Genomic DNA, 72,089 nt, shown 5'->3' with positions numbered 1-72,089 from the left:
TTCCCAGGATTGAATCGATTTCGTCACGTAATTAAACCTTGACCTGAATCGATATGGAATCAAATGAACCTTGGTATTGTGAATGGTGAACGCCACAAGACGAAGCTTGATAAGTTCAAAGATTGTAAACTCAACAGTAAGCAATCTATTTGTGAAAGTCAGCCAAAAGCTGCATTCATCATGAAATGTTTCGTTTTTATAGTACAATGTTAACTTAACCCTAAACTACCCATGACCTAATAGACTTTCAAACTTTTTTTTTTTGGTAAGTAATTAATGATTTTATACCAAAGAGAATACAAATGGCTTATCTAGGACAAAACCCCTAAATTAAGCCTAAAACAAGCATACCTAGGACAAGCCCCTAGGTTATGTCGAAACATCATGCAACACAAGAAAGCACAAATAAAATTACAAAGAGAATCAAAGCTACTACTCAAGTGCAAATGCACTTTATGGAACAAATGGTGTTCATGGCACCAAAGCTACAAAACAAAACGAATTCACTAAGAAGGAAGACAAATGCACGACTAAGGTGAGCAAACCAACCGAAACTACAAGCCATACAAGGAATCACACAAGTATAAACTAGAAACAAGAAACACAATACACAACACTTCCAATATCCGGACTTCAAAGAGTTAACAAAATATAGATCTTGGCAAGTCCCATATCAATGCAATGGAGTCATTTATGCATGAACTTGGAATGTTTGATAAGGACAAAGTTCTAGCCTTCACACAATCCTTGATGGCGGCAATGATCCTCTCTTTTGGAGATTTGCTCCTACCAAAGAAGACATGGTTGCGTTCACCCCAAATGTGGTATAAAGTGGCAACAAAGCAAAGCTTACAAAAGATGTGTAGTAGATTATCTCCCTTCCATTTATTTGCATAATAAGGAACAAGAGTGCCCCACGGATAGGGGGGATTATCAAACCGGCAAAGATTAGCAAAATGATTCCAAATGGCGGCAGAATAGGGGCATAGGAAAAAGAGATGATCCATGCTTTCCGGAGCCAAATTGCAAAGACCACACACATTGTTTGGAATGATGCCGAGGTTATGTAGTTTATCCTTGGTCTTCATACCACCCTTGATACCCATCCATGCAATGAAAGAGTGCCTAGGGAAATGTCTTTTGAACCAAATGATACTATACCACGGCACTTTTGATTTGGATTCCCTAATGCTATTCCAAGCCAATTTGATGGAGAATTGACCATTGGTGCTTGGTTTCCACCATAGGATATCATCACCATGAGAGGGAGGAGGCATAATGGTATTTTTTATTTCCAAAAGAGATGTGGAATTTGTCAATGGCCATTTCCATGCTTCTTCCTCAATCACCTCCTTGACTTTACAATGCAACGGAAGCCTTAAGTCATAAACCACCCTAGGACCATATTTGTCAATGAGGGGTCCTAAAGGGTGCCAATTGTCATGCCAAAGATGAGTATTGGTGCATATCCATCAAGGCAATGCAACAATTCACAAACTCAAAATCTGGAAATTATTGTTCATAACCCAGCAGCACTTTGGCTTCCAATTTAACCAATCAAATGACTTCCAAAACATACAAATTATAGTTCATTGGAAAGGGAATTCAAAGAGCTTTCTAATGGTATATGATAGCAATCACAACTCAATCAACAAGGCATTCAAAACTTGTTTCAAAGTTTGATGGCAAAATCTGAAAATGGCAAAATTACATACTGTGAACAGTATCCGGGCATATAAGACACATTCACACTTTGGATTTCAAGGGGTAACAAGAAAGTTAACCAAGGCATAAAGGAAATTTCCACCAACCTTGGGGTCTTCCACCACCAATTCTTCCTCCAAGATGAATTGGATAAAGGAAAGAGCAACTAAAGAAAAGCTACAAAGCTTTACTTGAATTTATCATTAGCAAGAAGTCTAGCCCTTTTTACAAGTGAAAATCTACTTCATATACAAGTGCATATGACGGCAAAAATTGGGCAATTAATTTGACATGGAAGCTTTGCCCTTCATTTAAGCTCAACCATTCATTTAAACTAAGGCCATACTACATTAATGAATAAACTAACAAAAGGGAACAATTTTTCCTTAAAAGGTGGAACTATGTCCACCAACTATAGTTACTTTCTTCCCATTTAGTTGTAATCCAACTAAATGGGCTTCATGGCATCTTGGGCTCCATTTAAGTGATGGAGGGCTGCCTCATCTACTTGGGCTTCAAGTGGGCTTGTAGTTGGCTTCTTGGACTCATTTAAGTTGCTATTTCATTAAGGCCTTGGATGCAAGTAATGAGATTGCACCCAAAAGTAGAGTTGGGCCAATGTGGAAAAAGCAATGAATCTTTGGGCTTGCATGGAACTAATTCTTCATTCTCAATGGTGGCTTGAGCCAAATGGAGACTTGATAAAGACTTGGAAGCTATGGTTGGAGAGGTAGCCGAAAATACATCATCCCCCCCGGGTTGGGAAGGACTTGCCCTCAAGTCCTCAAGGTGGCTATCCTCCATGTATGGTGAAAGATCTCCAATGTTGAAGGTGGCCGAGACTCCTCCCATTTCATCTGGGAGATTCACCTTGTATGCATTGTCATTTACCCTCTCAAGCACTTCAAATGGTCCATCAGCCCTTGGAGCTAGCTTACTCCTCCTTTTGCTTGGAAATCTCTCTTTTCTCAAACGCACCCAAACCAAGTCACCCAGTTTGAAAATGGATGGCTTCCTATGCTTGTTGATCTTCCTCTTGTGAGCTTCATTGGCCTTCATGATTTGAGATTTGATGGTTTCATGGAGCTTCTTCATGGCAGCAGCTTTCTCCTTGGCATCCTTGTGAACTTGCACATCAAGAGGTAAGGAAGTTAGATCCAAAGGAGTTAAGGGATTAAGGCCAGAGACTACCTCAAATGGAGAGTGTCCGGTTGTTGCGCTTGGACTCCTATTGTAGGAAAATTCAGCTTGAGCAATCTTCAAGTCCCAATCCCTTAAGTGCTTGTTAACCAAAGTCCTCAAGATTGTTCCCAAAGTCCTATTAGTTACTTCGGTTTGACCATCGGTTTGAGGGTGATGAGAGGTGCTAAACATGAGCTTGGTTCCCATTTTGCTCCATAATGTCCTCCAAAAGTGGCTCAAGAACTTGGTGTCTCGATCCGAAACTATGGTTCTTGGGATTCCATGTAGCTTCACCACTTCCTTGAAGAACAATTCAGCCACCTTGCTAGCATCTTCAGTCTTGGAACAAGGGATGAAGTGGGCCATTTTAGAGAATCTATCTACTACCACCATTATAGCATCCTTTCCCCTTTGAGTTCTTGGAAGAGCCATAATAAAATCCATGCTAAGATCCTCCCATGGCTGCTCCGGAATAGGTAAAGGCATGTAAGGACCAGGTTTGAAATGAGACTTGGACCTTTGACATGTGCCACACCTTGCAATAATGGCTTGGACGTCACTCACCATCTTAGGCCAATAGAAATGCTCTTTAAGTATGTCTAAGGTCTTATTTATGCCAAAATGACCTGCTAATCCACCACCATGTGTCTCCCTAATGAGAAGTTCCCTAAAAGAGCTCTTAGGGATGCATAATTTAGCTCCTTTAAAAAGAAAACCATCATGGACAGAATAGTCTTCATATGCCCCTCTAGAACACTTCTTCATGATCTCCCAAAGCTTATCATCTTCATTGTAATATTGTCTCATAAGCTGGAAACCTAGAACTCTTGCATCAAGAATGGATAACAAGTAATGCCTTCTTGAAAGAGCATCGGCAACTACATTGGAAGAGCCTTGTTTATATGCTGAAACAAAGGAGAAAGACTGGAGGAATTCCACCCATTTAGCATGCCTTGAACTTATCTTATGTTGGCTACTAAGAAACTTCAAGGCTTGGTGATCGGAATGAAGCACAAATTGTTTAGGCCTTAGGTAATGACTCCAATGATCAAGGGCTCTAACAATTGCATAGAATTCTTTGTCATAGGTGGAGTATCTTCTCTTGGACTCATTGAGCTTCTCACTAAAGTAAGCAATGGGCCTTTTGGCTTGAGTTAGGACTGCCCCAATGCCAACTCCACTTGCATCACATTCCACTTCAAATACCTTATCAAAATTAGGTAGAGCAAGTATGGGGGCTTCATATAACTTCTTTTTAACCTCTTCAAATGCTTTGGAGGCTGCCGTAGACCATTCAAACCCATTTTTCTTCATACATTCAGTGATGGGAGCCATGAGAGTGCTAAAATTAGGCACAAAACGTCTATAAAAAGAAGCAAGGCTGTGGAAGCTCCTAACTTCAGTGAGAGTCTTTGGTTGGGGCCAAGTTTTAATGGCATCTACCTTGGATTGATCTACTTGAATACCATCCTTAGAAACTACATATCCAAGGAACACAACTTGGTCTACAAAGAATTCACACTTCGCTTCCTTTGCATATAACTTATTTTTCCTAAACACATCAAAAACACTTCTCAAATGCAAGACATGATCATCAAGAGTTTTGCTATATACTAATATGTCATCAAAATAAACAACAACAAATGCACCAATGTAAGGTTTGAGTACCTCATTCATAAGCCTCATGAAAGTGCTTGGAGCATTTGAAAGGCCAAAGGGCATAACCAACCATTCATATAAGCCTCTTTTAGTCTTGAAGGCTGTCTTCCATTCATCTCCTTCTTTCATCCTTATTTGATGGTAGCCACTCCTTAGATCAATTTTGGAGAAGACACAAGCACCATGTAACTCATCAAGCATGTCATCAAGTCTAGGGATGGGATACCTATACTTGATGGTTATATTGTTAATGGCTCTACTATCCACACACATCCTATATGAGCCATCTTTCTTAGGAACAAGTAGGGCTGGAACGGAACATGGACTCATGCTAGGCTTCACAAAGCCTTTTTCAATCAATTCTTCCACTTGCCTTTGCAACTCTTTAGTCTCCATGGGATTGCATCTATAGGCTGGCTTATTAGGCAATGGTGCACCCGGAACCAAGTCAATTTGATGCTCAATGCCTCTTATAGGAGGGAGGCCGGATGGAAGCTCTAGTGGGAACACATCTTCAAATTCAGCCAAGAGAGATTGAACTAAGGGGTTGGCTTCTTTCTTCTCATGTTTGAGCTCCCCTTCAAGTATAAGTAATGCAAAGATAGGTTGCAAACTCAAAAGAGCCCTTTCTACTTGCTGCCCATTCATATACATACTCTCCCTTTTAGCTTCTTTCCCTTTGATAGCCTTGTTAGCTTCTTGGGGACTAAGAGGTAGCAAAGTAATGGCCTTCCCTTTGAATTTGAAGGAATAAGTGTTTTTTTTACCATTATGAGTTACTTCTCTATCAAATTGCCAAGGTCTCCCTAGCAACAAATGGCATGCATCCATGGGAACTACATCACACACAATCTCATCTTGGTAATGCTTACCAATGGAGAAGGAAACAAGTACTTGTTTGGCTACTTGGAGGCTGGTCCCATTGCTCAACCATTGGAGCTTATATGGTTGAGGATGAGGTATGGTAGACAATCCAAGTTTCTCCACTAATGTAGATGAAGCCACATTTGCACAACTTCCACTATCTATAATCAAAGAACACACCTTGCCTCCAATGGTGCATCTTGATTGGAAAATTTGGAGCCTCTGTTCCTCATGTGGAAAGGACTTGGAATGCAATGCTCTTCTAATCACTAACATCTCTCCTTCATCAGCCCTTTGCATGAGCTCCTCTTCTTCTTCTTCGGCAGCTCCATCTTCATGGCCATAATCTACATTTTCTTCATCTTCTTGAAGAAATTCTTCAATAGCTTGAATCTCCATCAATGACAAAGTTCTTCTATTTGGGCATTCGGCTTAGAAGTGTCCATAGCCTTGGCATTTGAAGCACTTTTTATTGGAGAGATCAAGTCTTCCCATAATTGGTTTGTTCTTGCTAGGTTCTACCACCTTTTCTTTCCCTTTCTCCTTGGAAGTGATTTCGGCAGCCTTATAGTTGGATGGGGAACCCTTTTGAAAGGTGGTTCCCTTGTGGAAAGGAGGGCTTTTGTAGAATGAAGTCCCCTTTGTAAATGGCTTGGCAACCGTAGACTACATGGCCTTCTTTTGCTTCTCCACCTTAATAGCCAACTTACAAACATCTTCAAAGGTGCAATATGGTTGCAATTCTACCATATGAGCAATGTCTTGGTTTAAACCACCAATGAATCTTGCAATGGTTTGCTCTTTCACTTCCGGCAGCTCACTCCTCATTAATAGCTTCTCAAACTCCCTTATGTAATGCTCTACTCCACCACTTCCTTGCTTAAGGGTGTGTAGCTTGAGGTAAAGATCTTGTTTATGGTTGTCTGGAAGGAATCTTCTCTTCATAAGCTTCTTTAGTTTCTCCCAAGATCTCACTCTCTCTTTACCATCCCTTTCCCTTTGCTTCTTAAGATTTTCCCACCACAAGGATGCATAATCCTTGAATTTCAAGATGGCAAGTTTACATTTCTTCTCATCCGAATAGCCCTTATATTCAAAAACTCTCTCTATAGCATGTAACCAATCAACAAAATCATCCGGACTCATGCTCCCTTCGAATTCCGGAATTTCAATCCTTAAACCCCTATCATCATCCTTTTCTCTCCTAGGTGGCCTCTCTTGTTCTTCCTCACTTGAATAATCATGAAGCATCAATTCCTCCCTATGATGTCTAGGAGGAGGAGGGGAAGGTCTAATATGTCTTCTTGGTTGATGTAGTTGGGTTGGGCGAGGTGGAGGAGGGGGTATTTGGCTTTGTGTTGAAGTTTGGGGCTGTGATAAGGATGCCCGACTTTGAGTGAGGGTCAAGTCTCTCATCATTTGCATCATTTGATTCATTTGGTCCTTGATGGCCTTAAGTTCTCCTTTGACCTCTTCTTTTAATGTCATGTTGGCAAATTCCCAAGGATGAGGAGGTGAGGAGGATGAAGTTCTTTTATGGGACATTTGTGGTAATGGCTAGTAGGTAAAGGTTAATGGTTATAAGTGTTTAAGGGTTGGGGTGAGTATTGGTAAGTTTTTAGGTTAAGGAAGGTTTGTGTTTAAGGCAAATTAAGGTTCTATGAACAGTAAATTTGTAGTGAACAGTAAATTCCGGGAGGTGAACAGTGGCTCCGGGAGATAGAAATCAGTCAACAAATCACACAAACAACCTAGGCTCTGATACCAAATGGTGCATATCCATCAAGGCAATGCAACAATTCACAAAATCAAAATCTGGAAATTATTGTTCATAACCCAGCAGCACTTTGGCTTCCAATTTAACCAATCAAATGACTTCCAAAACATACAAATTATAGTTCATTGGAAAGGGCATTCAAAGAGCTTTCTAATGGTATATGATAGCAATCACAACTCAATCAACAAAGCATTCAAAACTTGTTTCAAAGTTTGATGGCAAAATCTGAAAATGGCAAAATTACATACTGTGAACAGTATTCGGGCATATAAGACACATTCACACTTTGGATTTCAAGGGGTAACAAGAAAGTTAACCAAGGCATAAAGGAAATTTCCACCAACCTTGGGGTCTTCCACCACCAATTCTTCCTCCAAGATGAATTGGATAAAGGAAAGAGCAACTAAAGAAAAGCTACAAAGCTTTACTTGAATTTTTCATTAGCAAGAAGTCTAGCCTTTTTTACAAGTGAAAATCTACTTCATATACAAGTGCATATGGCGGCAAAAATTGGGCAATTAATTTGACATGGAAGCTTCGCCCTTCATTTAAGCTCAACCATTCATTTAAACTAAGGCCATACTACATTAATGAATAAACTAACAAAAGGGAACAACTTTTCCTTAAAAGGTGGAACTATGTCCACCAACTATAGTTACTTTCTTCCCATTTAGTTGTAAATGGGCTTCATGGCATCTTGGGCTCCATTTAAGTGATGGAGGGCTGCCTCATCTACTTGGGCTTCAAGTGGGCTTGTAGTTGGCTTCTTGGACTCATTTAAGTTGCTATTTCATTAAGGCCTTGGATGCAAGTAATGAGATTGCACCCAAAAGTAGAGTTGGGCCAATGTGGAAAAAGCAATGAATCTTTGGGCTTGCATGGAGCTAATTCTTCATTCTCAATGGTGGCTTGAGCCAAATGGAGACTTGATAAAGACTTGGAAGCTATGGTTGGAGAGGTAGCCGAAAATACATCAAGTATTCTGCCCATTTCCTACAATTCTTTGGATTTTTCCTTTAAGGCTTTCCCTAAGCAAAAGCAATTTCCTCCAAACCCAAGAACAATTGCCACTTGGTTTAACCTCCCAAAAGCTTTGGTTTCTAAGGTGATTATCATTGATCCAATCGGCGCATAAGGATGTTCCAGCATTTTGAAGGAGTTTCCATATATGCTTCATCATTGCAGCCTTGTTCCAAGATTTGCTTTTCATAATGCCCAATCCTCCTTCCTCTTTTGGAAGACAAATATCATCCCAAGCAACTTTTGCCTTCTTGCTACAGGATATGTCTTCACTCCAAAGGAAATTTCTAAGGTAGCCATCAATTACCTTATGAACTTTTGCGGGAAGGATGAATGTTGAAGACCAATATACTTGGATGCTAAAGAGAATAGCTTTGATAAGAATAAGTCTTCCAGCATAAGAAAGGAACTTACTTTTCCAAGATGAGATCCTAGCCACAATCTTGTCAATGAGGGGTTTGCAATCATCAACCCTTAGTTTAGAAGAAATCATAGGGACACCAAGGTATTTAAAAGGAAGAGGGCCAAACTCAATGCCAAGGATTGATTTAAGGTGTTCCGCTTCAGCATTATTGACTCCGGAAAGGTAGATATTGCTCTTGGACAGATTTGATTTAAGCCCGGACCAAGAATGGAAGCAATCTAATACCTCTTTTATAAGAGATATGGAATATACATCCGCCCTACAAAAAATCACGAGGTCATCCGCAAAACACAAGTGAGTGATATTATTCTTCTTGAACTTCCAATGATGGCTAAACTGAGCATTCTCCTTTAGGTCACTAAGCATGCAAGAGAGCACCTCCATGGAAATGACAAAAAGGTGAGGAGAGAGAGGATCTCCTTGCCTTAAACCTGTAGCACTTTTGAAGAAGCCAACAAGTTCACCATTTAGGCCCACCGAAAACATAGGACTAGTGATGCACATCCTTATCCAAGTTATGAATGTTTGCGGCATATCAATGGAATCAAGGGCAGCAAGCAAGAAATCCCAATTTAGTGTGTCATAAGCTTTCATAATATCAATCTTAATGGCACATTTCTTTTCATGAGTGTCCTTATGGTAGCTATGCATAAGCTCTTGGCATAAAAGGATGTTTTCACCAATGCTACGGCCTCCCACAAAGGCACCTTGAGCTTTGTTAATGAAATGCGGAAGAATGACCTTGAGGCGGTTTGCCATGATTTTAGTGATGCATTTGTACAAAGTATTGCAGCAAGCAATAGGCCTGAAATCCTTGCAAAGAGTAGGATTAGAAACTTTAGGAACAAGTGCAAGAATGGTACAATTTACCTCTTTTAAAAGGTGGCTTGTTTTGAAGAAGTGCTTGATGGCCTTTATAACATCATCACCAATAATGTTCCATGCTGTCTTGAAAAAACTTGCACCATATCCATCCGGACCCGGGGCCTTGTTGTTATCCATGGCAAAAATGGTTTCTTTGATTTCCTCCGCTAAAATTTCTTTTATGAGCATTTCTTTTTCCTCATTTCTAAGCCAGAATTTGACTACCTTTTTGAGCTGCTCAAGGTTCACATTTGAATGCTCCCTTACATTTAGGACAGATTTGAAATTATCCACAAATTCCTCTTTTACCTCCTCCATGCCATAAACAAAGGTTCCATTCTCCCTTTGGATCCCATAGATAGAGTTCCTATTTCTTCTGCCTTTGATGCTTTTGAAAAAGAATTTTGTGTTTTGATCACCTTCCTTAAGCCAATGAACTCTTGATTTTTGTCTAGCCAAAGATTCCTCAGCTAAAGCAAAGGATCTATAGGATTCTAAACTTATTTTTTCCTCACGAGCAAGATCCTCATCTAAGGGGCTTATCCGGAGAAGCTCTTGGACATTTTCAAGTTGTCTTCTAGCTTCTAACACTCTTTCGGAGATGTGGCCAAAATGCTCCTTATTGAACTTTTTTAACTCAACTTTCAGCTTGCTTGTTACAATGAACATGGGGCTGCCTTGTGCTTCTTGGTTCCAAACTTTGGCAACAACATTGAGAAAGTTTTTATGGTGTGTCCACATATTGTAGAATTTAAAAGGAACTTTCCTACAATCTTCTATGGTACCAACTCTCACCAAACATGGAGAATGATCGGAAATGGAGGGGTTGAAGAAATGAGCCATGGCATTTGGGAATAGATCCTTCCATGAATCATTGATGAGAGCCCTATCAAGTTTGCATGCAATCCTTCTCGCTCCTTCACTACAATTACTCCAAGTTAGGAGATGACCCATGAACCTTAGGTCCTCCAATTCAGCATCTCTCATACAATTACTAAGGTCTTCACAGTAGTAGTTTCCCCAAGCAGCCCCACCAACCTTTTCTAGGGGGTGTTTGATGGTGTTGAAATCTCCCATTATGATCCAAGGTGTATTTTGCATCATATGGGCTTGATTTATGAGATTACGCCAAAGAACCTTTCTCTCCATAGGATTATTGCTGCCATAGACTATTGTCAAGCCAATGCTAGAATTCTCCTTAACAAGCTTCACATCACAATGTATATATTGGCTATCATCCGCAATAACATTGAGTCTAATAGTAGCTTTATTCCAACCAGTCAAAATTCTGCCTATAGAACCATCACTCATATTACTACAATGTTCCCAACCTTCCCAAATGCTAGAGCATACTCTATTGACATTAGTACCTCGAACTTTTGTTTCAAGAATGGCCATAATATCAATCTTACTTTGCAAGATGAATCTACTAACCTCCTTTTGCTTAATAGGAGCATTAAAGCCCCTAATATTCCAGCAAGCTATATTGGTCATTTGATATAATTGATGGGAGAAGCATTTTGTTTTTGCTTCATCAATCTCCTCCGTTGTGATTTGCTAAGAGCATCACCTTTCTCCCTTATGAAATCCACCTCATCAACCTTAATTTTGCCTCCAAAGTGATTAATTGCTGGAGATTCACAAAGCTTCTGATCCGAAGTTCCTTCTTTTGAGGGAATTTCCTCCACCTGCTCCACACTTGTAAGATCGGCCACTTTTGATGTCACGTTGCTGGAAGAGGCACCAAGAACAGATTCCAATCTATTTGAAGGGCCTAATTTCTCATGTGTTTCATCTACCGTGATAATCTCCCCTTCGTTTTGAGCTGCATTAATCTCAATGTTTCCAGTGGTGGCTAAGGCTGCAAACTTGTTGTTATTCATCATCCCCATACTATTGTTTAAGGTTTTCTTCCCCTCCTTCTTACTACTAGGGGTCATTAAGTTTAGACGACCATTCCCATTGTTATTCATAGCCGTATTCTAAATTTCAGAAGTAGCCATCCCCACCTTTGCACCTGAGGCCTCCTCCTTATTATTCACCTTTCTTCCTTTATATAAGCCATATTTTCCTCTTACAGCTTCTCCTCTTTCCACTCTCCTTTTACACTCTTCATTTCCACGGCCAAACATATTACACAAGTTGCATTTTAACAGTTTCCATGCATACTCCAGCCGAATTTCAACTTTTTCTTTTGATGGTAGTACAAGCTCCAATTTCTCCGGGAAATCATGGTTTACATTAATCTCCACACAAATACGGGCATACTCCAATCTACTCCCTTCCTCCGTGACAGAATCCACATAGAGGGGACGGCCTAAGACACTAGCAATATGGCTAAAACCCTTTAAGCTCCAATATTCCAAGGGAACTCCATAGAATTTTACCCATACTGCTATCTTCTTTATGTTTTCCGCCACCATTGAGAGGTTCTTTTCCCATCTCCTAACAAATAGGGGCTGTCCACCAATCATCCATGTCTCCTCTTCCAAGACTTTCATCATACCTTCTTCATCCTTGAATTTTAGGAGATAAACTCCCATTCCAGTGGATATAAAATCAGTAAGCCCATAGTTGGACCAATGGCGGATTGCATACCTTTTGACATGGAGGAACGACATTCTTCTTCCAATGAAAAAACCAATCGCACATTTCTCCCATCTCTTTGCACCTTCATCCGCAACTTCAGGAGGAGGGGAAATAGAGTACTTTTCTCCAGCAAGGCTTTCCGAAGGAGGAAAGTATTCAAGCTTAAGGTTTGAAACTTGTTTCTCCTTGAATAAATTATTCCAAGAGCGCTTTCCTTCAGTCACCGGAACTGAGGAAGAGGATGCTGGAAAAGTCAGTTCAGTAGGCTTGGTGGTGGAGTGTATAAGGGAGGAACCTTCAATGCAAGACTCTTTTATTGGGATAATAGAAGCATTTCCAGTAGCATTCCTGGACAAGAGAGTAAGGCCATCATGGTGTTTCATGCAAGAGGTAACGTGAGATGACAAAGAACTTTCCTTGTTTGACATAACTTCTCCCATGAGGAAAGCCAAAAACGGAAAGAAACAGCGAAAGAAAGGCTCAGCAGTCAAAGCCTTCCAAAATGGAAAAACAGCTCTGAAAAAAAGAAAAGGGGGTCTGCTGTATACACCAAAAGGGAAAGAACACAAAGGAAGAAAGAGAAACTGGAAATTTTGAATTTGAGAGGAAGTTTAAGCAAAACCGCCAAGAAGAAGAAAGAGGGAACAAAAGCAAACCTGGAAAACCAAGTTTATCATTGGAGAGATAATGACAAAGATTAATGAATGAAAAAACGAAGAACTAAGGCAAAGAGAACAACAAAACAGAAAATACAGCTAAAAAACTATAGTAATGAAGGATAACCCAAAGAGTGAAAACAAAGAAAGGACAGCCATGAAGGGAGGAGCCCGTGACCACAAGGGGTCTCCGGGCTGGAGGTTGATGCCAGAAGGGACTCCAACCAGTGGGGGAAGATGATGGTATATTAAAAATAGAGGGGTTATAGATTTTCAAACTTCCCAAGCCCATTACCTAAGTAACTACCCAAAGCACTAATTAAATTAAAAGAAAATATGTCACTTTGGGCTCAATAAAGTCTAGCCCGATCACAAACAAGATCAAAATCATAAAACTGAAAATCCTAAATTTGGGTAAACAAAAAACTGTGAAATACGGACTAAAATGATGTTTTTTGGGCCTCCAAATTAGGTGCAACCAGCTAAGCTAATTTTTATTATCGAGCTTGAAACGAGCTTCGCGTTGATATATTACAAGCCCTATAACTCCTCCCGAATCAAAAGTTATGGTCATTCAAAGTCTATTCGCGCATAAACTTGGGCCTGAATCAAGTTGACCTCTCTGTTAGCTCCTTCAAGCATCCAATCATCCTTGAGTGAGCTGATCTTAGTCTCCAAGCCCTCCATGAGTCCAACTAAGGCTTGTTGCATCTTCTTAGCTCTACTCCTCGTAATTGGCCCAATCGAAATATGTAGTAGATTTCCTTGATGGTTCGATGTGCCTACGATGCCTCCATCATTCCCTTCCTCTTGAAAAGTATTTGTCCTCAAATCTGCATCATCAAAAAGAGATGGGTCAAAAACATTAAAAGTAGCACTTATATTATACTCACCTAGAAGATCCAATCTATAAGCATTATCATTGATCCACTTGAGTACTTGAAATAGACCATCACCCCTTGGATGCAACTTAGATCTGCGTTAGGATGGAAACCGTTCCTTCCGCATGTGCACCCAAACCCAATCACCAGGTTGGAAGACCACCTTGTGCCTTCCTTTGTTAACTTGTTTGACATATTGCTCAGTCCTCCTCTCAATATTTTGTCTAACTTTCTCATGAAGCTATCGAACTAACTCTGCCTTTCTTTTGCCATCTAAACTGGTACGTTCCTCAACAGGTAAAGGTAACAAGTCCAAAGGTGTAAGTGGATTAAAACCATAAACAACTTCAAAAGGTGAATAACCAGTAGATATATGCACAACCCTATTATATGCAAATTCTACATGTGGCAAGCTATCCTCCCAAGTTCTCAAGTTCTTTTTTAATACTATGCACAATAACTGAGATAAAGTTCTATTGACTATCTCTATTTGTCCATCTATCTGTGGGTGACACAGTATAGAAAATAGTAGTTTAGTACCTGACTTACCCCACAATACCTTCCAGAAATAGCTTAAGAACTTCACATCACGATCAGATACAATACTTCTTGGAACTCCATGCAAATGCATGATCTCCCTGGAAAACAAATCAACAATGTAAGTTGCATCATCAGTTTTATGACATGAAATAAAGTGTGCCATTTTTGAAAACCTATCAACTACGACAAAAACCGAATCACTACCCTTCCTAGACATAGGTAACCCTAAAACAAAGTCCATAGAAATATCCTCCCAAGGTACAGTAGGAATAGGTAAAGGTGTATATAAACCATGGGATAAGACTCTAGACTTGGCTTGTTTACACTTAATACAACGAGTACAAACACGCTCTACATGTCTGATGTATTTTCGGCTACCTCTCCAACCCTAGCTTCCAAGTCTCTATCAAATCTCCATTTGGCTCAAGCCACCATTGAGAATGAAGAATTAGCTCCATGCAAGCCCAAAGATTCATTGCTTTTTCCACCTTGGCCCAACTTTACTTTTGGGTGCAATCTCATTACTTGCATCCAAGGCCTTAATGAAATGGAAACTTAAATGAGTCCAAGAAGTCAACTACAAGCCCACTTGAAGCCCAAGTAGATGAGGCAGCCCTCTATCACTTAAATGGAGCCCAAGATGCCATGAAGCCCATTTAGTTGCATTGCAACTAAAAGGGAAGCAAGTAACTTTAGTTGGTAGACATAGTTCAACCTTTTAGGGAAAAGTTATTCCCTTTTGTTGTTTTCTTCAATTAATATGGTATGGCCTTAGTATGGAATGAATGGTTAAGCTTAAATGAAGGGAAAAACTTCCATGTCAAATTACACAACTTGATCAGTGCAAAAGGAATATTTCTTGTGTTGCATGATGTTTCAGCATAACCTAGGGGCTTGTCCTAGGTATGCTTGTTTTAGGCTTAATCTAGGGGCTTTGTCCTAGATAAGCCATTTATACGTTTTTCTCTTTGGTATAAAATCATTAATTACTTACCAAAAAAAACATTAATTTCCAGATTTGAGTTTGTGAATTTTTGCATTGCCTTGATGGATATGCACCATTTGGTATCAGAGCCTAGGTTGTTTGTGTGATTTGTTGAGTGATTTATATCTCCCGGAGCTACTGTTCACCTCCCGGAATTTACTGTTCACTACAAAATTACTGTTCACAGAACCTTATTTTGCCTTAAACACAAACCTTCCTTAACCTAAACACTTACCAATACTCACCCCAACCCTTAAACACTTATAACCATTAACCTTTACCTACTAGCCACTACCACAAATGTCCCATAAAAGAACTCCATCCTCATCCTCCTCACCTCCTCATCCTTGGGAATTTGCCTACATGGCATTAAAAGAAGAGGTCAAAGGAGAACTTAAGGCCATCAAGGACCAAATGATGCAAATGATGAGAGACTTGACCCTCACTCAAAGTCGGGCACCCTTATCATAGCCCCAAACTTCAACACAAAGCCAAATACCCCCTCATCCACCTCACCCAACCCAACTACATCAACCAAGAAGACATATTAGACCTTCCCCTCCTCCTCCTAGACATCATAGGGAGGAATTGATGCTTCATGATTATTCAAGTGAGGAAGAACAAGAGAGGCCACCTAGGAGAGAAAAGGATGATGATAGGGGTTTAAGGATTGAAATTCTGGAATTCGAAGTGAGCATGAGTCCGGATGATTTTGTTGATTGGTTACATGCTATTGAGAGAGTTTTTGAATACAAAGGCTATTCGGATGAGAAGAAATGTAAACTTGCCATCTTGAAATTCAAGGATTATGCATCCTTGTGGTGGGAAAATCTTAAGAAGCAAAGGGAAAGGGATGGTAAAGAGAGAGTGAGATCTTGGGAGAAACTAAAGAAGCTTATGAAGAGAAGATTCCTTCCGGACAACCATAAACAAGATCTTTACCTCAAGCTACATACCCTTAAGCAAGGAAGTGATGGAGTAGAGCATTACATAAGGGAGTTTGAGAAGCTATTAATGAGAAGTGAGCTACCGGAAGTGAAAGAGCAAACCATTGCAAGATTCATTGGTGGTTTAAACCAAGACATTGCTCATATGGTAGAATTGCAACCATATTGCACCTTTGAAGATGTTTGTAAGTTGGCTATTAAGGTGGAGAAGCAAAAGAAGGCCAAGAAGTCTACGGTTGCCAAGCCATTTACCAAGGGGACTTCATTCTACAAAAGCCCTCCTTTTTTTTTTTGGTAAGTAATAATAATTTTATACCAAAGAAAGGATGTACAAGTGCTTATCTAGGACAAAGCCCTTAGATTAAGCTTAACACAAGCATACCTACGACAAAACCCTCCTTTCCACAAGGGAACCACCTTTCAAAAGGGCTCCCCATCCAACTATAAGGCTGCCGAAATAACTTCCAAGGAGAAAGGGAAAGAAAAGGTGGTAGAACCTAGCAAGAACAAACCAATTATGGGAAGACTTGATCTCTCCAATAAAAAGTGCTTCAAATGCCAAGGCTATGGACACTTCCAAGTCGAATGCCCAAATAGAAGAACTTTGTCATTGATAGAGATTCAAGCTATTGAAGAATCTCTTCAAGAAGATGAAGAAAATGTAGATTATGGCCATGAAGATGAAGCTGCCAAAGAAGAAGAAAAGGAGGTCATGCAAAGGGCTGATGAAGGAGAGATGTTAGTGATTAGAACAACATTGCATTCCAAGTCCTTTCCACATAAGGAACAAAGGCTCTAAATTTTCCAATCAAGATGCACTATTGGAGGCAAGGTGTGTTCTTTGATTATAGATAGTGGAAGTTGTGCAAATGTGGTTTCATCTACATTAGTGGAGAAACTTGGATTGTCTACCATACCTCATCCTCAACCATATAAGCTCCAATGGTTGAGCAATGGGACCAGCCTCCAAGTAGCCAAACAAGTACTTGTTTCCTTCTCCATTGGCAAGCATTACCAAGATGAGATTGTGTGTGATGTAGTTCCCATGGATGCATGCCATTTGTTGCTAGGGAGACCTTGGCAATTTGATAGAGAAGTAACTCATAATGGTAAAAAGAACACTTATTCCTTCAAATTCAAGGGGAAGACCATTACTTTGCTACCTCTTAGTCCCCAAGAAGCTAACAAGGCTATCAAAGGGAAAGAAGCTAAAAGGGAGAGTATGTATATGAATGGGCAGCAAGTAGAAAGGGCTCTTTTGAATTTGCAACCTGTCTTTGCATTACTTATACTTGAAGGGGAGCTCAAACATGAGAAGAAAGAAGCCCATCCCTTAGTTCAATCTCTCTTGGCTAAATTTGAAGATGTGTTCCCAGTAGAGCTTCCATCCGGCCTCCCTCCTATAAGAGGCATTGAGCATCAAATTGACTTGGTTCTGGGTGCACCATTGCCTAATAAGCCAGCCTATAGATGCAATCCCATGGAGACTAAAGAGTTGCAAAGGCAAGTGGAAGAATTGATTGAAAAAGGCTTTGTAAAGCCTAGCATGAGTCCATGTTCCATTCCAGCCCCACTTGTTCCTAAGAAAGATGACTCATATAGGATGTGTGTGGATAGTAGATGATACAACCCTTGCTAATCGATCTAACAAGAACTATAACAATCTATTGGAATCTTGCCCAAAGATCTATCTAGCATAAACCAAAAGAATTAGAACCCTCTTGTTATCTAACAACAAGGAACTCTAATTATCAAAGAAAGAATTCAAAACTTTCTCAAGAAATGAATTCAAAGAAAACTCTCACAAGAACTTTGGAGAAATTCGGAATTTTGGATTAAAATCAAGTTCCCATAATCTTGAGTTTAATACATATTTATATGTTGCTTCTAACCCTAAAAAAACGAAATAAATCCTTTAAAAAAAAGGAAAATAACAACTCATGACAACTAAACACTCTCCTAATTAAACTAGGATTCCTAGTTAAACTAGAATAATAATTAGATAATAACTAAACAAGCTTTCCTAATTAAACTAGGATAACAACTAGATAATAACTAATCACAAAAGGGCTAGTTGAATTGATGTGACTTGGGCTTCCATATGCATATTTGACTAAGCCCAACATGTGCTCCTTGCTGCCCTTAGACCAATTCATGTGTTTGGGCTCCTCGTGTTAAAGTAAGCTCTTTTAATTCTTCAAATTGAATTAAATGCACAAGCCTTGAACTACACTCCATGTTTGTCATGTCGTTGACCATGAGTTCTCTTTTGACTTCACTTGGACTCTTTCCCATAAGCTCCAAATGGCTTTGAACAAGCCCAATGATTGCCGCTTTCATCTTCTTGGCTCTTGCTCGTGTAATTGGGCCTCCGTCATAGCTCAATGGATCCAACTTCTTCGTGTTTGTTGAAGTAGAATTTGAACCTCCATCGTTATGCTTCCCCATGTGCGAATTTGGTGAAGTTATCCCTTGATCATTCACATCACTCCCCCCTTCCTCAAAAGGATTCGACCTCGAATCTCCACCTGCATAATCAAAAGGAAGAAGGTCAGAAACATTAAAGGTTGCACTAACATTATACTCACCAAGGAGATCTAATTTATATGCATTGTCATTAATCCTTGCAACAACTTGAAAAGGTCCATCTCCTCGTGGGTGAAGTTTAGATCACCTTTGCAAAGGGAACCGTTCTTTGCGCAAATGTAGCCAAACCCAATCGCCAGGCTCAAAAACCAACTTCTTACGCCCTTGATTCCTTTGGTTCGCCACTTGTTGGTTCGTTTTATCTATGTTTTGCCTCACTTTCTCATGGAAATTGCGCAAAAATTCTGCCTTCTTAGCACCATCAAAATTAACACGCTCTTCCAAAGGTAAAGGAGATAAATCTAATGGTGTTAAAGGATTAAAACTATACACAATTTCAAAAGGTGAATAATGCGTGGATGAATGCACAACCCTATTATATGCAAACTCTATGTTGGGTAAACTTTCATCCTAAGACTTCACATTCTTTTTGATGATAGCACGCAATAATTGCCCTAAAGTTCTATTCACAACTTCAGTTTGACCATCAGTTTGTGGATGACAAGTAGTACTAAATAACAACTTAGTTCCTAATTTCGCCCACAAGGTCTTCCAAAAGTAGGACAAAAATTTTGCATCCCTATCACTAACAATAGTTCTTGGCATACAATGCAAACGTACTACCTCTTTAAAGAACAAATCAGCAACATGTGAAGCATCATCAGTTTTATGACATGGAATAAAGTGTGTCATCTTAGAAAACCGATCAACTACCACATAGATGCTATCATTACCACGTCTAGTCCTAGGTAGTCCAAGTACAAAATCCATAGAAACATCTACCCAAGGTGAATGTGGGACAGGCAATGGCGTGTACAAACCATGTGGATGCACTTTAGACTTAGCTTGCAAACATGTGATACAATTAGTGCAATACTTAGAAACATCAGATTTCATGTTAGGCCAAAAAAAATGCTCTTGTAAAATATCTAAAGTTTTAGCTATGCCAAAGTGACCCATCAAACCTCCTTCGTGTGCCTCACGAATTAACATCAAACGCAAAGAGCACTTAGGCACACAAAGCTTATTCAAACGAAACAAGTAGTCATTATGCTTATAAAAGTTTTCAAAGGCAGCTTTCTCACATGCATTATACACATTGCTAAAATCATGATCATGTGCATACAACTCTTTAATATGCTCAAAACCAAGCAATTTAGCATCTAAAGTAGTAAGAAGTGCATACCTTCTAGACAATGCATCAGCCACAACGTTTTCCTTACCTTGCTTATATTTGATGACGTATGAGAAGGATTCAAGAAATTCACTCCACTTTGCATGTCACTTATTGAGTTTGTTTTGACCTTTCAAATACTTCAAACTTTCATGGTCGGTATGGATGACGAACTCTTTAGGCACAAGGTAGTGTTGCCACGTCTCTAATGCCCTCACTAATGCATACATTTCCTTGTCATATGTTGAGTAGTTCAATGCTGCGCCATTCAATTTTTCACTAAAGTATGCAATTGGCTTGCCCTCTTGCAAAAGAACAGCACCAATTCCCACTCCCGAAGCATCACATTCAATCTCAAAAGTTTTATCAAAGTTAGGCAAAGCAAGAATAGGAGCAGAAATTAACTTAGATTTAAGCATATTAAACATACTATCTTGTTCATCACCCCACTTAAAACCAACATTCCTTTTAATAACTTCTGTCAAAGGGGCGGCTATGCTAGAGAAATCACGCACAAAACACCTATAGAAACTAGCTAAGCCATGGAAACTTCGAACATCCCCAACGTTTTTAGGTGTAGGCCAAGATTCAATAGCCTTAACCTTTTCATTATCAACCTCAATACCATGCTTGCTAACAACATAACCTAAAAATGTAACCTTAGGCACACAAAACATACATTTAGCAAGCTTAGCATGCAACTTTTGCGCACGCAAAACACAAAAAACAGATCTCACATGCAAAATGTGGTCTTTAAGTGATTTGCTATACACAAGTATATCATCAAAATAGACAACAACGAATTTGCCAATAAATTCACGCAAAACATGGTTCATCAAGCGCATGAACGTACTAGGAGCATTAGTTAACCCAAAAGGCATCACTAACCACTCATATAAACCATATTTTGTTTTAAAGGCAGTTTCCATTCATCTCCTTCTTTCATTCTAATTTGATGATAACCAGCCATTAAATCAATTTTAGTGAATATACGTGCACCATGCAATTCATCTAACATATCATCTAAACGAGGAATAGGATGGCGATACTTTACAGTGATTTTGTTGATGGCGCGACAATCAACACACATACGCCATGATCCATCCTTTTTTGGCACCAATAGAACAGGAACGGCACATGGGCTCATGCTTTCTTTAATCAACCCTTTTGACAACAACTCATCCACTTGACGTTGTAACTCCTTTGTTTCTTTGGGATTGCTCCTATAAGCTGGGCGATTTGGAATTTGTGCTCCAGGAATGAAGTCAATTTGATGTTCTATCCCCCTCAATGGCGGCAAACCATCAGGCATGGATTCGAGAAACAAATCTTCAAATTCCTGCAACAAAGCTTGAAAAGAACTAGGGAGAGAAGAGAGAATTGAGTTAGATTCAAAAGATAAACACGCATCCTTGAATACCAATAGTATTAAAGGCTGCCTTGTTAAATAAGCCTTTCGAACCTCACTCCCTCTTGCATAAAAATTGCCTTTTACCTCTTTTTTTGCCACTCTTTGCACACTATTCTCTCCTTTTGCATGCGCACTCTCATGAATTTTTTTCTCACTGTGCATCCTCTCTACTTGCTCTCCTTTTTCCTCTCTATTTGCACACCTGTCTTGGCTTTTCTCACAGCTCTCCTTTTGCTTGTGCATCTTTTCTTTTCCATGTGCACTCTCACATTCACTCAAAGTTTTTTGATCTTCGTATACTTCTTTAGGCGTCATAGGTAACAAGTTGACATGTCTACCATTCATGTTGAATGAATATCGGTTAGAATACCCATCATGTATAACACGCCTATCATATTGCCAAGGGCGTCCCAATAATATGTGACTAGCATGCATAGGTACTACATCACATAAAACCTCATCATGATAACGCCCAATAGAGAATGAAATTAATGCTTGCCTCATGACCTTAATATCCCCACTATTATTCAACCATTGCAACCTATAAGGTCTAGGATGTTTAGTTGTTTTCAACCCCACTTTATCAACTAAACCAACATTAACAACATTAGTGCAGCTACCACCATCAATAATCATACTACACAATTTATTATCTATCATGCATCTAGTATAAAAGATATTTTCGCGTTGTACCTCATCCTCCTTAGCTTGCATGTTTAGAGCACGCCTTGCAACCAACGTGAAAATTGGTCCTTTAGGGGCTGGTTTATCGCCCTCTTCTTCTGAAACATCCTCCAATGGTGGTATATCACTCAAGTCATCATCATCCTCACTCCCATCTTCACTCACCACCTCCCCATTGCGTAAGGTCATCACCTTTGCATTTGGACATTGTGCAGCTCTATGTCCGTATCCCAAGCACCTAAAGCATTGTATATCACGTGATTTACCCTTGGATTTGTCATCCTTTGGTTGCATTTTTGGTGTAGTGAGCTCTTTATTCTTGTTTTGATCAGATCTGCCCTTATTTGTATTTGCATCACCTCCCTTGTTCCCTTTCCAATTCGGCTTCCATGATGTTGGGGTCGAAATAGCCTTGGTTTTTTATCTTAGCTGTTTTTCAATCTTGGTTGCCATGTGTACCATATCCTCAAAATCTACATAATGATGCAACTCAACAAGGTTAGCAATATCACGGTTCAAACCTGAAAGAAAACGTGCCATAGTAGCTTCCCTATCCTCCTCAATGTTGGCTCGAATCATGGCCATCTCCATCTCTTGGTGATATTCTTCAACACTATTGGATACTTGATTCAACCTTTGTAATCGATTGTACAGCTCCCTATAGTAGTGTTGTGGTACAAATCTCTTCCTCATGATTGTTTTCATCTCAAACCATGAAGAAACAGGACCTTCTCCGCTTCTGCGCCTAGTCGAGGTAAATTGATCCCACCATACACTAGCATAGTCGGTGAATTCAACGGCTGCAAATTTCACCTTCTTCTCTTCAGTGTAGTTATGGCACTCAAATACACGCTCTACCTTTTTCTCCCACTCTAAATATGCCTCTGGATCACTTTTACCATGGAAAGCTGGAATCTTCATTTTGATTGAACCTAAATTCCCATCTTTTGATTTGCCTTTATTGGAACGTGTAGATCCTTCTTCTTCAATCTCCCCTTCTAAATCATCAAAGAGGCTACGTTTTGTGTCTCTTATCTTGCCACGGCTAGGGGTACCTTGTTCCAACCTTTCTTGGACATTGCGGTTTTCACTCCTCATGTCCTCTTGTTGTAACATCATCTTCTGTAACATTCCTTGTATTGCTTCTAAGGTAACTTTCTCCTTAGGGTCCATGATGTAAACCTGCAAAAAAAACGTTAGAAAACACCTATTCTAACACTCCCTCACGTGTTTTCGCTCAAATGTGTTTGCAATACTCTAATACGCTCACCAAAACAATCACACACAGAATTTCCCCTTAGAGTTCTTATTTGAGTTGACCTTTACTACTCACTTTCTAAAGAGAATTACAAATTAAAGTCCCTTGACAATTAGAGCTAACAAAAAAAATTAAATTATGGCCTTTGAATTTTTTTTTTTTGCCTTTCTTTTTTTTTTCGTTTTTTTTTGTTCTTTTTTTTTTTTTTTGGATGACTAATTAACACTAAAACTCTTAGCTAAATAGATCTGGAAGGCTTCGAACACCTCTTGAAGCTTGGATCATGATATGTGATTTTGGTGATACTTGATGCAAATCGGCAAGGAATGGAACTTTGGTGCTTTTGCGGCTCCTCTTGATTTGATGTTGCCCAAACCACTTGTATGAAGAATTTTGATGTTGAATTTGCTACTGCCAAATCACTTGATGATGAATAATGCAATTTTTTTTTTTTTTATATTGATGCACTAACACAAGACTAAAGGTTACGTAGCTTATACTAGACCCAATGCTCTGATACCAAACTGATACAACCCTTGCTAATCGATCTAACAAGAACTATAACAATCTATTGGAATCTTGCCCAAAGATCTATCTAGCATAAACCAAAAGAATTAGAACCCTCTTGTTATCTAACAACAAGGAACTCTAATTATCAAAGAAAGAATTCAAAACTTTCTCAAGAAATGAATTCAAAGAAAACTCTCACAAGAACTTTGGAGAAATTCGGAATTTTGGATTAAAATCAAGTTCCCATAATCTTGAGTTTAATACATATATATATGTTGCTTCTAACCCTAAAAAACGAAATAAATCATTTAAAAAAAAGGAAAATAACAACTCATGACAACTAAACACTCTCCTAATTAAACTAGGATAACAATTAGATAATAACTAAACAAGCTTTCCTAATTAAACTAGGATAACAACTAGATAATAACTAATCACAAAAGGGCTAGTTGAATTGATGTGACTTGGGCTTTCATATGCATATTTGACTAAGCCCAACATGTGCTCCTTGCTGCCTTTAGACCAATTCATGTATTTGGGCTCCTCGTGTTAAAGTAAGCTCTTTTAATTCTTCAAATTGAATTAAATGCACAAGCCTTGAACTACACTCCATGCTTGTCATGTCGTTGACCATGAGTTCCCTTTTTGACTTCACTTGGACTCTTTCCCATAAGCTCCAAATGGCTTTGAACAAGCCCAATGATTGCCACTTTCATCTTCTTGGCTCTTACTCGTGTAATTGGGCCTCCGTCATAGCTCAATGGATCCAACTTCTTCGTGTTTGTTGAAGTAGAATTTGAACCTCCATCGTTATGCTTCCCCATGTGCGAATTTGGTGAAGTTATCCCTTGATCATTCGCATCAGTAGAGCCATTAACAATATAACCATCAAGTATAGGTATCCCGTCCCTAGACTTGATGACATGCTTGATGAGTTACATGGTGCTTGTGTCTTCTCCAAAATTGATCTAAGGAGTGGCTACCATCAAATAAGGATGAAAGAAGGAGATGAATGGAAGACAACCTTCAAGACTAAGGGAGGCTTATATGAATGGTTGGTTATGCCCTTTGGCCTTTCAAATGCTCCAAGCACTTTCATGAGGCTTATGAATGAGGTACTCAAACCATACATTGGTGCATTTGTTGTTGTTTATTTTGATGACATATTAGTATATAGCAAAACTCTTGATGATCATGTCTTGCATTTGAGAAGTGTTTTTGATGTGTTGAGGAAAAATAAGTTATATGCAAAAGAAGAGAAGTGTGAATTCTTTGTAGACCAAGTTGTGTTCCTTGGATATATAGTTTCTAAGGATGGCATTCAAGTAGATCAATCCAAGGTAGATGCCATTAAAACTTGACCCCAACCAAAGACTCTCACTGAAGTTAGGAGCTTCCACGGCCTTGCTTCTTTTTATAGGTGTTTTGTGCCTAATTTTAGCACTCTTATGGCTCCCATCACTGAATGTATGAAGAAAAATGGGTTTGAATGGTCCACGGCAGCCTCCAAAGCATTTGAAGAGGTTAAAAGGAAGTTATGTGAAGCCCTCATACTTGCTCTACCTAATTTTGATAAGGTATTTGAAGTGGAATGTGATGCAAGTGGAGTTGGCATTGGGGCAGTCCTAACTCAAGCCAAAAGGCCCATTGCTTACTTTAGTGAGAAACTCAATGAGTCCAAGAGAAGATACTCCACCTATGACAAAGAATTCTATGCAATTGTTAGAGCCCTTGATCATTGGAGTTATTACCTAAGGCCTAAACAATTTGTGCTTCATTCCGATCACCAAGCCTTGAAGTTTCTTAGTAGCCAACATAAGATAAGTTCAAGGCATGCTAAATGGGTGGAATTCCTCCAGTCTTTCTCCTTTGTTTCAGCATATAAACAAGGTTCTTCCAATGTAGTTGCCGATGCTCTTTCAAGAAGGCATTACTTGTTATCCATTCTTAATGCAAGAGTTCTAGGTTTCCAGCTTATGAGACAATATTACAATGAAGATGATAAGCTTTGGGAGATCATGAAGAAGTGTTCTAGAGGGGCATATGAAGACTATTCTGTCCATGATGGTTTTCTTTTCAAAGGAGCTAAATTATGCATCCCTAAGAGCTCTTTTAGGGAACTTCTCATTAGGGAGACACATGGTGGTGGATTAGCAGGTCATTTTGGCATAAATAAGACCTTAGACATGCTTAAAGAGCATTTCTATTGGCCTAAGATGGTAAGTGACGTCCAAGCCATTATTGCAAGGTGTGGCACATGTCAAAGGTCTAAGTCTCATTTCAAACCTGGTCCTCACATGCCTTTACCTGTTCCGGAGCAGCCATGGGAGGATCTTAGCATGGATTTTATTGTGGCTCTTCCAAGAACTCAAAGGGGAAAGGATGCTATAATGGTGGTAATAGATAGATTCTCTAAAATGGCCCACTTCATCCTTTGTTCCAAGACTGAAGATGCTAGCAAGGTGGCTGAATTGTTCTTCAAGGAAGTGGTGAAGCTACATGGAATTCCAAGAACCATAGTTTTGGATCGAGACACCAAGTTCTTGAGCCACTTTTGGAGGACATTATGGAGCAAAATGGGAACCAAGCTCATGTTTAGCACCTCTCATCACCCTCAAACCGATGGTCAAACCGAAGTAACTAATAGGACTTTGGGAACAATCTTGAGGACTTTGGTTAACAAGCACTTAAGGGATTGGGACTTGAAGATTGCTCAAGCTGAATTTTCCTACAATAGGAGTCCAAGCGCAACAACCGACCACTCTCCGTTTGAGGTAGTCTATGGCCTTAATCCTTTAACTCCTTTGGACCTAACTTTCTTACCTCTTGATGTGCAAGTTCACAAGGATGCCAAGGAGAAAGCTGCTGCCATGAAAAAGCTCCATGAAACCATCAAATTTCAAATCATGAAGGCCAATGAAGCTCACAAGAGGAAGATCAACAAGCATAGATAGCCATCCATTTTCAAACCGGATGACTTGGTTTGGGTGCATTTGAGAAAAGAGAGATTTCTTAGCAAAAGGAGGAGTAAGCTAGCTCCAAGGGCTGATGGACCATTTGAAATGCTTGAAAGGATGAATGACAATGCATACAAGGTGAATCTTCTGGATGAAATGGGAGGAGTCTTGGCCACCTTCAACATTGGAGATCTTTCACCATACATGGAGGATAACCACCTTGAGGATTTGAGGGCAAGTCCTTCCCAACCCGGGGGGGATGATGTATTTTCGGCTACCTCTCCAACCCTAGCTTCCAAGTCTCTATCAAATCTCCATTTGGCTCAAGCCACCATTGAGAATGAAGAATTAGCTCCATGCAAGCCCAAAGATTCATTGCTTTTTCCACCTTGGCCCAACTTTACTTTTGGGTGCAATCTCATTACTTGCATCCAAGGCCTTAATGAAATGGAAACTTAAATGAGTCCAAAAAGCCAACTACAAGCCCACTTGAAGCCCAAGTAGATGAGGCAGCCCTCCATCACTTAAATGGAGCCCAAGATGCCATGAAGCCCATTTAGTTGGATTGCAACTAAAAGGGAAGCAAGTAACTTTAGTTGGTAGACATAGTTCCACCTTTTAGGGAAAAGTTATTCCTTTTTGTTGTTTTCTTCAATTAATATGGTATGGCCTTAGTATGAAATGAATGGTTAAGCTTAAATGAAGGGAAAAGCTTCTATGTCAGATTAATGCCCAATCTTTGCCACCACTTGCTCTTGTATATGAAAGTGGATTTTCACTTGTAAAGGCTAGACCTCTTTGATAATGAAATATTGAAGTAAAGCTTTGTAGCTTTTCTTTAGTTGCTTTTTCCTTTATCCAATTCATCTTGGAGGAAGAATTGGTGGTGGAAGACCCCAAGGTTGGTGGAAATTTCCTTTATGCCTTGGTTAACTTTCTTGTTACCTTTGAAATCCAAAGTGTGAATGTGTGTTGTATGCCCGGATACTGTTCACAGTGTGTGATTTTGCCATTTTCAGATTTTGTCATCAAACTTTGAAACAAGTTTTGAATGCCTTGTTGGTTGAGTTGTGATTGCTATAATATACCATTAGAAAGCTCTTTGAATACCCTTTCCAATGATCTATACTTTGTATGTTTTGGAGGTCACTTGATTGGTTAAATTGGAAGACAAAGTGCTGCTGTGCCATATGAACATTAATTTCCAGATTTGAGTTTATGAATTGTTGCATTGCCTTGATGGATATGCACCAATGTCGTTTTATATGTGGCCAAAAGAAATGCTCTTGTAGTACATCTAAAGTCTTAGGTATACCGAAATGACCTATTAATCCACCCCCATATGCTTCCCTCATAAGCAATTTACATAAGGAACTCATAGGCACACATGATCTGTTTTCACGAAATAAATAACCATCATGCCTATAAAATTTACCAAATGCAGTTTTCTCACAAGCTTCATAAAAATTGGAAAAGTCAGAATCATTCACATACAAATCCTTTATGTACTCAAAACCAAGTAACTTAGTATCTAAAGTCGAGATTAGAGTATACCTGCGAGATAACGCATTTGCCACAACATTTTCCTCACCTTGTTTGTAATGAATGACATAAGGAAAAGTTTCAATGTTTTCAACCCACCTCGCATGTCTCTTGTTCAACTTACCTTATCCCTTTAAATGTTTTAGGGACTCATGATCTGTCCTGATGATGAACTCACGTGGCCAAAGGTAATGCTTCCACGTCTCCAACGCTCTCACCAAAGTGTACAACTCCTTGTCATAATTAGGGTACTTCAAAGCAGGTCCGTTAAGTGTCTCACTAAAATACGCTATGGGTCTATTTTCCTGCTTCAAAACAACTCTAATACCTATACTTGAAGCATCACACTCAAGTTCAAATGGTTTAGAAAAATCAGATAGCGCAAGTAAAGGTGCAAAAATTAACTTATCCTTAATTAATGCAAATGCACGCTCTTATTCCTTACCCCACCTAAATCCTACATTCTTTTTAATAACTTTAGTTAGTGGTACCGCTAGTGTACTAAAGTCTCGTACAAATCTCCTATAGAAACTAGCTAAACCATGGAAACTCCTAACCTCGGTCACATAAGTAAGTGTTGGCTACTCTTGAATAGCCTTGACCTTCTCCTCATCTACCTTGATTCCTTTAGATGAAACCACAAATCCTAGGAACACAACTTGGTCAGTGCAAAAGGAATATTTCTTAAGATTACCAAATAACCTCTCTTTCCTAAGCATAAACAAAACATCATGCACATGTCCTATATGCTCATCTAGACTACAACTATAAATGAGAATATCATCAAAATAAATGACCACAAACTTGCCAATAAATGCACGCAAGACATGGTTCATTAATCTCATAAACGTACTAGGCGCGTTAGTAAGCCCAAATGGCATTACTAACCATTCATATAGTCCATGTTTGGTTTTAAAAGCAGTTTTCCATTCATCGCCCTCTTTTATCTTAATCTGATGATACCCACTTTTCAAATCAATTTTCGAAAAGATCCAAGATCCATGCAATTCATCAAGCATATCATCTAACCTAGGCATAGGATAACGATACTTTACAGTGATTTTGTTGATGGCTCGACAGTCAACGCACATTCTCCACGTCCCATCCTTCTTAGGCACTAGAATCACTGGTATGGCACACGGACGCATGCTCTGTCTCACGTATCCCTTCTTCATCAACTCCTCCACTTGCCTTTGAAGCTCTTTTGTCTCCTCAAGATTACTTTTATAGGTTGGTCGGTTCGGTATCGTCGCTCTAGGTATGAAGTCGATTTAGTGCTTGATCCCACGAATTGGAGGTAGACCATCAGGAATCTCCTTAGGGAATACATCTTCAAACTCCTGTGAAAGAGAAACAAACACACTAGGAAGAGAATTGTCAGCATTAGTGAAAGATATAAAACTTTTCTTGTAAACTAACAATAATGGATATTGTTTAGTCACAAGGGCAGTCCTCATATCACTTATCTTCCCATAAAAACTCTCTTTTTTTCGCTCCTTGTTTTTTCTCTCATGGCCGAATTGCTCACCCTCTTTTTCCTTTCCCCTCTTTTCGACCTTACTTTTTCTTCGCTCATCTTCATTCACATTTTCTCTCTTTTTGTTTTCACTCTCACTTTCTTTTCTCTCTTCATTCATCTTTCTTCTCCTCACTTGATCCTCATAAACTTGCTTTGGTGACAATGGTACAAGTGTGATGAGTTTATGGCTCATCATGAAAGAGTATCTATTCTTAAATCCGTCATGTGTCACCTTTCTATCATACTGCCATGGTCTCTTAACAAGATGTGTCCAGCATGCATTCGATACTGATACTTACCCATAGACAAAGCCACCACTACTTGTTTATTCACCCTAATTTCTCCACAATCATTCAACCACTGAAGCTTATAAGGTCTAGGGTGTTTGATTGTGGTTAAACTAAGTTTTTCTACAAGTTCGATACAGGCTATGTTTGTGCAAGTACCCCCATCTATAATTAAAGTACACACCTTACCCTTCACATGACATCTAGTATGGAAAATATTCTCTCTCTACTCGTCAATTTCTTCCTTATAGTGTAAACTCAAAGCTCTCCTAGACACTAATGTCTCACCCTTTATTGCATACTCCAACTCTAAATCACTAGCATCCTCTAATGGTGGCATAGACTTATCACTAGACTCTTCCTCTGTCTCATATTCACCATCCTCTCTCAACACCATGGTTCTTTTGTTAGGACATTGAGAAGCTATGTGACCCCTACCCAAACACTTAAAACATTTTACTCACTGTTCCTCTTCGATGGTTCAGGTTTAATACTAGACTTTTCTCAGCTAGACTCCTCTCCCTTAGGTTTAGAGTACTCAATTTTTGGCTTAAAAGGTGGCCTATCATCTCTCTTTGACACATTCAGTTTCCCAGGACTAGAATAGGAAACTACATCCCTTTTACCCTTACGCTGTAATTGTCTTTCTACCTTCATCGCCATATGTACCAAATCCTCTAGCTCTACATAGTGTTGGAACTCTACAACATTTGCTTATTCAACCCATTTAAAAACCTAGCCATAGTGGTTTCCTTATCTTCCTCTATATTAGCCCTAATCATGGTTATCTCCGTCTCCTTGTGATAGTCCTCCACACTCTTGGTCCCTTGCCTAAGCCCTTGTAACTTCTAAAGTAAATCCCTATGGTAGTGACTAGGAACAAAACGCTGCCTCATTACACTCTTCATATCATCCCAAGTATCTATGGGTCTACCCAAGCTCCTACGTCTACTTTTCAACAACTGGTCCTACCAAATGCCAGCATAATCAGTGAATTCTATAACAACCAACTTCACCTTTTTCTCCTCGGAATACCTATGTATATCAAAAACCTGATCTACTTTTCGCTCCCAATCTAAGTAGGTTCCCAGATCGTTTCTACTCTAAAAAGGTGAAATTTTCATCTTAATGCTACTAAGGTTACTATCACTCTGCCTACTCTCTCTATACATACTATTTCTATGACTTCGATGTCCTCCTTTACTCCTTATATTATTCAGCCTATCACTTATTCCATCATCCTCACTGTCGATAACTATCCTATCCTCATCCTTCATTGCTGGTGCTTTTCTCCTACCCTTAGTTGTACTACTTTCGCCTCTATCACTCTGTTGCTGCTCTAATCTATCCAATCTATCATTAACACCCCTTATTACATTAAAAAGTCGCTCAAACTATTGTTGGATCGCTTGCAATGTAAAAGCCTCAATTTTACCCGAATCTTCTACCATGTTATAATTTTAGAAAACAAAGTGTGTTTGTGAACAATAATCCTCACATGCTCCCTCACGTGTTTACACTAGCGCTTGTGTTTTCACCCTAATGTTCTCACCAACTCTCTAATCTGAAACTTTTTTTTTTAAAAAAACAAATTAAAATGGTTCTTGTGACAAATGACCACCAGTCAACCTAGGTTACGTTATGATTACTGATTACTAAAATAAAAAGAGACTAAGATTCAAGAAGAAAGAAAATTTTTAGAATCGGAAAAAAAAATGAACATAATTACAAGAATGAATAGTCAAGGGAAAGAAATTCAAAAGAGATAACAAGAATAAAGGAAATCAAATTCAAAGGAGGTAAGTGTGCTAACTTTTCCTTGATCTCTCTCATTTCTTTTTTTTTTTTACGGTTTTTTTGCTTTTTTTGGTCTTTTTTTCTTTTTTTTTAACTTTTTTTTTAGCTACATGGCCCAAAATAGGAAAGAAATAACTTCTTCAGATCACACAAAATCCCCTCCTAAAAAATTCAAAGCAACTAAGGGAATAACCAAGGTCTAATCCCCTAATTTAGGAATACCAAAATTTTCAAGGAAAATTTAAATTTTTAGGAACAAATCAAGAACTCAATCTCCCAACTTAGGTAATTACAATGCTTCTCCTAAAGATTAAAGGAAACAAGGCAATCCTAATCCAAGATTATTCTCCCAAATTTCCCACTTTTTTTGTTGCTTCTGTTTTTTTTTTTTTTTTGCTACTGTTTTTTTTCTTTTTTTTTTTTAAATCAAGGCAATCAAACAATAATTTCCACCAAGAACTACCCTTGGACTCATACTTGGCCTTACAAAGCCTTTTTCAATCAATTCTTCTACTTGTCGTTGCAACTCCTTGGTATCCATGGGGTTGCATCTATAGGCTGGCTTATTCGGTAATGGTGCTCTCGGAATCAAGTCTGTTTGATGTTCACTGCCCCTTAGAGGAGGAAGGTTGGGTGGGAGCTCTTCGGGAAAAACATCTTCATATTCGGGCAAGAGAGGTTGCATTAAGGGATTTGCTCCTTTCTTCTCTTATTGATCTTCCTTTCAAGCATAAGTAGAGCATAAACAGGTTGTAGATGCAAGAGGGCTCTCTCCACTTGATGTCCATTCATATATATATATATATATATACTCTCCCTTTTGACTTCTTTTCCCTTGATAGCCTTATTAGCTTCTTGGGGGCTAAAAGGGATCAAGGTGATGGTCTTCCCATTGAACTTGAAGGAGTAAGTGTTCTTCTTACCATTATGACTCACTTCTCTATCAAATTGCCATGGTGATGTGAATGATCAAGGGATAACTTCACCAAATTCGCACATGGGGAAGCATAATGATGGAAGTTCGAATTCTACTTCAACAAACACGAAGAATTTGGACCCATTGAGCAATGACGGAGGCCCAATTACACAAGCAAGAGCCAAGAAGATGAAAGCGGCAATCATTGGGCTCATTCAAAGTCATTTGGAGCTTATGGGAAAGAGTTCGAGCGAAGTCAAAGGGCAACTCATGGTCAACGACATGACAAGCATGGAGTTTAGTTCAAGACTTGTGCATTTAATTCAATTTGAAGAATTAAAAGAGCTTACTTTAACACAAGGAGCCCAAATACATGAATTGCTCAATAGTAGCAAGGAGCACATGTTGGGCATTATTCCTAAGGCCAAATTTCATACTTAGCCGAATATGCATATGGAAGCCCAAGTCACATCAATTCAGCTAGCCCTTTTGTGATTAGTTATTATCTAGTTGTTATCCTAGTTTAATTAGGAAAGCTTGTTTAGTTTTATTATCTAATTATTATCCTAGTTTAATTAGGAGAGTGCTTAGTTGTCATGAGATGTTATTTTCCTTTTTTTTTAAAGGATTTATTTCGTTTTTTACAGTTAGAAGCAACATATATATATATATGTATGTATGTATTAAACTCAAGATTATGGGCAGCCTTGATTCTAATCAAAATTTTCGAATTTCTCCAAAGTTCTTGTGAGAGTTTTCTTTGAATTCACTTCTTGACAAAGTTGTGACTTCTTTCTTGATAATTAGAGTTCCTTGTTATTAGATAACAAGAGGGTTCTAATTCTTTTGGTTTATGCTAGATAAATCTTTGGGCAAGATTCCAATAGATTGTCATAGTTCTTGTTAGATCAATCAACAAGGGTTATATCAGTTTGGTATCAGAGCATTGGGTCTAGTATAAGCTACGTAGCCTTTAATCTTGTGTTTGTGCATCAATTTTAAAAAAAAAAATTTGCATTATTCATCATCAAGTGATTCGGCAGCAGCAAACTCAACATCAAAATTCTTCATACAAGTGGTTTGGGCAACATCAAATCAAAAGGAGCCGCAAAAGCACCAAAGTTCCATTCCTTGCCGATTTTTGAATCAAGCATCACCAAAATGACATATCATGATTCAAGCTTCAAGAGGTGTTCAAAGGCTTCCAGATCTGTTTAGCTAAGAGTTTTAGTATTAATTAGTCAAGAAAAAAAAAAAAAAAAAAAAAAAGAGGAAGTCGAATTTAGTTGTGGCCGAATTTACCACTGTAAAAGGCCATAATTTAATTTTTTTTGTTAGCTCTAATTGTCAAGGGATTGTAATTTGTAATTCTCTTTAGAAAGTGAGTAGTTTAGGTTAACTCAAATAAGAACTCTAAGGGGAAATTCTGTGTGTGATTGTTTTGGTAAGCGTATTAGAGTGTTACAAACACATTCGAGCGAAACACGTGAGGGAGTGTTAGAATAGGTGTTTTTAACATTTTCTTACAGGTTTACATCATGGACCCTAAGGAGAAAGTTACCTTAGAAGCAATACAAGGAATGTTACAAAAGATGATGGCATAACAAGTGGACATGAGGAGTGAAAATTGCAATGTCCAAGAGAGGTTGGAACAAGGTACCCCTAGCCATGGCAAGACAAAAGACACAAAATGCAGCCTCTTTGATGATTTAGAAGGGGAGGTTGAAGAAGGATCTACACGTTCCAACAAAGGCAAATCAAAATATGGGAATTTGGGATCAATCAAAATGAAGATTCCAGCTTTCCATGGTAAAAGTGATCCAGAGGCATATTTAGAGTGGGAGAAGAAGGTAGAGCGTGTATTTGAGTGCCATAACTACACCGAAGAGAAGAAGGTGAAATTAGCAGCCGTCGAATTCACCGACTATACTAGTGTATGGTGGGATCAATTTACCTCTTCTAGGTGCAGAAGTGGAGAAGGTCCTATTTCTTCATGGATTGAGATGAAAACAATCATGAGGAAGAGATTTGTACCACAACACTACTATAGGGAGTTGTACAATCAATTACAAAGGTTGAATCAAGGATCCAATAGTGTTGAAGAATATCACCAATAGATGGAGATGGCCATGATTCGAGCCAACATCGAGGAGGATAGGGAAGCTACTATGGCACATTTTCTTTTAGGTTTGAATCGTAATATTGCTAACCTTGTTGAGTTGCATCATTACGTAGATTTGGAGGATATGGTACACATGGCAACCAAGATTGAAAAACAACTAAGAGCGAAAACCAAGGCTATTTTGACCCCAACATCATGGAAACCAAACTGGAAAGGGAACAAGGGAGGTGATGCGAATACAAATAACGGCAGATCTGATCAAAGCAAAAATAAAGAGCTCACTACACAAAAAATACAACCTAAGGATGACAAATCCAAGGGTAAATCACGTGATATACAATGCTTTAGGTGCTTGGGATACAGACATAGAGCTGCACAATGTCCAAATGTAAAGGTGATGACCCTACGCAATGGGAAGGTGGTGAATGAAGATGGGAGCGAGGATGATGATGACTTGAGTGACATGCCACCATTGGAGGATGTTTCAGAAGAAGAGGGTGATGAACCAGCCCCTAAAGGACCAATTTTCACATTGGTTGCAAGGCGTGCTCTAAACATGCAAGCTAAGGAGGATGAGGTACAACGCGAAAATATCTTTTATACTAGATGCATGATAGATAATAAATTGTGTAGTATGATTATTAATGGTGGTAGTTGCACTAACGTTGTTAATGCTGGTTTAGTTGATAAAGTGGGGTTGAAAACAACTAAACATCATAGACCTTCTAGGTTGCAATGGTTGAATAATAGTAGGGATATTAAGGTCATGAGGCAAGCATTAATTTCATTCTCTATTGAGCGTTATCATGACGAGGTTTTATGTGATGTAGTACCTATGCATGCTAGTCACATATTATTGGGACGCCCTTGGCAATATGATAGGCGTGTTATACATGATGGGTATTCTAACCGATATTCATTCAACATGAATGGTAGACATGTCAACTTGTTACCTATGATGCCTAAAAAAGTATACGAACATCAAAAACTATGAGTGAATGTGAGAGTGCACGTGGAAAAGAAAAGATGCACAAGCAAAAGGAGACCTATGAGAAAAGCCAAGAGAGGTGTGCAAATAGAGCGGATGCACAATGAGAAACAAATTCATGAGAGTGCACATGCAAAAGGAGAGAATAGTGTGCAAAAAGTGGCAAAAAAAGAGGTAAAAGGCAATTTCTATGCAAGAGGGAGTGAGGTTCTAAAGGCTTATTTAACAAGGCAGCCTTTGATACTATTGGTATTCAAGGATGTGTGTTTATCTTTTGAATCTAACCCAATTCTCTCTTCTCTCCCTAGTTCTTTTCAAGGTTTATCATAGGAATTTGAAGATTTGTTTCCCGAATCCATGTCTGATGGTTTGTCGCCATTGAGGGGGATAGAACATCAAATTGACGTCATTCCTGGAGCACAAATTCCAAATCGACCAGTTTATAAGAGCAATCCCGAAGAAACAAAGGAGTTACAACGTCAAGTGGATAAGTTGTTTTTTTTTTTTGGCGACCGAGGGAACCCTTCAGCTTACACTGCCGATAAACCCCCGGGGTCGCCGGCCTTGCCCCTATCAAAAGGGTTGATTAAAGAAAGCATGAGCATTAACTCATTATTTTTAGTGAATGCAACTAGTTCCTTCTCTCTCTAAAAGAAATGCTCTCTCTTCTCTCTAAAACCTCACCCTTTTTCTTTTAGTCACTTCCACCCTCCATCATTCCCGACCTGGTTGGTGGCCCTCCAGGTACCAATCTCAAGTACCGACTACTCCACACTTCTTTGGTTGCTTCTCTCTAACTCTCTATCATCATTCAATGGAGTTAGTAATAGTGGTTCATGTATTTATTTCTTTACCTTGATCATTCATGGTTTTTTATCCATTATAGCTTCTTATCCACCTTTCATTCCAATTTTCATTCAAGTTTCTCTTGTTTCCTCCTCATCTCTTTGGCGATATTTTGCTGTGTTGAAATTGCTTTTGTTCTCCCACCCTTAAATTCAAAATTTTGCTGTGTTCATTGTGGTTTCATGCATTTTCCTCTTTGGTGTAAGCTGCTCCCATTCTTTTCGTGGCAGTAGTTTCTTTCCTTATTTGGTGGTTCTTAGTCTATCGTGCCCTGATTTGCACTGCATTTGTAGGCTACTATCTCCTCCTTTGCTGAGTCTTTGATTAAGAAAGTCTTTTTAATTCCCTTGCAACTTTCCACTCACATGCTTGAAACTTCCTTTCACCAAAATAGTAAGTTTTCTGCTGGCATCGAAAAGTCATCTGAAGCTACTCCCATTTTATCTGAATCTTCATAAATTGCTAGAGAAGGGGAAGAGAAAGTTTCATGGAACTCTCTTTTCACCCCTAAGAAATCAAATGCAAAACTGGAATTTTTTGAACCAAAAGGCAGAGATGCTATGGGGCGTATATGTGTTGCACCTCCTCAAGAAATTGCGGAAGAAGGTGCAACTAAATGGAGAACATGTGCGGTAGGTTTCTTTCTTGGCAAAAGACCGCCATTCTTGACTGTCAAGAGAACTCTGGAGAAGATTTGGTCTTCTTATGGCCTCACTGATGTTATGACATCCGGTCAAGGTGTTTTTATCCTTAAGTTTCAAGACATTGATGGAGTTACTAGAGTTCTAGATGAGGGACAATTAACCATTGTAGGACAGCCGTTTCTTGTTAGGAAATGGACCACAAACCTCCCTATGTTGATTAATGATGTCAAGAAGGTGGCTATTTGGGTCAGAATGTATGGCATTCCTCTTGAGTTTTGGACTCCAATAGACCTCAGCTACATAGCAAGTGCTATTGGAAATCCTCTTTATGTGGATGCTATCACTGAAGAAGTGACAAGGTTGGATTATGCAAGAATTTGTATTGAGATCAAGGTGGATGCGGAATGCCCTGATTCTATTTGTTTAACTTTGTCGAATGGTAATCAATGTAGAATATAGCTGGAAACCTCTTAAATGCAATGGATGTCAATGCTTTGGACACTCCACAGCTAATTGTGCCATAACAACTAAGCTAGGAGGCAACTCATCATCACAAAAAATATTGAAGGATGGGGCTGCAACTGTGTTACCTAAGAAACTAATTGGGAAAGACAACATGATGCAAGAGGCTAAAGGCTATGACAAGAAGACCAAAGGTAAATTGGTGGAGATACAAAAACCAGTGGTAAAGAATACGATAACTCATAAGAGTAATAGATTCTTAGCTTTAGCTATTAAGGAGTCCCATGAGCAAGATAAAGTGAGTATAATGTTGCATGATGAGGAGAACCATGAAAGCACCACTGATGTTGCAAATACGGAAGGAAAGAAGACCTTGAGTGCAGCTAGCACATCGAAAGAGACTTGTCATTACACAACAGCAAGTGGAAGTGTTCGAGAGAGTGATGAAACTTCCATAAGTGTTGTAGAGGATATGGATCAAGAAGCCTCTCCAGCAATGGTCCTTTTCGGTGGAAAACTTAAGGTGGATGAGATGGATTTTAGGAAGAAGGATGTTAATTTGAAGAGTAGGAATTTGGGGAAGAAATTGGCAAAACAGAAGAAAGCAAATTCCCCTCCCCCATTATCCAAATGACCAAACTTGCATGCTGGAATATTAGGGGCCTTAATGCTCCTATCAAGCAAAAGGAGGTAAGACATTTCATTTTGCATAATAATATTGATTTCATTGCTGTGTTGGAGACTAAAGTAGGGAATAATAATTTAGTTAGAGTGAATCGTAATATTTGGAAGGATTGGGAGTATGACAATAATAATGATGTATACCCCAATGGGAGAATTTGGGTAGGGTGGAATATGAAAGCTATCAGAATAGACATTAAAGAGAAGACCCCCCAATTCATTCATGGTGAGGCTTGGTTAGTAAAGGAGAATACTCATTTGGCTATAACGATAATGTATGGTTTCAATCAACCGTTGGATAGGAGAAGTCTTTGGAGGGAAATTGTTAAGCACTCAAATCAGATGTGTAGGAAGCCTTGGCTAATCATGGGTGACTTCGATACAATCAGAGGTTCGAATGAAAAAATTGGAGGGGCTTCGTGGGGAGATACATATTGTGACGATCTAAACAATTGTTGTAGAGAGGCTAATTTAGATGACCTTCGGTATATGGGAAATCATCTCACTTGGAGCAATTGTACTGAAGGGCAAAGGAGGATAGCTTGTAAACGAATATTGGAAAGATGCATTTGTGGATTCTTTGGCCACCTTTCTCAATCCTTCTATTTCAGATCATTCCCCATGTATTGTGACCTATGAGGGTAGTGATGAGAGGAGGAAGGTCCCTTTTAAATTCTACAACATGTAGGCGAATCATAAAAGCTTCCTTAGTATTCTCTCCCGAATGCTTGGGGAGCTCAAGAACAATCCTTCCTTTGGCCATCATTGGAAATGTAAGAAGAACAATATAACTTGCTTATGTTTTGCTAATGATCTTATCTCGTTTTGTAGGGTGGATTGTGAATCTATCTCCCTCCTGAAAAACTCTCTTATCCTCTCCCATAAATGGTTCGAGCTCCAAATGAATTGTGCTAAAAGCAATATCTTCCTTTTTGGAGTATCCCAAGAGGAGAAGATTAATCTCTTGGCAACTATCAATATGGAGGTGGGAGAATTGCCATTCAAATACCTAGGTGTTCCAATTACCTCCTTAAAACTCAAAAGTAGTGATTGCAAGCTACTCATTCACAAGATTGTTGGGCCAATTACCTCATGGCGTAGCAAATTCTTATCTTATGTGGGTAGACTTATTCTTATTAAGTCAATCCTTTTTAGCATTCAAGTGTATTGGTCATCCATCTTTATTCATCTTTCAAGTGTCCATAAGGAGATTGACGAAATTCTAAGAATGTTTCTTTGGAGTGGTGCATCAATGGATGGTAAAAAAGCTAAAGTTGCTTGGGATGAGGTATGTGTGCCTAAAGTGGAGGGTGGCTTAGGTATTATGATGTATACGTGGCTCCATTGTCATTTTTGGGTTCCAGGCCATCCTTAAGTCTCCATGCAACCTTTAAAGCCAAGAAGAATGAAGTTCTAGCAAATCCCAAGCCAAAGGAAGCATTGCACCTTCAATTTTGGCCCAAAACCACTTTTGGATATAGTCTTATTACATCCACCCAAGGTCCAAATGAATAGCTTGCTCCAATTGATCCAAAAGTGCAACTTTTAAAGTCCATCAATGGCCCAAACGTCCAAGCATCATTTTGAGAAGCCCAAAGAGCCCAAAATTGGGTTTTAGTTACATTAGAACTAAGTTAGAATTTAGTTGTTTTAGTTAGGAAACATCATTTCTAAAGTTAAGGAAAAAACAATTAACTTTTGTCTTTAGTTAATTATTATGCATGGGCTTGGTTTAGAATGAATGGCTTAGCTTAATTCATGCCATTTTAGTTGACTTTTGTGGGAAATATTGAATCATTGCCATCCATGCCTCCTATATAAAGGGGTGGATCTTCATTTGTAAAAGTTTTGGTTTTGCTCTTGAATGAAAATTTGAAGAAAGCTTGTTGACTTTTTTTTTCTCATTTCCTTTATCCAATCATTCTTGGTGGAAGATTGGTGGTGGAAGACCCCAAGGTTGGTGGAACTTTCCTTTTTGCCTTGGTTAATTTTCTTGTTACCCTTGAAATCCAAAAGTGTGAAGATTTGAATTTGTGTTGTATGCTTCGGATACTGTTCACAGTGTGTGATTTTGCAATTTCCAGTTTTTACCAGCAAACTTTGAAGCTAATTTTGAATGCCTTTTTGATTGAGTTGTGGTTGAAATTATATACCGTTAGAAAGCTCTTTGAATGATTTTTCCAATGATATATAATTTGCATGATTTGGAGGTCATTTGATTGGATAAAAAGTGAAGACAAATTGTTGTTGTGCCAAATGAATAGTAACTTCCAGAATTGAGTTTGTGTGTTGTTGCATTGTCTTGGTGGAAATGCACCATATTATGAGGAGTAAATCATGGAATAAAGCTGCCATTATTAAGAACATGTGGAAGATCCTCCTTGACAAGAGGAATTCGCTTTGGGTGGAATGGATTAAAGTCAACAAGCTAAGAGGTAAATGTCTTTGGGAAATAAAACCTAATGGTGAGAGTTCTTGGGTTTGGAGAAAGATTTTAGGTCTAAGGGAACTAATGAAGACTAAGTTCAAGAAGATCATTGGCAATGGAGAAAACACTTTTCTTTGGAGAAATTCGAAATTTTTAATTAGAATCAAGGTTGCCATGATCTTGAGTTTAATACATATGTTGCTTCTAACCCTAAAAAAAACGAAATAAATCCTTTAGAAAAAAGGATAATAACAACTCATGACAGCTAAGTACTCTCCTAATTAAACTAAGATAACAATTAGATAATAACTAAACAAGTTTTCCTAATTAAACTAGGATACCAATTAAATATTCTTCATAATTAAACTAGAATAACAATTAGATAACAACTAAACAAGCTTTTCTAATTAAACTAGGATAACAACTAGATAATAACTAATCACAAAAGGGCTAGCTGAATTGATGTGACTTGGGCTTCCATACGCATGTTTGGCTAAGTATGAAATCTAGCCTTAGGAATAATGCCCAACACGTGCTCTTTGCTACCCTTAGACCAATTCATGTATTTGGACTCCTTGCGTTAAAGTAAGCTCTTTTAATTCTTCAAATTGAATTAAATGCACAAGTCTTGAACTACACTCCATGCTTGTCATGACGTTGCCCATGAGTTGACCTTTGACTTCACTCAGACTCTTCCCCACAAGCTCCAAATGACTTTGAACTAGACCAATGATTGCTGCTTTCATCTTCTTCGCTCTTGTTTGTGTAATTAGGCCTCCGTCATAGCTCAATGGATCCAAATTCTTCGTGTTTGTTGAAGTAGAATTCGAACCTCCATCATTCGCATCAATACTTTGAGTTCTTTGTACTTCAAAAAGGAGTCTTGGATGTTTGGGCCAATAGTGAGCTTCAAAAGTTGCACTTTTGGATCAATTGGAGCAAACTATTCACTTGGACCTTTGGTGCATGTAATGAGATTATATCCAAAAGTGGTTTTGGACAAAAAATGAAGAAGGTTGACATCCTTACGCTGGTGCATTGCTGGAAACTCATGCTCCTTAGCTTCTTGTGTGGTAAGTCGGCTTAGGGTAGGTTTAGAGGCCAAAAGTGAATAGGTGGTCGAATATTCATCATCCTCCCTGGGCTGTGAAGGATTTGCCCTCAGATCCTCAAGGTGGTTATCCTCCATGTATGGTGAAAGGTCCCCAACATAGAAGGTGGCCGAGACTCCCCCCTTCTCATTCAGAAGATTCACCTTGTATATATTGTCATTCACTCTTTCAAGCACTTCAAATGGTCCATCAGCCCTTGGAGCAAGTTTACTCTTCCTCTTGCTTGGAAATCACTCATTTTTTAAATGCACCCAAACTAAGTCACTAGCTTTGAAGAGGGATGGCTTCCTATACTTGTTGATCTTCCTCTTGTGAGCTTCATTGGTCTTTATGATTTGAAATTTGATGGATTCATGGAGTTTCTTCATGGCAACAACTTTCTCCTTGGCTTCCTTATGAACTTGCACATCAAGAGGCAAAGAAGTTAGATCCAAAAGAGTTAAAGGATTGAGACCATACACTACCTCAAATGGAGAGTGTCCAGTTGTAGTGCTTGGACTCCTATTGTATGCACATTCAGCTTGGGCAAGCTTTAAATCCCAATCTCTCAAATGTTTGCTGACCATGGTTCTCAAAATGGCTCCCAAGGTTCTATTGGTCACTTTGATTTGGCCATCCGTTTGCGGGCGATGGGAGGTGCTAAACATGAGTTTAGTGCTCAATTTGCTACACAAAGTCCTCCAAAAATGGCTTAAGAATTTGGTATCCCTATTTGAAACTATGGTTCTAAGGATTCCATGAAGGCTCACCACTTCTTTGAAGAATAAGTTAGCCACTTTGCTTGCATCTTCAGTCTTGGTGCATGGTAGGAAGTGAGCCATTTTGGAAAACCTATAAACCACCACCATTATTGCATCCTTCCCTCTTTGAGTTCTAGGAAGAGCTACCACAAAATCCATGCTAAGATCTTCCCAAGGCTGCTTCGAAACCGGCAAAGGCATGTAAGGACCAGCTTTGAAATGAGATTTGGACCTTTGACAAGTGCCACACCTTGCTACAATGGCTTGGATGTCACCAACCATCTTAGGCCAATAGAAATGTTCCTTAAACATATCCAAGGTTTTGTTTATGCGAAAATGACCTGCCAACCCACCACCATGTGTCTCCCTAATGAGAAGCTCTCTAAAAGAGCTCTTGGGGATGCATAATTTAGCTCCTTTGAAAAGAAAACCATCATGGATAGAATAGTCTTCATGATCTCCCCAAGCTCATCATCTTCATTGTAATATTCCCTCTTAAGCTGGAAACCTAGAACTCTTGCATCAAGAATGGATAACAAGTAATACCTTCTTGAAAGAGCATCGACAACTATATTGGAAGAACCTTATTTATATGCTAAAACAAAGGAGAAGGACTGGAGGAATTCCACCATTTAGCATGCCTTGAACTTATCTTTTTTTTTTGGTAATTAATAATTTTATACCAAAGAGAAAGAATGTACAAAGGCTTATCTAGGACAAAACCCCTAGATTAAGCCTAGGACAAGTCCCTAGGTTATGCCAAAAACACCAAGTAACCAATAGAAATACCCAAACAATGGCACATAAAGAATCAAAACAACACCACATCCTTTAAAAAGAGCAACTATTTATCAACCAACTAATAGGAATACAAACTCAAGGGGACCGAACTCACCACAAAATGCCTACATAAAGATTGAATGAGGGATGCCCCAATTGTTGGCGATGGACTCATTTTCACTAGACTTGTTTACGTTATTCAAGCAAGTCACCCGTTATCTAACACATTCTTTTATAAGCATGGTTACTTTCTCCTTGGATAGTCCGCCTCGTCCAAAGCAAATGTCGTTCCGAACCTTCCAAATGTAGTAGATGGTTACACCAAAACATAACTTACACATAATGTTCTTGAAGTTGTCTTCCTTCCAATTTCTAGCCAAGTCTTCAATCAAAGAGACCCAAGGTTGAGCTTGAGATGTGGATGACAAAGATTAAGAACCTCATTCCAGATTTGGGAGCTAAAAGTGCAGCTGAAGAAAAGGTGATCCATGCTTTCTGATTCCTCATTGCATAAAGGGCACACATTATGAGAGACAATGCCGATTCTTACTAACTTATCCTTTGTCATAAGTTTGCCTCTTATACGCAGCCACACAATGAAAGAATGTCTTAGAAAATGTCTTTTGAACCAAACAAGGTTGTGCCAAGAAACCTTTTCTCTCCTAATTCGAATCACCTCCCAAGCCGATTTAATAGAAAAGATGCCATTGGAGTTAGGGGTCCAAATTAGGGAGTCCTCTCCTCCCGTTGGGCAGCAAGGTAGTGATTCCTTTATCTCCAAGAGGTGACACGAAATGGCCACCGGCCATTTCCACCTATGACCATCAATTACTTCCTTTACTAATGCATGCTTAGGAATACCCAAATCATAGATAACTCGGGATCCATATTTATCCAGCAATAGTCCATAGGGGTGCCAATTGTCATGCCAAAGAAAAGTGTTTTCTCCATTGTCGATGATCTTCTTGAACTTAGTCTTCATTAGTTCCCTTAGACCTAAAATCTTTCTCCAAACCCAGGAACTCTCGCTATTAGGTTTTATTTCCCAAAAACATTTACCTCTTAGCTTGTTGACTTTAACCCATTCCACCCAAAATGAATTACTCTTGTCAAGGAGGATCTTCCACATGTTCTTAATAATGGCAGCTCTATTACATAATTTACTCCTCATAATACCTAAGCCACCCTTCACTTTAGGAACACATGCCTCATCCCAAGCAACTTTGGCTTTTTTTACCGTCCATAAAAGCACCACTCCAAAGAAACACCCTTAGAATTCTGTCAATCTCCTTATGGACACCTGATGGGAGAATAAAGATAGAAGACCAATACACTTGAATGCTAAAAAGGATTGCCTTTATAAGAATAAGTCTACCCGCATAGGATAAGAACTTGCTACGCCATGAGGTAATTCTCCGAACAATCTTGTGAATGAGCGACTTGCAATCACTACTTTTGAGTTTTGAGGAAGTGATTGGTACACCTAGATATTTGAATGGTAATTCACCCACCTCCATATTGATAATTGCCGAGAGATTAAGCTTCTCCTCTTGGGATACTCCAGAAAGGAAGATGTTGCTTTTAGCACAATTCATTTGAAGCCCGAACCATTTATGGAAGAGGATAAGAGAGTTTTTCATGAGGGAGATAGATTCACTGTCCGCCGTACAAAACAAGATAAGATTATCGGCAAAACAAAAGTGAGTAATATTGTTCTTCTTACATTTCCAATGATGGCCAAAAGAGGGGTTGTTCTTGAGTTCCCCAAGCAATCGGGAAAGAATCTCCATCGCAATGACAAAAAGATAAGGGGAAATTGGGTCCCCTTGTCTTAGACCATGAAAGCTCTTGAAGAAACCTACTAATTCACCATTAATCCCCAAGGAGAAAGAAGGGGACGTGATACAACTTTTAATCCAGCCAATGAATTTGTCTGGAATGCCAATAGTATCAAGGATTGCAAGAATAAACTCCCAATGTACCATGTCATAGGCCTTCATAAGATCTATCTTCATAACACACTTCTTATCTTTGCTAACTTTGTGATAGTTGTGCATAAGGTCTTAACACAACATAATGTTTTCACCAATGTTCCGTCCACCCACAAAAGCTCCTTGGGCTTTATCAATGAAGTTAGGGAGGATGTCTTTGAGGCAGTTGGCAAGAATTTTGGAGATGCATGGTGCATATCTATCAAGGCAATGCAACAATTCACAAGCTCAAATCTGGAAATTAATGTTTTTTTTTTTGGTAAGTAATAAATTTATACCAAGAGAAAAGCATTTACAATGGCTTATCTAAGACAACATCCTTAGAAAGCCAAACACAAGCATACCTAGGACAAATCCCTAGGTTATGCCGAATCACACACCCAAATCCAACTTTGAATACAAAGCACATGACATCAACTTAACCCTAAAACAAAACATATTGCAATACAAACACCACCAAAACTATTCAAAAATTACATGAGGTATATCCCAATTGTTTGCAAGAAGTACATTTTCACTAGTCTTGTTAACCTTTTTCAAGCAAGAAACTCTAACTCGAACACAATCTTTGATAAGCATTTGAACTCTCTCCCTTGGTAATCCGCCTCTTCCAAAGCAAATGTCATTCCTAGCCTTCCAAATGTGGTATACGGCTGCCCCAAAGCAAATCTTACTCAAAATATTCTTGAAGCTATTCTCCTTCCATTTGTTAGCTAATTCCGCAATCAATGGATCCCATGAACTACGCATGAGTTGTTGATGGCATAGATTAAGTATTCCATTCTAGATTTGGGAGCTAAAAACACAACTAAAAAATAGATGATCCATGCTTTCCAGATCCTCATTGCATAATGGGCATACATTGTGGGATATAAAGCCTATTCTTGCTAACTTATCCCTTGTCATTAGTTTACCTCTAATGCCCATCCATACAATGAAAGAGTATCTTAGGAAATGCCTTTCAAACCATACAAGGTTGTGCCAACTAACCTTGTCTTTTCTACTCCTCATTACCTCCCATGCCGATTTGATAGAGAAAGTGCCATTAGTATTAGGGGACCATTTTAAAGAATCCTCCCCTCCCTTTGGGCAGCAAGGGAGAGCTTCCTTTATCTCCATAAGGTGGCAAGAATTTGCCGCTGGCCATTTCCACCCATGCTCATCAATGACTTCATTTAATAAAGCATTCTTAGGGATTCCCGAATCATAGATAACCTGGGCACCATACTTATCCAATAACGGTCCATATGACACAGCAGCACTTTATCTTCCAATTTAACCAATCAAATGACCTCCAAAACATACAAAGTATAGATCATTGGAAAGGGTATTCAAAGAGCTTTCTAATGGTATATTATAGCAATCACAACTCAACCAACAAGGCATTCAAAACTTGTTTCAAAGTTTGATGACAAAATCTAAAAATGGAAAAATCACACACTGTGAACAGTATCCGGGCATACAACACACAATCACACTTTGGATTTCAAGGGTAACAAGAAAGCTAACCAAGGCATAAAGGAAATTTCCACCAACCTTGGGGTCTTCCACCACCAATTCTTCCTCCAAGATGAATTGGATAAAGGAAAAAAGTAACTAAAGAAAAGCTACAAAGCTTTACTTGAATATTTCATTATCAAAGAAGTCTAACTTTTTACAAGTGAAAATCTACTTCATATATAAGAGTAAGTGGCAGCAAAAATTGGGCATTAATTTGACATAGAAGCTTTGCCCTTCATTTAAGCTCAACCATTCATTTAAACTAAGGTCATACCACATTAATGAAGAAACTAACAAAAGGGAACAACTTTTCCTTAAAAGGTGGAACTATGTCCACCAACTAAAGTTACTTGCTTCCTTTTAGTTGCAATTCAACTAAATGAGCTTCATGGCATCTTGGGCTCCAATTTAAGTGATGGATGGCTGCCTCATCTACTTGGGCTTGTAGTTGGCTTCTTGGACTCATTTAAGCTTCCATCTCATTAAGGCCTTGGATGTAAGTAATGAGAGTGCACCCAAAAGTAAAGTTGGGCCAAATTGGAGAGTCCAAAGGTTCTTTGGACTTGCATGGAGTTTTTCCCTCATTCTCAATGGTGGCTGGAGCCAAATGAAGATTTGATAGAGACTTGGAAGCTAAAGTTGGAGAAGTGGCTGAGAATACATCATCCCCCTCGGGTTGGGAAGGACTTGCCCTCAAGTCTTCAAGGTGACCATCCTCTATGTATGGTGAAAGATCTCCAACGTTGAAGGTGGCCGAGACTCCTCCCATTTCATCCAGAAGATTCACCTTGTATGCATTGTCATTCACCCTCTCAAGCACTTCAAATGGTCCATCAGCCCTTGGAGCTAGCTTACTCCTCCTTTTGCTTGGAAATCTCTCTTTTCTCAAATGCACCCAAACCAAGTCACCTGGTTTGAAAATGGATGGCTTCCTATGCTTGTTGATCTTCCTCTTGTGAGCTTCATTGGCCTTCAAGATTTGAGATTTGATGGTTTCATGGAGCTTCTTCATGGCAGTAGCTTTCTCCTTGGCATCCTTGTGAACTTGCACATCAAGAGGTAAGGAAGTTAGATCCAAAGGAGTTAAGGGATTAAGGCCATAGACTACCTCAAATGGAGAGTGTCCGGTTGTTGCACTTGGACTCCTATTGTAGGAAAATTCAGCTTGAGCAATCTTCAAGTCCCAATCCCTTAAGTGCTTGTTAACCAAAGTCCTCAAGATTGTTCCCAAAGTCCTATTAGTTACTTCGGTTTGAGGGTGGTGAGAGGTGCTAAACATGAGCTTGGTTCTCATTTTGCTCCATAATGTCCTCCAAAAGTGGCTCAAGAACTTGGTGTCTCGATCCGAAACTATGGTTATTGGAATTCCATGTAGCCTCACCACTTCCTTGAAGAACAATTCAGCCACCTTGCTAGCATCTTCAGTCTTGGAACAAGGGATGAAGTGGGCCATTTTAGAGAATCTATCTACTATCACCATTATAGCATCCTTTCTCCTTTGAGTTCTTGGAAGAGCCACAATAAAATCCATGCTATGATCCTCCCATGGCTGCTCCGGAATAGGTAAAGGCATGTAAGGACTAGGTTTGAAATGAGACTTGGACCTTTGACATGTGCCACACCTTGCAATAATGGCTTGGACGTCACTCACCATCTTAGGCCAATAGAAATGCTCTTTAAGCATGTCTAAGGTCTTATTTATGCCAAAATGACCTGCGAATCCACCACCATGTGTCTCCCTAATGAGAAGTTCCCTAAAAGAGCTTTAGGGATACATAATTTAGCTCCTTTGAAAAGAAAACCATCATGGACAAAATAGTCTTCATATGCCTCTTTAGAACACTTCTTCATGATCTCCCAAAGCTTATCCTTTTCATTGTAATATTGTCTCATAAGCTGGAAACCAAGAATGGATAACAAGTAATGCCTTCTTGAAAGAGCATCGGCAATTACATTGGAAGAACCTTGTTTATATGCTGAAACAAAGGAGAAAGACTGGAGGAATTCCACCCATTTAGCATGCCTTGAACTTATCTTATGTTGGCTACTAAGAAACTTCAAGGCTTGGTGATCGAAATGAAACACAAATTGTTTAAGCCTTAGGTAATGACTCCAATGATCAAGGGCTCTAACAATTGCATAGAATTCTTTGTCATAGGTGGAGTATCTTCTTTTGGACTCATTGAGCTTCTCACTAAAGTAAGCAATGGGCCTTTTGGCTTGAGTTAGGACTGCCCCAATGCCAACTCCACTTGCATCACATTCCACTTCAAATACCTTATCAAAATCAGGTAGAGCAAGTATGGGGGCTTCACATAACTTCTTTTTAATCTCTTCAAATGCTTTGGAGGCTGCCGTGGACCATTCAAACCCATTTTTCTTCATACATTCAATGATGGGAGCCATGAGAGTGCTAAAATTAGGCACAAAACACCTATAAAAAGAAGCAAGGCCGTGGAAGCTCCTAACTTCACTGAGAGTCTTTGGTTGGGGCCAAGTTTTAATGGCATCTACCTTGTATTGATCTACTTGAATGCCATCCTTAGAAACTACATATCCAAGGAACACAACTTGGTCTACAAAGAATTCACACTTCTCTTCTTTTGCATATAACTTATTTTTCCTCAACACATCAAAAACACTTCTCAAATGCAAGACATGATCATCAAGAGTTTTGCTATATACTAATGTGTCATCAAAATAAACAACAACAAATGCACCAATGTAAGGTTTGAGTACCTCATTCATAAGTCTCATGAAAGTGCTTGGAGCATTTGAAAGGCCAAAGGGCATAACCAACCATTCATATAAGCCTCCCTTAGTCTTGAAGGTTGTCTTCCATTCATCTCCTTCTTTCATCCTTATTTGATGGTAGCCACTCCTTAGATCAATTTTGGAGATGACACAAGCACCATGTAACTCATCAAGTATAGGGATGGGATACCTATACTTGATGGTTATATTGTTAATGGCTCTACTATCCACATACATCCTATATGAGCCATCTTTCTTAGGAACAAGTAGGGCTGGAACGGAACATGGACTCATGCTAGGCTTTACAAAGCCTTTTTCAATCAATTCTTCCACTTGCCTTTGCAACTCTTTAGTCTCTATGGGATTGCATCTATAGGCTGGCTTATTAGGCAATGGTGCACCCGAAACCAAGTCAATTTGATGCTCAATGCCTCTTATAGGAGGGAGGCCGGATGGAAGCTCTAGTGGGAACACATCTTCAAATTCAGCCAAGAGAGATTGAACTAAGGTATGGGCTTCTTTCTTCTCATGTTTAAGCTCCCCTTCAAGTATAAGTAATGCAAAGATAAGTTGCAAACTCAAAAGAGCCCTTTCTACTTGCTGCCCATTCATATACATACTCTCCCTTTTAGCTTCCTTCCCTTTTTTTTTTTTGGTAAATAATAAATTTATACCAAGGAGAAAAGGATATACAATGGCATATCTAAGACAAAACCCTTAGAAAGCCAATCACAAGCATACCTAGGACACACCCCTAGGTTATGCCGAATCAAACACCCATAAACCAACTTTGAACAAATCACATGGCATCAACATAAACCTAAAACAAAACACATTACAAGTCAACATCACCCTACGGCTATTTAAAAATTACATGAGGTATACCCCAATTGTTTGCAATTAGCACATTTTCACTAGTCTTGTTAACCTTTTTCAAGCAAGATACTCTAACTCTAACACAATCTTGGATAAGCATTATAGCTCTTTCCCTTGGTAATCCACCTCTTCCAAAGCAAATGTCATTCCTAGCCTTCCAAATGTGGTAGACGGTTGCCCCAAAGCATAGCTTACTCAAAATATTTTTGAAGCTATTCTCCTTCCATTTGTTGGCTAATTCCGCAATCAATGAATCCCACGAACTGGAAATGAGTTGTTGATGGCAAAGATTAAGCATTCCATTCCAGATTTGGGTGCTAAAAGCACACCTAAAAAAAAGGTGATCCATGCTTTTCCGGATCCTCATTGCACAAAGGGCATACATTGTGGGATATAAGGCCGATTCTTACTAACTTGTCCCTTGTCATTAGTTTACCTCTAATACCCAGCCATACAACGAAAGAGTGTCTTAGGAAGTGCCTTTTAAACCATACAAGATTGTGCCAAATAACCTTGACTTTCCTACTTCTCATTACCTCCGATGCCGATTTGATAGAGAATGTGCCATTAGTATTAGGGGACCATATTAAAGAATCCTCACCTCCCATTGGGCAGCAAGGGAGAGCTTCCTTTATCTCCATAAGGTGGCAAGAATTAGCCACTGGCCATTTCCACCCATGCTCATCAATGACTTCACTTACTAAAGCATTCTTAGGGATTCCCGAATCATAGATAACCCGGGTACCATACTTATCCAATAACGGTCCAAAGGGGTGCCAATTATCAAGCCAAAGAAAAGTGTTTTCCCCATTGCCAATGATTTTCTTGAACTTGGTCTTCATTTGTTCCCTAAGGCCTAGAATCTTCCTCCAAACCCATGAGCTCTCATTATTCGGTTTGATCTCCCAAAAACATTTACCTCTAAGCTTGTTTGCCTTAATCCATTCCACCCAAAGTGAATTCCCCTTATCAAGGAGGATTTTCCACACATTCTTAATGATGGCAGCCTTATTCCAAGCTTTGCACCTCATAATGCCAAGACCACCCTCCACTTTAGGAACACATACCTCATCCCAAGCAACTTTGGCCTTTTTCCCATCCATAGAAGCACCACTCCAAAGAAAGTTCCTTAAAATTCCATCTATCTCCTTATGAACACTTGAAGGAAGAATAAAAATAGATGACCAATACACTTGAATGCTAAATAGGACAGCCTTGATAAGTAAAAGTCTACCCACATAAGATAAGAATTTGTTACGCCAAGAAGAAATATTCTCCCAACAATCTTATGAATGAGCAGCTTGCAATCACTTCTTTTAAGCTTTGAAGAAGTTATTGGTACCCCTAGATACTTGAAAGGCAATTCTCCCACCTCCATATTGATAAAATCTGAGAGTTTGATCTTCTCCTCTTGGGGAATCCCGGAGAGGTATATGTTGCTTTTGTTGCAATTCATTTCGAGTCCGGACCATTCATGAAAAAGAATTAAGGATCTTTTCATGAGAGCAATAGAATCAACATCTGCCCTACAAAACAAGATAAGGTCATCGGCAAAGCACAAATGAGTTAAATTATTCTTCTTACATTTCCAATGATGACCAAAAGAAGGAATGTTCTTGAGTTCTCCAAGCATGCGAGAAAGGATTTCCATTGCCATGACAAATAGGTAAGGGGATAACGGGTCCCCTTGTCTAAGACCATGAGAGCTCTTGAAGAATCCCACCAATTCACCATTTATTCCCAAGGAGAAAGAAAGAGTTGTGATGCAACTTCTAATCCAACCAATGAATTTTCTGTGAAAGCCAATTGCTTCAAGGATAGCAAGGATGAAGTCCCAATGAACCGTGTCATATGCCTTCAAAAGATCAATCTTCATAGCACACTTCTTGTCTCTGCTCATTCTATGGTAATTATGCATGAGGTCTTGACACAACATTATGTTCTCTCCAATGCATCGTCCTCCCACAAATGCTCCTTGGGCTTTATCAATGAAATTTGGGAGAATGACTTTGAGCCGATTTGCAAGGATCTTAGAAATGCATTTGTAGATGGTATTACAACAAGCTATCGGCCTATAATCCTTACACCTTGAAGAGTTAGCAACCTTAGGGACAAGAGCTAAGATAGTACAATTTACCTCTTTAAGTAGATGGCCCGAAGAGAAAAAGTGCTGGATAGCCTTAACCACATCACTCCCCACAATCTCCCAAGCAACTTTAAAGAAGAAAGCACCATACCCATTCGGCCCCGGAGCTTTATTGTTGTCCATGGCAAAAATGATGGATTTGATTTCCTCCTCCTCCACTTCCTTGATCATGTTCTCCTTTTCTTGAAGCTCTAATTGGAAATTTAGCAGCCTTCGAATTTCCTCAACATTAGAATTGCATGAATCCGAGGAGTTTAGGACTTTCTTGAAATAGCTAACTAATTCCTTCTTCATATCCTCCATATTACTCACAAAGGTCCCATCATCTAGGCACACACCATTGATAGAGTTCCTACTCCTACGAGCTTTGATGCATTTGAAGAAAAATTTTGTATTTTGATCTCCTTCTTGAAGCCAATGAACTTTAGCTTTTTGGCGGGCTAGAGATTCTTCAGCTCCACAAAGACTTGTGTAGTTCTCCAACCAAACCTTTTCTTCCTTAGCTAAGTCTTCATTTAGTGGGTTGCTTTGGAGTCTATTTTGAACATCCTCCAGCCTATCTTTTGCTTCTTCCACCTTTTCTGAAATTCTCCAAAACCCCTCCCTATTTAGCCTCCTTAAATCTCCTTTTAATCTCTTAAGCTTGCTAATGAGATTATACATAGGGCTGCCTTCAATGTCCTCTTTCCAAGCCTCCTTCACTATATTAAGGAAACTTTTATGAGTTGCCCACATGTTGTAGAATTTAAATGGGACCTTCCTTCTTTTTTCACAACCTCCACAAGTCACAATACAAGGGGAATGGTCAGAGATGGAAGGGTTGAGAAAGTTGGCTAAGGATTCCTCAAAAGCATCTTTCCAATGTTCATTTACTAGGGCTCTATCCAACTTGCAAGCTATCCTCCTATGTCCTTCACTACAATTACTCCAAGTGAGCTGATTTCCCATATACCGAAGATCATCTAGGTTTGCTTCCCCACAACACTTGTTTAAGTCATCACAATAAGTATCTCCCCATGACACCCCTCCAATTTTCTCATTCGGACCCCTAATTGTATTGAAGTCGCCCATAATTAGCCACGATTTCTTCCCCATCTGATTAGAGAACCTAATTATTTCCTTCCATAGCCTTCTCCTTTCCAATGGATGGTTATGCCCGTAGACTATAGTTACAGCTATAAGAATGTTCTCCTTTACTAACCAAGCCTCCCCATGAATGAATTGAGGGTTTTTCTCTATAACATTCAATCTGATGGTTTCCTTATTCCATCCTGACCAAATTCTCCCATTAGGGTGCATATCATTATTATTAGCATACTCCCACTCCTTCCAAATATTACCATTCACTCTACTTAAGTTATCATTCCCCACTTTAGTTTCCAGCACAGCCATTAATTCAATGTTATTATACTTGATGAAGTGTCTTACCTCCCTTTGCTTGATAGGAGCATTGAGGCCCCTAATATTCCAGCATGCAATCTTGGTCATTTGGATAAAGGGGGAGGGGAATTTGCTTTCTTAAGCTTTGCCAATTTTTTCCCCAAGTTCATGGTCTTCATGTCCACTTCCTTCTTCCTAAGATCCATCTCATCTACCTTTAGCTTTCCGCCAAATGGGACTATAGTTGGAGAGCCCTCATTTTCCAAGTCCTCCACACCATTTGTGATGGTTCCATCACCCTCCAAAACAATTCCACTTGCTGCTGTAACTTGACTATTCTTGGATGTGCTAGCTGCATTCATATTTTCTTTTCCTGCCGAAATAACACCTTCATTGGTTTTCTCTGGGTTTACCTCTTCAACCATCATTAGACTCCTATTGGCTTGCTCATGTGACTCATAGTTGGCTAACGCTGAGTATTTATTATTCTTATTTGTGTTTTCCACCGAATTATGAATCTCCACACCTTTACCTTTGGCCTTCTTGTCATTGCCGTTTGCCACTTTCAACATGCTATATTTCCCAAGTAGTTTCTTAGATACTATCATTCCAGCCCCATCCTTTAAACTTTTTCGAGAAGATGAGCTACCTTCAAATTTCGGAGCAAAAGAACAATTGGCAGTGGAGTGTCCAAAGCATTGGCACCTATTGCATTTTAGTGGTTTCCAGTTATACTCTACATTGATCACCAAGCTTTCACCATTTGGTAGAGTTAAACTTATAGACTCCAGGCATTCCGCATCCACTTTGATCTCAATGCATATCCTTGCAAAATCTAATCTTGTCCCTCCTTCCGTGACATCATCCATATAAAGAGGATTCCCAATGGCACTTGCTATGTAGTTGAGTCCTTTTGGAGACCAAAACTCAAGGAATGCCATACAATCTAACCCAAATAGCCACCTTCTTTACATCATTGATCATCATGGGAAGGTTTGTAGTCCATTTCCTAACAATGAAAGGTTGTCCACCAATAGTTAGTTGTCCTACTTCCATCGCTCTAGAAACTCCATCCATATCTTGGAATTTAAGAAAAAAGACTCCTTGGCCAGAGGTCATAACCTCACTAAGGCCATAGGAAGCCCATATTTTCTCAAGTGTTCTTTTAACAGTCAAGAATGGAGGTCTTTTGCCAAGGAAAAAACCAACCGCACAGTTTCTCCATTTTGCAGCACCTTCTTCCGCAATTTCTAGTGGAGGAGCAACACACACACGCCCCTTTGCATCTCTTCCTTTAGGCTCAAAATATTCCAACTTAGCACAAGACTTCTTTGAGGAGAAAAGGGAGCTCCAAGAAGCCTTATTATCCTTTTCACCAACGGAAACCAAGGAAGCTTCAGTAGTCTTTTCCAAACCAGAAGAAGACATACTAAAAAAGGTAATGGACGATTGAGGAAAAGGGAGGGAGGAAAAAGAAAGAAGAGGATTGACTAACTGAAACTATGTAAAACAGCCTGCAAAAATAGAGCAGACCAAAGGCATAACAGACTAAACTATTCAGAAAAAGGAAAGAGGAAAACTGACACGGAAATAAAAAAACAGTATGCACCAAAGAGGAAATAGCACAAACCACACGCAACAGCTACAAAATTTGAATTTCAGGAGAGAGGGAAAACCAGCAACACCAAACAAGCTACAAAGCTTAACCGGAAAAGAAAGAAGCACCGGAAATGAAAAACAGATAACTGGAACTGGGTTGAGTTTGACACCGAAAACCTTAAAAGAGACATGCACTAGAAACAGCACCTTCAAAATAAGAATAAAGAGACTCCAAAGCAATCGCCATTTGAAAGAAAGAAAAAGAGATTAAAACAGCAACCGGAGGAGGGGGAAGAGTCGGTGACCTTGGTCACCGGACCGGAGGATAGAACTTAAGAGATACCAATACAGCCGAGAATGAAGGACACAAAACTAAATGGAGGAGGAAAAGAGGGAAGGTGGTTTTTTAGAGAGAAGGGAGAGCATGTTTTTTAGAGAGATGACTTGCACCTTGACTACATATAGCTTCTTTCCCTTTGATAGCTTTGTTAGCTTCTGGGGGACTAAGAGGTAGCAAAGTAATGGTCTTCTCCTTGAATTTGAAGGAATAAGTGTTCTTTTTACCATTATGAGTTACTTCTCTATCAAATTGCCAAGGTCTCCCTAGCAACAAATGTCATGCATCCATGGGAACTACATCACACACAATCTCATCTTGGTAATGCTTGCCAATGGAGAAGGAAACAAGTACTTGTTTGGCTACTTGGAGGCTGGTCCCATTGCTCAACCATTGGAGCGTATATGGTTGAGGATGAGGTATGGTAGACAATCCAAGTTTCTCCACTAATGTAGATGAAGCCATATTTGCACAACTTCCACTATCTATAATCAAAGAACACACCTTGCCTCCAATGGTGCATCTTGATTGGAAAATTTGGAGCCTTTGTTCCTCATGTGGAAAGGACTTGGAATGCAATGCTCTTCTAATCACTAACATCTCTCCTTCATCAGCCCTTTGCATGACCTCCTCTTCTTCTTCTTCGGCAGCTCCATCTTCATGGCCATAATCTACATTTTCTTCATCTTCTTGAAGAGATTCTTCAATAGCTTGAATCTCCATCAATGACAAAGTTCTTCTATTTGGGCATTTGGCTTGGAAGTGTCCATAGCCTTGGCATTTGAAGCACTTTTTATTGGAAAGATCAAGTCTTCCCATAATTGGTTTGTTCTTGCTAGGTTCTACCACCTTTTCTTTCCCTTTCTCCTTGGAAGTGATTTCGGCAGCCTTATAGTTGGATGGGGAACCTTTTTGAAAGGTGGTTCCCTTGTTGAAAGGAGAACTTTTGTAGAATGAAGTCCCCTTGGTAAATGGCTTGGCAATCGTAGACTTCATGACCTTCTTTTGCTTCTCCACCTTAATAGCCAACTTACAAACATCTTCAAAGGTGCAATATGGTTGCAATTCTACCATATGAGTAATGTCTTGGTTTAAACCACCAATGAATCTTGCAATGGTTTGCTCTTTCACTTTCGGCAGCTCACTTCTCATTAATAGCTTCTCAAACTCCCTTATATAATGCTCTACTCCATCACTTCCTTGCTTAAGGGTGTGTAGCTTGAGGTAAAGATCTTGTTTATGGTTATCCGGAAGGAATCTTCTCTTCATAAGCTTCTTTAGTTTCTCTCAAGATCTCACTCTCTCTTTACCATCCCTTTCCCTTTGCTTCTTAAGATTTTCCCACCACAAGGATGCATAATCCTTAAATTTCAAAATGGCAAGTTTACATTTCTTCTCATCCGAATAGCCTTTATATTCAAAAACTCTCTCAATAGCATGTAACCAATCAACAAAATCATCCGGACTCATGCTCCCTTCAAATTCCAGAATTTCAATCCTTAAACCCCTATCATCATCCTTTTCTCTCCTAGGTGGCCTCTCTTGTTCTTCCTCACTTGAATAATCATGAAGCATCAATTCCTCCCTATGATGTCTAGGAGGAGGAGGGGAAGGTCTAATATGTCTTCTTGGTTGATGTAGTTGGGTTGGGTGAGGTGGAGGAGAGGGTATTTGGCTTTGTGTTGAAGTTTGGGGCTATGATAAGGGTGCCCGACTTTGAGTGAGGGTCAAGTCTCTCATCATTTGATTCATTTGGTCCTTAATGGTCTTAAGTTCTCCTTTGACCTCTTCTTTTAATGCCATGTGGGCAAATTCCCAAGGATGAGGAGGTGAGGAGGAAGAGGATGAAGTTCTTTTATGGGACATTTGTAGTAGTGGCTAGTAGGTAAAGGTTAATGGTTATAAGTGTTGAAGGGTTGGGGTGAGTATTGGTAAGTGTTTAGGTTAAGGAAGGTTTGTGTTTAAGGCAAATTAAAGTTCTGTGAACAGTAATTTTGTAGTGAACAGTAAATTCCGGGAGGTGAACAGTAGCTCCGGGAGATAGAGATCACTCAACAAATCACAGAAACAACCTAGACTCTGATACCACATGGTGCATATCCATCAAGGCAATGCAACAATTCGCAAACTCAAATCTGGAAATTAATGTTCATATGGCACAACAGCACTTTGTCTTCCAATTTAACCAATCAAATGACCTGCAAAACATACAAAGTATAGATCATTGGAAAGAGTATTCAAAGAGCTTTCTAATGGTATATTATAGCAATCACAACTCAACAAACAAGACATTCAACACTTGTTTCAAAGTTTGATGACAAAATCTGAAAATGGCAAAATCACACACTGTGAACAATATCCGGGCATACAACACACATTCACACTTTGGATTTCAAGGGTAACAAGAAAGTTAACCAAGGCATAAAGGAAATTTCCACCAACCTTGGGGTCTTCCACCACCAATTCTTCCTCCAAGATGAATTGGATAAAGGAGAAAAGCAACTAAAGAAAAGCTATAAATCTTTACTTGAATATTTCATTATCAAAGAAGTCTAACTTTTTACAAGTGAAAATCTACTTCATATACAAGAGCAAATGGCAGCAAAAATTGGGCATTAATTTGACATGGAAGCTATGCCCTTCATTTAAGCTCAACCATTCATTTAAACTAAGGCCATACCACATTAATGAAGAAACTAACAAAAGGGAACAACTTTTCCTTAAAAGGTGGAACTATGTCCACCAACTAAAGTTACTTGCTTCCTTTTAGTTGCAATTCAACTAAATGGGCTTCATGGCATCTTGGGCTCCAATTTAAGTGATGGATGGCTGCCTCATCTACTTGGGCTTCAAAGTGGGCTTGTAGTTGGCTTCTTGGACTCATTTAAGCTTCCATCTCATTAAGGCCTTGGATGTAAGTAATGAGAGTGCACCCAAAAGTAAAGTTGGGCCAAATTGGAGAGTCCAAAGGTTCTTTGGACTTGCATGGAGCTTTGCCCTCATTCTCAATGGTGGCTGGAGCCAAATGAAGATTTGATAGAGACTTGGAAGCTAAAGTTGGAGAAGTGGCCGAGAATACATCAATGCATTTGTAAATTGTATTGCAACATGCTATAGGCCTATAGTCCTTGCAAAGAGAAGGGTTAGTAATCTTAGGAACCAAAGCAAGGATAGTGCAATTTACCTCTTTAAGGAGATGACCCGAGGAGAAGAAGTGTTTAATTGCTTTAACCACATCACTCCCTACAACCTCCCAAGCTGCCTTAAAAAAATATGCACCATAACCATCCAGACCGGGAGCTTTATTGTTGTCCATGGCAAAGATTATGGATTTGATTTCATGCTCCTCCACATCCTTAATCATGGTCTCTCTATCTTGAGGCTTCATTCGGAATGTAACCAGCCTTTTAATCTCCTCAATATTAGGATTACATGAATCTAAGGAGTTGAGTACTTTCTTGAAGTAGCTAACAAATTCCTTCTTTACATCTCCCATGGCACTCACAAACGTTCTATCTTCAAGGCACACACCATTAATAGAATTTCTATTCCTGTGAGCTTTAATGCATTTGAAGAAGTATTTGGTGTTTTGATCCTCTTCTTTGAGCCAATGGACCTTTGCTTTTTGGCAAGCCAAAGATTCTTCTGCCTAACTAAGCCTACTATAATTCTCCAGCCAAACCTTTTCTTCCCTAGCTAAGTCTTCATCAAAAGGGTAGTTATAGAGTCTATTCTGAATATCCTCCACCATATCTTTAGCTTCTAACGCCTTATCTGAAATTTTCCAAAAGCCATCCCTATTTAGCTTCCTTAATTCTCCTTTTAATCTCTTGAGTTTGTTAACATGTTATAAAGGCCATCAAGCACTTCTTCAAAACGAGCCACCTTTTAAAAGAGGTAAATTGTACCATTCTTGCACTTGTTCCTAAAGTTTCTAATCCTACTCTTTGCAAGGATTTCAGGTCTATTGCTTGCTGCAATACTTTGTACAAATGCATCACTAAAATCATGGCAAACCGCCTCAAGGTCATTCTTCCGCAATTCATTAACAAAGCTCAAGGTGCCTTTGTGGGAGGCCGTAGCATTGGTGAAAACATCCTTTTATGCCAAGAGCTTATGCATAGCTACCATAAGGACGCTCATGAAAAGAAATGTGCCATTAAGATTGATATTATGAAAGCTTATGACACACTAAATTGGGATTTCTTGCTTGCTGCCCTTGATTCCATTGATATGCCGCAAACATTCATAACTTGGATAAGGATGTGCATCACTAGTCCTATGTTTTCGGTGGGCCTAAATGGTGAACTTGTTGGCTTCTTCAAAAGTGCTAGAGGTTTAAGGCAAGGAGATCCTCTCTCTCCTTACCTTTTTGTCATTGCCATGGAGGTGCTCTCTTGCATGCTTAGTGACCTAAAGGAGAATGCTCAATTTAGCCATCATTGGAAGTGCAAGAAGAATAATATCACTCACTTGTGTTTTGCAGACGACCTCATGATTTTTTGTAGGGCGGATGTATATTCCATATCTCTTATAAAAGAGGTATTAGATTGCTTCCATTCTTGGTCCGGGCTTAAATCAAATCTGTCCAAGAGCAATATCTACCTTTCCGGAGTCAATAATGCTGAAGCGGAACACCTTAAATCAATCCTTGGCATTGAGTTTGGCCCTCTTCCTTTTAAATACCTTGGTGTCCCTATGATTTCTTCTAAACTAAGGGTTGATGATTGCAAACCCCTCATTGACAAGATTATGGCTAGGATCTCATCTTGGAAAAGTAAGTTCCTTTCTTATGCTGGAAGACTTATTCTTATCAAAGCTATTCTCTTTAGCATCCAAGTATATTGGTCTTCAACATTCATCCTTCCCGCAAAAGTTCATAAGGTAATTGATGGCTACCTTAGAAATTTCCTTTGGAGTGGAGACATATCCTGTAGCAAGAAGGCAAAAGTTGCTTGGGATGATATTTGTCTTTCAAAAGAGGAAGGAGGATTGGGCATTATGAAAAGCAAATCTTGGAACAAGGCTGCAATGATGAAGCATATATGGAAACTCCTTCAAAATGCTGGAACATCCTTATGAGCCGATTGGATCAATGATAATCACCTTAGAAACAAAAGCTTTTGGGAGGTTAAACCAAGTGGCAATTGTTCTTGGGTTTGGAGGAAATTGCTTTTGCTTAGGGAAAGCCTTAAAGGAAAAATCCAAAGAATTGTAGGAAATGGGCAGAATACTCATCTTTGGCATGACAATTGGCACCCTTTAGGACCCCTCATTGACAAATATGGTCCTAGGGTGGTTTATGACTCAAGGCTTCCGTTGCATTGTAAAGTCAAGGAGGTGATTGAGGAAGAAGCATGGAAATGGCCATTGACAAATTCTACAGCTCTTTTGGAAATAAAAATATACCATTATGCCTCCTCCCTCTCATGGTGATGATATCCTATGGTGGAAACCAAGCACCAATGGTCAATTCTCCATCAAATCGGCTTGGAATAGCATTAGGGAATCCAAATCAAAAGTGTCGTGTTATAGTATCATTTGGTTCAAAAGACATTTCCCTAGGCACTCTTTCATTGCATGGATGGGTATCAAGGGTGGTATGAAGACCAAGGATAAACTACATAACCTCGGCATCATTCCAAACAATGTGTGTGGTCTTTGCAATTTGGCTCCGGAAAGCATGGATCATCTCTTTTTCCTATGCCCTTATTCTGCCGCAATTTGGAATCATTTTGCTAATCTTTGCCGGTTTGATAATCCCCCCTATCCGTGGGGCACTCTTGTTCCTTATTATGCAAATAAATGGAAGGGAGATAATCTACTACACATCATTTGTAAGATTTGCTTTGGTGCCACTTTATACCACATTTGGGGTGAACGCAACCATGTCTTCTTTGGTAGGAGCAAATCTCCAAAAGAGAGGATCATTGCCATCATCAAGGATTGTGTGAAGGCTAGAACTTCGTCCTTATCAAAAATTCCAAGTTCATGCATAAATGACTCCATCGCATTGATATGGGACTTGCCAAGATCTATATTTTGTTAACTCTTTGAAGTCCAGATATTGGAAGTGTTGTGTATTGTGTTTCTTGTTTCTAGTTTATACTTGTGTGATTCCTTGTATGGCTTGTAGTTTCGGTTGGTTTGCTCACCTTAGCAGTGCATTTGTCTTCCTTCTTAGTGAATTCGTTTTGTTTTGTAGTTTTGGTGCCATGAACACCATTCGTTCCATAAAGTGCATTTGCACTTGAGTAGTAGCTTTGATTCTCTTTGTAATTTTATTTGTGCTTTCTTGTGTTGCATGATGTTTCGGCATAACCTAGGGGCTTGTCCTAGGTATGCTTGTTTTAGGCTTAATCTAGGGGCTTTGTCCTAGATAAGCCATTTGTACATTTTTCTCTTTGGTATAAAATTATTAATTACTTACCAAAAAAAAAACAAGATTGAACATAGGGCTGCCACCGAAATCCTCTTTCCAAGCCCCCCTAACAATACTAAGGAAGCTTTCATGTTTTGCCCATATGTTGTAGAATTTAAAAGGGACCTTCCTCCTCTCTTCAATACCCCCACAGGTCACAATACAGAGAGAGTGATCTGAAATAGAAGGGTTGAGAAAGATGGCCAAAGAATCCACAAAGGCATCTCTTCAATATTCATTGACGAGTGTTCTATCCAATTTTCAAGCTATCCTCCTTTGCCCTTCACTACAATTGCTCCACGTGAGATGGTTCCCCATATACTGAAGGTCATCTAAACTAGCCTCTCTACAACAACTGTTTAAATTGTCACAATACGTGTCTCCCCATGAAGCCCCTCCAATTTTTTCATTTGGACCTCTGATTGCATTGAAATCACCCATGATTAGCCAAGGCTTCCTACCTATTTGATCCGAGTGCTTAACAATTTCCCTCCAAAGACTTTTCCTATCCAACGGTTGATTGAATCCATACACTATGGATATAGCCATATGAGTATTCTCCTTCACTAACCAAGCCTCACCATGAATGAATTGAGGGGTCTTCTCTTTAATGTCTATTCTGATCTCTTCCTTATTCCACCCTACCCAAATTCTCCCATTGAGACATACAACATTATTGTTGTCATACCCCCAATCCTTCCAAATATTACGATTCACTCTAACTAAATTATTATTCCCTACTTTAGTCTCTAGTACAGCCATGAAATCAATATTATTATGAAAAATGAATTGTCTAACCTCCCTTTGCTTGATAGGAGCATTAAGGCCCCTAATATTCTAGCATGCAAATTTGGTCATTTGGATAAGGGGAGAGGGGAATTTGCTTTCTTCTGTTTTGCCAATTTCTTCCCCAAATTCCTACTCTTCAAGTCAGCATCCTCCTTCCTAAAATCCATCTATCCACCTTAAGTTTTCACCAAAAGGGACCATTGTTGGAGAGGCTTCTTGATTCGTATCCTCTACAACACTTATATTTTTTATGGTATTTATGGAAGTTTCATCATTCTCTCGAACACTTTCACTTGCTGCCATGGAATGACAAATCTCCTTCGATGTGCTAGCTGTAGTCACGGTCTTCTTTCCTTCCGTTTTTGCAACATTAGTGGTGCTCTCATGGTTCTCCTCCTCATTCAGCATTATACTCACTTTATCTTGCTCATGGGACTCCTTAATAGCTAAGGCAGAGAATCTATTACTCTTATGAGTTATCATATTCTTTACCGAAGGTTTTTGCATCTCCACCAATTTACTTTTGGTCTTCTTGTCATAGCCTTTAGCATCTTGCATCATTTTGTCTTTCCCATTTAGTTTCTTAGGTAACACAGTTCCAGGCCCATCCTCCAATATTTTTTATGAAGTTGAGTTGCCTCCAACTTAGTTGCTAAAGTGCAATTGGCTGTGGAGTGTCCAAAACATTGACATCCATTGCATTTAAGAGGTTTCCAACTATATTCTACATTGATTACCATGCATTCTCCATTCGGCAAAGATAAGCAAATAGAATCGGGGCACTCCGCATCCACCTTGATCTCAATACATTCTTGCATAATCCAAACTTGTCCCTTTTTCAGTAATAGAATCCACATAAAGAGGATTTCCAATAGCACTTGCTATGTAACTGAGGCCTTTGGGAGCCCAAAACTCAAGGGGAATGCTATACATTCTGACCCAAATAGCCACCTTCTTGGCAACATTAATCAACATAGGGAGGTTTGTGGTCCATTTCCTAACAAGAAATGGCTGTCCTGCAATGGTTAATTGTCCCTCTTCCACGGCTCTAGTAACTCCATCAAGGTCTTGAAACTTAAGGATAAAAACACCTTGGCTGGAAGTCATAACATCTATGAGGCCATAGGAAGTCCAAATCTTCTCTAGAGATCTCTTGACAATCAAGAATGGTAGTCTTTTGCCAAGAAAGAAACTTACCGCACATGTTATCCATTTAATTGCACCTACTCAGCCACTTCTTGAGGAGGTGCAACACATATACGCCCTATAGTGTCTCTCCCTTTTGGTTCAAAAAACTCCAGCTTTGCATTTGATTTCTTAGAGGTGAAAAGAGAGTTCTAAGAAGCCTTCTTTTCCCCTTCTCCAGCAATTTCCGTAGGCTCAGACGAGATGGGAATAGATTCAAACGATTTCCCATGCCAGTAGAATCCTTACTAATTTGGTGCAAAGAAGTTTCAAGCAAAAGTGAGGAACGTTGCATGGGAATAATAAAACAAACTTTCTTTAGTCAAAAACTCAACAGAAAGAAGGAAAAGTCAGCCTGCAAATGCAGAGCAAACCAAGGCATAGCAAACAATGCACTATCAAAAAAAGAAAGAAAAACACTACCTATAGAAAAGAGTAGACTGCTGCATACACCGAAGGGGAAACTGCATGAAACCAAACAAAGGAGCACATAAGACAATTTGAAATTTGAGAGCAGAAAGAAATGTCAAACAATAAGGAAAACCGCCAAGAAGATGAGGAAAAACAAGAGAAATCTGAAACAAATAATGAACACCGGAGCAATGCAAACAAATTTGAAAAAGAAACTGAACAAAAATGGAGGATAAGAAATCTAAAGTAGATATGAAGGAGACATGAAGGATCTAGGTAAGGAAAGAAGTACTCAAACAAATACTAAACTAAGGCCATTGAAAGATGACCAAGAGCTTGAAAATAGGAAAATCAAGTAAGAGGGTAAGAGCCGGTGACTAGATGGTCATCGGACTAGAATGTTGGTATCTGAAGGACCACCAACTAGGTAGGGTATACGGAAGGTGGAAATAACTAAAAGAATATGGTTGAGGTTTTAGAGAGAAGGGAGAGCATTTCTTTTGGAGAGAGAACTCTTCTTGCCTTGAACTTATCTTATGTTGGCTACTAAGAAACTTCAAGACTTAGTGATCGAAATCAAGCACAAATTGTTTCAGCCTTAGGTAATGACTCCAATGATCAAGGGCTCTAACAATTGCATAGAATTCTTTGTCATAGGTGGAGTACCTTCTCTTGGACTCATTGAGCTTCTTACTAAATTAAGCAATAGGCTTTTTGGCTTGAGTTAGGACTGCTCCAAGGCCAACCCCACTTGCATCACATTCCACTTCAAATGCCTTATCAAAATCACGTAGAGCAAGTATGGGGGCTTCACATAACTTCTTTTTAATCTCCTCAAATGCTTTGGAGGCTGTCGTGGACCATTCAGACCCATTTTTCTTCATGCATTCAGTGATGAGAGCCATAAGAGTGCTAAAATTAGGTACAAAATGCCTATAAAAATAAGCAAGGCCGCGAAAGATGCTAACTTCAGTGAGAGTCTTCGGTTGGGACTAGGTTTTAATGGTGTCTACCTTGGATTAATCTACTTGAATGCCATCCTTAGAAACTACATATCCAAGGAACACAACTTGGTCTACAAAGAATTTTTTCTCAACACATCAAAGACACTCCTCAAGTGCAAGATATGATCATTAAGAGTTTTGTTATATACTGACATGTCATCAAAATAAACAACAACAAATGAACCAATGTAAGGTTTGAGTACCTCATTCATAAGTCTCATGAAAGTGCTTGGCGCATTTGAAAGGCCAAAGGGCATAACCAACCATTCATATAAGTCTCCCTTAGTCTTGAAGGCCATCTTCCACTCATCTCCTTCTTTCATCCTTATTTGATGGTAGCCACTCCTTAGATCAATCTTGGAGAAGACACAAGCATCATGTAGCTCATCAAGTCTAGGGATGGGATACCTATACTTGACTGTTATGTTGTTAATAGCTCTACTATCCACACACATCCTATATGAGCCATCTTTCTTGGGCACTAGAAGGGCTGGAACCAAGCATGGACTCATACTTGGCCTTACAAAACCTTTTTCAATCAATTCTTCTACTTGCCGTTGTAACTCCTTGGTCTCCAAGCTTTCCTAATTAAACTAGGATACCAATTAAATATCCTTCCTAATTAAACTAGAATAACAATTAGCTAATAACTAAACAAGCTTTCCTAATTAAACTAAGATACCAACTAGATAATAACTAATTCCAAAAGGGCTAGACGAATTGATTTGACTTGGGCTTCCATATGCATATTCGGCTAAGTATGAAATTTGGCCTTAGGAATAATGCTCAACACGTGCTTCTTGCTGCCTTTGGACCAATTCATGTATTTGGACTCCTTATGTTAAAGTAAACTCTTTTAATTCTTCAAATTGAATTAAATGCACAAGTCTTGAACTAAACTCCATGCTTGTCATGCCGTTGCCCATAAGTTGACCTTTGACTTCAGTCGGACTCTTCCCCATAAGCTCCAAATGACTTTAAACTAGCCTAATGGTTGCTGTTTTCATCTTCTTGGCTCTTGCTCGTGTAATTGGGTTTTCGTCATAGCTCATGGATCCAAATTCTTCGTGTTTGTTGAAGTAGAATTCGAACCTGATCCAAACCCAGATCCAATTGAAGGTCCATGCCCAATCCATAGTCAATCCAAGACTTTATCAAGTGCAATCCAATCAAGACCAATAGAAGAATACCAAGTCCAATCTCATCACTTGACAAATTCGGCCCTACATGAAGTGTGGAGTCCAAAACCTTGTTTTGAAGAGAATCAAGCACAAACCCAAGCTATGTTCAAACCCATTTTTTCCCTACCTTCATTTTGGGGTCCCAAGCCCTCCTTTGGTCACTCTCTTATCACTTGAGTCCACTAAAAGTCCAACAAGCCTAATAGAGAGTTTAATTAGCTCTATGTATTTTATTGTCTAATTTTGCACTTTATTTGTTGTTTGTGCTAAACTATGTTTAATTCAATTTGTTAGTTGTCTTGGGTTAAGCTAAGCAAGTCAAAGAAGCTCAAAGAAAGAGATAAGAGTTGACATATCACATGGCTCTAGAAATTACTTCTTTTGGCAAGACAATTCATGACAATTTGGCCTTCCCTTGCGTTACATTCTTCTTTGGGATATATCATATGGCTCTAGGAATTACTTCTATTGGCAAGGCAATTCATGATAATTTAGCCTTCCCTTGCCTTTCATTCTTCTTTGGGACTAACATGAAGATTAGAGCCAAATGTCTTTGAAATGAGCTTGAAATGTAATGTAGCTTCATTTATGTTTCATTTAAATGTAGTTTGGAGCCTATTTAAAGGCTCCTTGGGTGATGTACACTTTTTCCTTGGCTTGAATATTAAAGAAAATCTTCCTTGCAAGTGTTTTGCAATTCCTCTTTATCCAACTCTTGACCAAGGGGTTGGTGGTGATTCAAGGCTGGTGGGTTCCCTTTGGGCCTTGCTTTATTGGTTAAATTGTTGTTTGCTTGTTCTTACTCTCATCTCTTATCATTTTCCCCCTTGGCCAAAGTTTCTCTTGAAACCTACTTGGCTGAAACTTATTTTTTCTATTGAGTTATGGTAGTTTAGAGTTGTGTTTGGAATTGAACTTGCTTGATCATCCCAGTGTAACTCACATACTATTTGAACTTGAACTAAAACCACATCGTTTGGTATCAGAGCACCAGGTTAGTACGAGGTGAGTTTTCTTTTACTTGGTTGTTCCTGGATGCAAAGACCGGTGGTTGCTGTTGAACTCTTTGTGTGAGTAAAGCTCTTCTCCTATATATATATTTTTTTGGTGACCAGGGGAACCCTTCAGCTTGCACTACCGGTAATGTAACCTCTCCTAACCATTGGGTGTGTTACAGAAAAACGGCATGAGTTCCCCTATTTTAGAGGGCCCGGGGAATATTTTTCTCTTTTTCATTATGCCCTGTAACACTCCCAATTTGTAATTCACACAAACCAGTCCTACCAATCGACTGGATTTTCATCACATAATCATAATAAATAAAATAAGTACATAATAATAACTATCATAAAAAAAATTATCACCCACAGAAACTTTATAACTAATTTTCCAAACTAGTCATATATATATATATATATATTACATATACATCATAACATTTAAGTCAACAAAATTATGGTGCCTTCCTGCCTTAGCCTCATGTCTCATTAGTGCTCCCCGGGAACCTTTGCTGCATTTCTTTACCTGTAAAATATTAAATTAAACGGAGTGAGCGACTATGGCTCAGTAAGAAAATCATACTAAACACTTAAAGTATTTCATACCAGTATTAATCTTTTATAATTTTTTCCATACTCAGCGTGTCTGAACTATTTACAACAAAATAATTGACACAGAACACGCATTTAACACATATCATAATTCTTTTCTTTCACACATTTATTCATTTCCTTATTATACAGATATGAATCACTCATTATGATTTATGCATGTATGAGTGTCATGACATTTCTATTTTCTGTTCGTACATCTTTCTTAACTCTTTATCAGCCACACAGGCTTGTATGCATAATTCTAATGCAAATGACTTTCATAAAATATTTACTAATTTGTTTCTCTCTCTTTCTCATTGATCGATCTAGACTACATATGATAGTACTTGCAGTCACCATACCAAGTATAATTCTCTCTTACACGCATTTTTTTTTCTTTGCTGTCCACACAGTACAGCTAATATTTTTCTTTGCTGTCCACACAGTACAGCTAATATTTTTCTTTGCTGTCCACACAGTACAGCTGATATTTTTCTTTTGCTGTCCACACAGTACAGCTGGTTGTCCACACAGTACAACCGATTATTTTATTTGCTGTCCACACAGTACAGCTGGCGTGTAAGGATTTTAAGTATGTTTTCTGCTTTCCTGTATCATATGAGTCATTATGAAAGCATACATGACTTAGAAAATATTTTTCCTCTTTCTTTATTTTTTTCTAAATCATGCATATGTTATGATTCCTCATGTATGCATATATATCCATATTATGAAATATGCGCATTTGTTATTTTCCCTTATTCTTTTCATTCCTTCTCAAACATCATGTTATTTTCTCATGCATTTATATATAAATATATATCATGTCTCAAATTAATTTCAATTATACAATATAGGCTTAATATAAGGGTTATTTCACATAACATGCACATAATTAAACAACATTAACCTATATCGCATAAAATGACATTTTTGCCCTTATGGCCAAAATTACCTTTTTACCCTTATGGCCAAAAATTACATCCTGAATCATAATGAATTTCTTTATCCTTTTAAGCATAAATCACCTTAATTCTAATACCTTACATACTGATATAAGTAAAGGTTATTTAAATAACCTAACTCAAATTTACTTCAAGTATGTAAAGTATGAAATTCTTACCTTTTCTTTGCTGATTTGGTGATTTAAGCTTATTCACCTTCTTTTCTTCTTTCTGGCAACCTTAATCAACCAAAAATATGATCATCCATCAAACTCCCAAATTTTACATATCTTAAAAATTAAATTTCTTACCTTAGAACTTACCAGAATTGACAGATCTACACTTTTTATAACTGGGGCCTCTGGAAATTAGGTGGTTTAGCTAGGTTTTTGGACGAATTTTGGTTAAGGAAAGTTTTTAGCTCAACAATGGAGGTTCTCGGCAAAAATGGAAGAGAAAATGAATAGAAATAAATTTATAAGCCTATTGGACCATTTTGCCCTTAATCTTTTCCATAATTTACTATTTTATCCTTAGCCAATTACCAAAAACCCTTAGCACCACCATATAATTTCAAGTGTGCCCTTCAATTTTAATTTCCACTTTGTCCCTTGAATCTTTGTAAAATGACCATTTTACCCCCTTTGAAAAATATTGCTCATTTAGTAGTTTTCTCTAATTCTTTTACAATTTCTTTACACAACAAGTTGTAAAATCCATTCTAGGGGTAATTTTGGGAGTGGAGTTTACTGACACACCTGAATTCGGATGTTACATTTCTTCCCCCCTTAAAAGAATTTCGTCCTTGAAATTTAAACAAATAAGTTGGGAAATCTCTCTCTCATTTGTTGCTCAACCTCCCATGTGGCTTCTTCCACCTTATGATTCTTCCATAATACTTTCACTAATGGAATTGTCTTATTTCGGAGCTCTTTTATTTTTCTGTCCAGTATCTGCACTGGTTGCTCCTCATAAGCTAAATCTTCTTTTAATTCCACATCGTCTGATTTTAAGACATGTGAAGGATCGCTAATGTATTTTCTCAATAAAGAAATATGAAATACATTATGAACTCGATCCATACTAGATGGAAGTGCAAGTCTATAAGCCACCTTGCCCACTTTTTCTAAAATTTCAAATGGGCCAATAAATCTTGGAGCAAGTTTCCCTTTTCTTCCAAATCTCATCACGTGCTTGTAAGGGGCTACTTTCACAAAAACTTTATCACCCGGTTGGAACTCTACTTCTTTCCTTTTCAAATCCGCGTAGCTCTTTTGTCTGTCCTGAGCTTGCTTCAATCTAGTTTTGATAATCTTTATATCTTCCACCATCCTTTGGGTTAACTCAGGCTCAAGAACTTGACTCAAATCATCTCGCTCTCCTATATCATCCCAATGTAATGGAGATCTACACTTTCTTCCATAAAGAGCCTCATATGGGGCCATTTTAATGGTGGACTGGTAACTATTATTATATGCAAATTCAATCAATGGAATCATTTCATGCCAGGTCATTTTATAATCTAAGCAACAAGCCCTCAACATATCCTCTAGTATTTGATTCACCCTTTCTGTTTGGCCATCTGTTTGAGGATGATATGCTGTGCTAAATGCCAGCCTAGTACCCAATGCTCTTTGTAAACTACCCCAAAAAGCTGAAACAAATTTGGGGTCTCTATCTGACACAATAGTTTTGGGTACGCCATGTAATCTCACAATCTCCCGTATATAAATTTGGGCCAATTGATCTGAAGTAAAACTATCTTTCACTGGAATAAAATGGGCAGATTTAGTCAATCTATCTACAATCACCCATAATGCATTATAGCCTTTTTGTACTCGAGGTAGGCCAATGATGAAATCCATTGAAATATCTTCCCATTTCCATTCAGGAATACTAAGTGGGTGAAGCAAACCTGAAGGTCTCTGATGCTCGGCCTTGACCTGTTGACATACCAAGCACTTAGCTACATAGTCACCAATATCTTTCTTCATACCTATCCACCAATAAGTTTTCTTTAAATCCTGATACATCTTTACTCCCCCAGGATGAGCAGTGTAAAGTGTATCATGTGCTTCACTTAGGATTTTCTTTCTCAACTCCAGATCTTGGGGAATACATACCCTGTTTCTGAACTTGAGCACTCCATTTATCATTTGAAACTCAGTTGTTTTCCCTTCGTATATCTGTTGACTTATTTTCTGGCACCACAAATCTTCTACTTGCTTCTCTTTTATTTCAATGAAGAGATTAGGTTGAATTTCCAATCTGGCCACTTGACTTCTTATCACCTCAATCTGTTCCCTCTGAAACTCTTTTTGTAACTCTATCTGAATGGTGAGGTGAGCTATGACAATCTTTCTACTCAAGGCATCGACTACCACATTTGCTTTACCCGGTTGATATTTAATATCACATTCATAATCTTTGACTAGCTCCAACC

Source organism: Mangifera indica, chromosome 17 (assembly GCF_011075055.1).
Source record: "Mangifera indica cultivar Alphonso chromosome 17, CATAS_Mindica_2.1, whole genome shotgun sequence".
NCBI classification, from domain to species: domain Eukaryota; kingdom Viridiplantae; phylum Streptophyta; class Magnoliopsida; order Sapindales; family Anacardiaceae; genus Mangifera; species Mangifera indica.
Note: the sequence above shows the minus strand (reverse complement) of the source record.